General features: G+C 45.5%; 1 protein-coding gene across 2 annotated transcripts; it reads left to right on the forward strand.

Moving 5' to 3' along the window:
• The first annotated feature begins 20,094 nt into the window (after positions 1-20,094).
• RIMKLB (ribosomal modification protein rimK like family member B) lies at positions 20,095-39,224 on the forward strand. 2 transcript variants are annotated; one of them, XM_069754202.1, is made up of 7 exons: positions 20,105-20,349; positions 25,055-25,115; positions 31,358-31,580; positions 35,596-35,826; positions 35,926-36,012; positions 36,095-36,298; positions 36,982-39,224. In XM_069754202.1, exons 3-7 carry the CDS (start codon positions 31,409-31,411, stop codon positions 37,479-37,481), a joined length of 1,194 nt encoding a protein of 397 aa, XP_069610303.1. In that variant the 5' UTR covers positions 20,105-20,349; positions 25,055-25,115; positions 31,358-31,408; the 3' UTR covers positions 37,482-39,224. The 2 variants fall into 2 exon arrangements, with proteins under 2 accessions (XP_069610302.1, XP_069610303.1); XM_069754201.1 differs by lacking the exon at positions 25,055-25,115 and having other exon boundaries at positions 20,095-20,349.
• The last annotated feature ends 32,865 nt before the right edge of the window (positions 39,225-72,089 follow it).

Consider the following 72,089-nt stretch of genomic DNA (forward strand, 5'->3'; position numbering starts at 1 on the left):
TAGCCAGTCTCCAGATCTCAACCCTATAGAAAACCTTTGGAGGGAGTTGAAAGTCCGTGTTGCCAAGCGAAAAGCCAAAAACATCACTGCTCTAGAGGAGATCTGCATGGAGGAATGGGCCAACATACCAACAACAGTGTGTGGCAACCTTGTGAAGACTTACAGAAAACGTTTGACCTCTGTCATTGCCAACAAAGGATATATTACAAAGTATTGAGATGAAATTTTGTTTCTGACCAAATACTTATTTTCCACCATAATATGCAAATAAAATGTTAAAAAAACAGACAATGTGATTTTCTGGATTTTTTTTTCTCAGTTTGTCTCCCATAGTTGAGGTCTACCTATGATGTAAATTACAGATGCCTCTCATCTTTTTAAGTGGTGGAACTTGCACTATTGCTGACTGACTAAATACTTTTTTGCCCCACTGTATATAGTGATTAAGAGGTGCGCCCTTTGCTTTTCTCCATGTAGCGTTGTATGTGCGCCTCGTTATTTAGGTTGTGCTATCTGTAAATATAGCGCTAATTCAATCATCAAATACTAACACAATGATGGAAGCATAAAGGAAATTACAGTAGTGATTGTCTGCAGACATGATGGGCCTCGGGGGTCTTTGCATTCGTCTATTAAAATCACATTCAGACTTTTTCCATTGGTTACTTCTAGGAGTGTAAAGCCCCGGCACACGATAGGCTAATGATGGCCGAACCCACCGATAAGGATAGATTCAGCCAACACTCTAATGTGTACGATGGCCACGGACAATTGACTGTCGCGGAGCTGAGGACCCGGTATATCAGATTTCTGACTGCCGATCCTTTTGTTCTTCCTAAGATAAGCTGCCGCCACACAGGTCTGGCAGAGGCTTTCTCATAAAAAACACAGAAGAGCCCGGCAGAGCAAGTGCTCCTGTGTGTGGGAGAGACCGCCAGTATAGTGGCACCATCGTTCATCTGACAACCATTTCATGTTTATGGGGAAGGTGGTCAGCACGGCGTATTTTCCTCCAACAACCCCATTAAAGGGAATCTGTCACCATCTATTGATGGCTGCATAAAGAGTTAACTGAGAATCCAGCTTCTTTCTTCTCTGGTAACTTATGACTACAGGAAAGTTGAGCTGAACTTTATGGCAATAAATAAGAACAACTCAGACAAAGGAAGAAAAGAGTTATAATAGTCTCCTGGCTGAAGGAGCTCACTGACAGATGTTCTGTTAACTCATTTGCAGCAACCTATAGCTATAAGAACCCAAAAGCTAAGAGAAGGCAACATTTTTAATGAAACCCAATTGCAAAATTGATTTTTAGCCCAAAATGCATGCATTTAAATAAAAAATGCCTTTGAATGTGTTGATATCCTCTAAATATGAGAGAGAATAAACAGCGCTGTCAATATGCGCAACACATGTCAACCCCAAAACTTCTCTACCAGTACCAGTCTCCACCAGTCTGACCATAAGGAAAAGTGCTGTGGAATGTGTTGGCGCTAAATAAATAAAGTTATAATAACTATATAAACAAGCACTAAGAGTGCAGCGGATACATTGAAAAGCTGAGTTATATGTGACCCTGCTCCAGATAATTATTAGTATTTCACTAATTACTAGAGCTATTCTAGTTATTGTACTTGTTACCAGGGACGTTATAAGTAACCTTAGATACATTATGGATGTTATGAGGATCCCACTAGACACCAGGGATTTATCAGTAACCCACTAAACACCAGGAATGTTATAAGAATCCAACTAAACACCAGGGATGTTATAAGAATCCCACTAAACACCAGGGATATTGGAAGAATCCCACTAAACACCAGGAATGTTATAAAAATCCCACTAAACTCCAGGGATGTTATAAGAATCCCACTAAACTCCAGGAATGTTATAAAAATCCAACTAAACTCCAGGAATGTTATAAGAATCCAACTAAACACCAGGAATGTTATAAGAATCCAACTAAACACCAGGGATGTTATAAGAATCCCACTAAACACCAGGGATATTGGAAGAATCCCACTAAACACCAGGAATGTTATAAAAATCCAACTAAACTCCAGGAATGTTATAAGAATCCAACTAAACACAAGGAATGTTATAAGGATCCCACTAAACTCCAGGGATGTTATAAGAATCCCACTAAACACCAGGAATGTTATAAGAATCCAACTAAACACCAGGGATATTGGAAGAATCCCACTAAACACCAGGGATGTTATAAGAATCCCACTAAACTCCAGGGATGTTATAAGAATCCTACTAAACACCAGGAATGTTATAAGAATCCAACTAAACACCAGGAATGTTATAAAAATCCAACTAAACTCCAGGAATGTTATAAGAATCCAACTAAACACCAGGAATGTTATAAGAATCCAACTAAACCCCAGGGATGTTATAAGAATCCAACTAAACACCAGTAATGTTATAAAAATCCAACTAAACACCAGGAATGTTATAAGAATCCAACTAAACCCCAGGGATGTTATAAGAATCCAACTAAACCCCAGGGATGTTATAAGAATCCAACTAAACACCAGGAATGTTATAAGAATCCAACTAAACACCAGGGATATTGGAAGAATCCCACTAAACACCAGGAATGTTATAAGAATCCAACTAAACCCCAGGGATGTTATAAGAATCCAACTAAACACCAGGAATGTTATAAGAATCCAACTAAACACCAGGGATATTGGAAGAATCCCACTAAACACCAGGAATGTTATAAAAATCCAACTAAACTCCAGGAATGTTATAAGAATCCAACTAAACACCAGGAATGTTATAAGAATCCAACTAAACACCAGGGATGTTATAAGAATCCCACTAAACACCAGGGATATTGGAAGAATCCCACTAAACACCAGGAATGTTATAAAAATCCCACTAAACTCCAGGGATGTTATAAGAATCCCACTAAACTCCAGGAATGTTATAAAAATCCAACTAAACTCCAGGAATGTTATAAGAATCCAACTAAACACCAGGAATGTTATAAGAATCCAACTAAACACCAGGGATGTTATAAGAATCCCACTAAACACCAGGGATATTGGAAGAATCCCACTAAACACCAGGAATGTTATAAAAATCCAACTAAACTCCAGGAATGTTATAAGAATCCAACTAAACACCAGGAATGTTATAAGGATCCCACTAAACTCCAGGGATGTTATAAGAATCCCACTAAACACCAGGAATGTTATAAGAATCCAACTAAACACCAGGGATATTGGAAGAATCCCACTAAACACCAGGGATGTTATAAGAATCCCACTAAACTCCAGGGATGTTATAAGAATCCTACTAAACACCAGGAATGTTATAAGAATCCAACTAAACACCAGGAATGTTATAAAAATCCAACTAAACTCCAGGAATGTTATAAGAATCCAACTAAACACCAGGAATGTTATAAGAATCCAACTAAACCCCAGGGATGTTATAAGAATCCAACTAAACACCAGGAATGTTATAAAAATCCAACTAAACACCAGGAATGTTATAAGAATCCAACTAAACCCCAGGGATGTTATAAGAATCCAACTAAACCCCAGGGATGTTATAAGAATCCAACTAAACACCAGGAATGTTATAAGAATCCAACTAAACACCAGGGATATTGGAAGAATCCCACTAAACACCAGGAATGTTATAAGAATCCAACTAAACCCCAGGGATGTTATAAGAATCCAACTAAACACCAGGAATGTTATAAGAATCCAACTAAACACCAGGGATATTGGAAGAATCCCACTAAACACCAGGAATGTTATAAAAATCCAACTAAACTCCAGGAATGTTATAAGAATCCAACTAAACACCAGGAATGTTATAAGGATCCCACTAAACACCAGTAATGTTATAAAAATCCAACTAAACACCAGGAATGTTATAAGAATCCAACTAAACCCCAGGGATGTTATAAGAATCCAACTAAACACCAGGAATGTTATAAGAATCCAACTAAACCCCAGGGATGTTATAAGAATCCAACTAAACACCAGTAATGTTATAAAAATCCAACTAAACACCAGGAATGTTATAAGAATCCAACTAAACCCCAAGGATGTTATAAGAATCCAACTAAACCCCAGGGATGTTATAAGAATCCCACTAAACACCAGGAATGTTATAAGAATCCAACTAAACACCAGGGATATTGGAAGAATCCCACTAAACACCAGGAATGTTATAAAAATCCAACTAAACTCCAGGAATGTTATAAGAATCCAACTAAACACCAGTAATGTTATAAGAATCCAACTAAACACCAGGAATGTTATAAGAATCCAACTAAACACCAGGAATGTTATAAGGATCCCACTAAACTCCAGGGATGTTATAAGAATCCCACTAAACACCAGGGATATTGGAAGAATCCCACTAAACACCAGGAATGTTATAAAAATCCAACTAAACACCAGGAATGTTATAAGAATCCAACTAAACACCAGTAATGTTATAAGAATCCAACTAAACACCAGGAATGTTATAAGAATCCAACTAAACACCAGGAATGTTATAAGGATCCCACTAAACTCCAGGGATGTTATAAGGATCCCACTAAACTCCAGGGATGTTATAAGGATCCCACTAAAATCCAGGGATGTTATAAGGATCCCACTAGGCAACAGGGATTTATCAGTACCCCCACTAAACACCAGGGATGTTATAAGAATCCAACTAAACACCAGGGATGTTATAAGAATCCAACTAAACACCAGGGATATTACTGTATAAGAATCCCACTAAACACCAGGGATGTTATAAGGATCTCACTAGACATCAGGGATGTTATAAGAATCCCACTCAATACCAGGGATATTGGAAGAATCCCAATAAACACCAGGGATATTATAAGAATCCTACTAAACACCAGGGATGTTATAAGGGTCACACTAGACATTAAGGATGTTATAAGGATCCCATGAGACACTGGTGATGTTATAAGGATCCCACTAGACATCAGGGATGTTATAAGGATCCCATGAGACACCAGGGATATTATAAAAACCCCAGTAGATAACAGGGATATTATTATGTTACTAGATCCCAGGTATATTAGAAAGACCCTACTAGATGCCAGAATATTATATGGTTTTTTTACTAGCCTTCAGGGATATTATCAGTATTTCCCTAGATAACAGGGATGTTATTAGGACACCACTAGACACAATGGATATTACAAATATTTTACTAGACACCAAGAATATTACAATGAGCCCTGATGAAGGTTGCAAAACACGTGTTGAGGAATTTGCACTAGAGAGTTTATATCTATCACCATCATGTCATCAGGAAACACTTCCTAGAATTGTGTTATGATTAGACCATTAATTGTTTTTGGCTAGTGATTATTCATGCTTCATCTCATATTATGTTCTTATACTAATTTATTATTTTTGTATTGCTTTTAGTCTATTGCTGGTACTAGATACAACTAAAGCGGCATGAAAAAGTTTGGGCACCCCTGGTCAAAATGACTGTTATTGTGAACAATTAGGCAGGGTTCACATTGTGCTAGGGCAGTCAGTTCAACACATGCGTTAAACGAACTGTGCAACGCAAGTGCCTTTTAAAGATCACGTTATGCGATCGTGCTAGCGCAGATGCTCCATCTGTGCTATCGGTGACAGACCCCGAAACGCTGCAGACCCCGTCCGAGGGTCCGTCACAGAATGACGGCACGTCGCTAACGCATGCAGATTATGACATGCGTTAGCGATGCACTACATATTGGTAGTCAATGGGTGCACTAACGCATCAGTTACATAGCGTTAGTGCCGCTATGTAACGGATGCCGTCAGTGCATAGCCATTAATGCAATGTGATCCTAGCCTTAAGCAAGTTGAAGATTAAATGATCTCTAAAAGCCCTAAAGTTAAAGACGACACATTTCATTTGTATTTAGGCAAAAAAATACATATATTTTTTCATTTTTTACATTTAAAAAATTACAAAAAAGAAAATACGCTGACGTAAAAGTTTGCGCACCCTGCATGGTTAGTACCTAGTAGCACCCTTTTGAAAGTATCACTGGTTGTAAATGCATTTTGTATGTTTTTGTTTGAAGGATTTTCAGCCATTCTTCCAGTTCTGTGAGATTCCTGGGTCATCTTCCACACTCTGCTATTTTGAGGTTTAGATTTTCAATGATGTTCAGATCAGGGGACTGTGAGGGCCATTGTAAAACCTTCAGCTCGCGTCTTTTGAGGTAATTTATTGTGGATTTTAGAGTGTGTTTGGGATCATTATCCATTATTGAAGCCATCCTCTTCCTCTTTTCACCTTCAGCTTTTTTACAGATGGAGTTATGTTTGCATCAAGAATTTGTTGAAATTTCATTGAATCCATTCTTCCCTCTACCCATGAAATGTTCCCCGAGCCATTGGCTGCAGCACAATCCTAAAGCATGAATGATCCACCCCCATGCTTAATATTTGGCAAGTGTTCTTTTCCTGAAATTCTGTGCCCTTTTTCTCCACACAAACCTTTGATCATTCTGGCCACAGAGTTCTATTTTAATCTCATCGGTCCACAGGACTTGTTTCCAAAATGCATCAAACTTGTTTGGATGTTCTTTTGCACACCTCTGATGCTGAATTTTATGGTGAGGATGCAGGAGAGGTTTTCTTCTGATGACTCTTCCACGAAGGCCATATTTGTGCAGGTGTCTTTGAACAGTAGTACAATGTACCACAACTAACACAGTCTGCTAAATCTTTCTGAAGGTCTTTATACAGTCAAGCAGGGTTCTGATTTGCCTCTCTAGCAATCCTATGAGCAGCTTTCACTGAAATTTTGCTTGGTCTTCCAGACCTTACCTTGACCTCCATTGTTCCTGATAACTGCCATTTCTTAATTACATACTGAGGAAAGGGCAACTTGAAAACACTTTACTATCTTCTTATAGCCTTCTCATACTTTGTGGGCCTCCACCATTTTCATTTTCAGAGTGCTAGACAGCTGCTTCGAAAAACCCTTTGTTTCTGTTTTTGGCACAAAGTTAGAGGAGGCTGGATTTTTATAAAGCTGGGAAATTTGCATCACCTGGCCTTTCCTAACGATGATAGTTTACAAGCCTTAAGCCTAACAGGCTAATTAAGGTCTGAAACCTTGGTCAAAGTTATCTGAGCACACAAATCTCCAAGGGTGCCTAAACTTTTAGGCTATGTGCACACGTTGCGGATTATGCTGCGGATCCGCAGCGGATCTGCAGCTGTGGGTCCGCAGCAGCTTTCCATGCACTTACAGTACCATGTAAACCTATGGAAAACACTATCAGCAGTGCCCATGCTGCAGAAAAAAAAACGGGCCAGGGGTGCCTAAACTTTTACTTGCCACTGTATATATACAACTACAGGTTGTGTCATTTTTTAATCTCTTTTGTTTTCATGTGTGGATTTTTTTAGGCTGCATTGAGGCATTAAGGATTTCTTTCTATTTTTAGATTTATTTTTGTGATTAATAAAGTAATCTATTTTTTAACAATCATGTATTCTATTATATTTTCGTATATTATAGGCTATATGTTTGATTTTTTTTCTATAATTTTTATTTACCTTTTGCTCTGTTGTTTTTTTTGTAGGATTAAATATTACAAGGACTCCACTAGACACCAGGGATATTATAAGGACCCCATTAGATGCCTTGATATTATAAGTATTTTGCTAGACACCATGGATATTATAATTATCCTATCAGCCATTTATAAGTATCTCACTTGATAACAGGGATATTATAAGTTCTACACAAGGCACCAGGGATATTATAATGATTTTTTAAAATATGTTTTTAGGTATTTATAAGGGAACGTGACATCGATCCTGGGGTGGCATAATGTTTGGTAGTTGGACCCTTAAAGTCTTAATGCCAGGTGCAATAACATCTCAGCACTACATTGATTTGTTGATGGAATCAGTGGTTCGGCCATTTATCCAAAGTGTTTTACTAGCAATTTTTCCACACGATACCTCCAGGCCACATGTTGCTGGTGAAACAGTGAGCAGCCTGCACAGTCTGAACCTGCTCCCATGGCTGCAGCGTCTCCATTGAGCACATCGGGGACGTCATTGGTTGGTGATCACACAGGAGCTGCCAGCAGTGGATCTTGATGATTTTATTGAAGCCTCCACAGGTCCATGAGATCTATTTAGGACTGCATGCCGTTTGTATTGTAAAATCTGCTGAAATATACACTTTAAGCTTTTCTAGGATCCAGTGAAGTACCCCAGGAAAGTGAACTGCAGTCACTGTGGTACGAGTATGGAGCATGTACTATAGTGAGGTGCGAGCCGACAGCCAATCAGTGCTTGCACGTCCATGATGCAGGTGTTTTGCTAGTGAAATGCCCAAGGTGATTGGTTGCTGAGCAGATCTCACCTGCCGCAGAAGCGACCATTTGTGGCATTATATGGTGAATGTGGTTTTATGTTACAGTGGCCCAGGGAAGACAATCGTACCCTGATAATATTGTAACCTGAGGATGCAGACAGGTCACTGTACAACCCTTCTGAGCTTTTCTTACTCTGAGCCACAGTCCTTCTTGTCGGTAGAAAAATATTACATTCTTGATAACAGTAACAATTTGTTGTGACTTTTGGCTGTAACCGGTGAAGGTCGCAGGGCTCACACTCTATAAATACCTCTATATCTCTAATGATGCATAAAGAATGCAAATAAAACTGTAAAATTCCATTCATTGTCCCCAATGTCTGGTGCTGAAGAATTAAGATTTTCCTTCAGTAGAATTATGGGTCCGAGGCCGATCTGTGATAACAGCCCATAGCATTATCCTCCTCCTCCACCATCTGTATGGGGGGGCACAATGCAGTCAGGGGGTAACTGGGAATCACCAAACCCAGACTCCTCCATCAGAAGCAGATAGAGAAGTGTGATCCGTCACTGCACAGAACACGTCTCCTCCAGAGTCCAGTGATGGCGGCTTTACACCACTCCATCCGACGCTCGGCATTGTGCTTGGTGATGTACGGCTGCATGCAGCTGCTCGGCCATGAAGCTCCCGATGGGGGCGCAGTGTTCATGCTGATACCAGAGGAGGCCTGTACTCTGCAATTATGGGGTCAGCAGAGCGGTGGTTGCTTTTCTGTCCTCTCCTCCTCAGCACGTGGTGAACCCACTCTGTAATGTTACTTCATGGCTGAGTTGCTGCGGTTCCTTCAATTTCTCAATAATATCAGTCACAGCTGATGGGGTAAGATTCAGGAGGAAGAAATGTCATGGACGGACTTGTTACTCCTATTACAGGACCAGGCTGGTATCATTGAGCTCTGCACCACCGGCCATTCTGGTAGTAAAGGCAGACGGCATGTAGGGGACCGATGTTGTACACCGGGGGGCAGGGCCGGACTGGCCATCTGGCAATTGTGGCAAATTCCAGAAGGGCCGGTCTGGTCATGGGCCGCCTTGTCTGCTATGTTGTTAGCAGATTTGTTGTGGTCAAGACACAAACACTGTTAAGAGCTGTGGCGAATCACAAAGTTGCTGACTCCATCACTTACCCCAGCAGGCCACGGGTTTCACTGGAAATATCGGTCTTGTAGTAAATCTTGTTTCCTGCTTCCAGGGTAATATTAGTAGTATATCCCATCTGGTGCTTATACACCATAAAGATGGCTGTTATACACCAGGGGGCTGGATGTTATATACTGGGGAGCAATGGGGCTGGATGTTAAATACTGGGGGGCGAGGGACCGAATATTATACACTGAGGGCAATGGGACTGGATGTTATGCACTGGGGGCAATGAGGCTAGATGTTATACACTGGGGGTTGAGGGACCGGATATTATACACCATGGGTAATGAGGCTAGATGTTATACACTGGGGGTTGAGGGACCGGATATTATACACCATGGGTAATGAGGCTAGATGTTATACACTGGGGGTTGAGGGACCGGATATTATACACCATGGGTAATGAGGCTAGATGTTATACACTGGGGGTTGAGGGACCGGATATTATACACCATGGGTAATGAGGCTAGATGTTATACACTGGGGGTTGAGGGACCGGATATTATACACCATGGGTAATGAGGCTAGATGTTATACACTGGGGGTTGAGGGACCGGATATTATACACTGTGGGCAATGAGGCTAGATATTATACACTGGGGGTTGAGGGACCGGATATTATACACCGTGGGCAGTGAGGCTAGATGTTATACACTGGGGGTTGAGGGATCGGATATTATACACCGTGGGTAATGAGGCTAGATGTTATACACTGGGGGTTGAGGGACCGGATATTATACACCATGGGTAATGAGGCTAGATGTTATACACTGGGGGTTGAGGGACCGGATATTATACACCATGGGTAATGAGGCTAGATGTTATACACTGGGGGTTGAGGGATCGGATATTATACACCGTGGGCAGTGAGGCTAGATGTTATACACTGGGGGTTGAGGGACCGGATATTATACACCATGGGCAATGAGGCTAGATGTTATACACTGGGGGTTGAGGGACCGGATAGTATACACCATGGGTAATGAGGCTAGATGTTATACACTGGGGGTTGAGGGACCGGATATTATACACCATGGGCAATGAGGCTAGATGTTATACACTGGGGGTTGAGGGACCGGATATTATACACCATGGGCAATGAGGCTAGATGTTATACACTGGGGGTTGAGGGACCGGATATTATACACCGTGGGTAATGAGGCTAGATGTTATACACTGGGGGTTGAGGGACCGGATATTGTACACCATGGGCAATGAGGCTAGATGTTATACACTGGGGGTTGAGGGACCGGATATTGTACACCATGGGTAATGAGGCTAGATGTTATACACTGGGGGTTGAGGGACCGGATATTGTACACCAAGGGCAATGAGGCTAGATGTTATACACTGGGGGTTGAGGGACCGGATATTGTACACCATGGGTAATGAGGCTAGATGTTATACACTGGGGGTTGAGGGACCGGATATTGTACACCATGGGCAATGAGGCTAGATGTTATACACTGGGGGTTGAGGGACCAGATATTATACACCATGGGCAGTGAGGCTAAATGTTATACACTGGGGGTTGAGGGACCAGATATTATACATCATGGGCAATGAGGCTAGATGTTATACACTGGGGGTTGAGGGACCGGATATTATACACTGGGGCTGGATGTTATGCACTGCTGGCCGAGAAGCCGGATGTTATACCCCTGGGGGGCGAAGGACCCGATATTTTACTCTTGGAGTCAATGGTACTGAATTAATTCAAGATTAAGACATGTGGCCAATGCTTTTGTCCAAATAGCGTATTTGGTATTCTTGCACCTATCAGGTGTTAGTGATGCAGAATTGAGAGTAATTTTATCACATTGTGTTCCCCTCTAATCAAACGCACGGTTGGCACAGATTCATAATAGGCAATAAGTCGTGGGAGCAGAAGATCTGACAGACGGAAATTTATGAAGTTCCTGAGGGAGTTTTGTGGTTTAAAAAATAATAATCTTTAATCATTATGTAATCGAATGTTTTGAAACTTTCTAACAACCTTTATGTTTCAATCTCTCGCAGTAGAGTCCAATTACTTTGGTAGATTTTCTACCAGACTCACATTGGCAGCAGATTGTTAAGATCCATTTACGCGGAGCAATCATTGTCCTCACACGTTTAGTACTGCGCTTTTCTTCCGTTTTCCTCTCTCCTATACTGATTTTCACATACAATCATCTATAGGTGCATCACATTGTGTGAGCTGACTACGTATGTAATTACATTGTCCTCACCTCAGTCAGTATTTAATTGGCTGCTTGGAAGGTTCTCTGTACATGGTTTTACCATTCATTTTATGTCATTTGTAACTTTGTGTGTGCGCCTGCCTCTTTCAGCCACCACATAACCATTTGTACATTTAATTAAAGATTTTTAATATTTGCACCATACTCTGATGCACTGACCCTTTTTTTTTAGCCTTCTCTGTTGGTTTTCCAATAGTATTAACCCTAAAGCTGACCATAGACAAAAGGTGATTCTTTACTCACATAAGAAATTTGGAGGACATACACCGTCAGCGATACAAATTCACATGGCACGCATCAACGGGTTTCAGGAGTCTGCGCGCCCTTAATCTTCATGAATTTGTATCACTGACTGTGTAAAGTCCTCTGAATGTCTTATATGAATAAAGAATCACAGTTCGTGGAGCTGCAGTCTCTTCATTTGTACATTCTCTACACCTTGACAAGGCGCTTCCGGGCTCTGAACACCCTCAAGATGCAGACACGGTGAGCTGGATTTTAGTTTACATAATTTAGTTGTTGGCCGAGCAATGCCAGCCATGGTGCCCCCATACCAACGAAAGCCATGGTGCCCCCATACCAACGAGAGCCATGGTGCCCCCATACCAACGAAAGCCATGGTGCCCCCATACCAACGAAAGCCATGGTGCCCCCATACCAACGAAAGCCATGGTGCCCCCATACCAACGAAAGCCATGGTGCCCCCATACCAACGAGAGCCATGGTGCCCCCATACCAACAAAAGCCATGGTGCCCCCATACCAACGAAAGCCATGGTGCCCCCATACCAACGAAAGCCATGGTGCCCCCATATCATTGTTAACCACAGTGCCTCCATACAGTGCCCCCGCAACATTGTCAGCCACAACACCCCCATATCAGTGCCCCCGCAACATTGTCAGCCACAACACCCCCATATCAGTGCCCCCGCAACATTGTCAGCCACAACACCCCCATATCAGTGCCCACATATCATTGTCAGCCACAATGCCCCCATATCATTGTCAGCCACAACACCCCCTTATCAGTGCCCCCGTAACATTGTCAGCCACAACACCCCCATATCAGTGCCCACATATCATTGTCAGCCACAACACCCCCTTATCAGTGCCCACATATCATTGTCAGCCACAACACCCCCATATCAGTGCCCACATATCATTGTCAGCCACAACACCCCCATATCAGTGCCCACATATCATTGTCAGCCACAACACCCCCATATCAGTGCCCACATATCATTGTCAGCCACAACACCCCCTTATCAGTGCCCACATATCATTGTCAGCCACAACACCCCCATATCAGTGCCCACATATCATTGTCAGCCACAACACCCCCATATCAGTGCAGCCATATCATTGTCAGCCACAACACCCCCATATCAGTGCCCACATATCATTGTCAGCCACAACACCCCCATATCAGTGCCCACATATCATTGTCAGCCACAACACCCCCTTATCAGTGCCCACATATCATTGTCAGCCACAACACCCCCATATCAGTGCCCACATATCATTGTCAGCCACAACACCCCCTTATCAGTGCCCACATATCATTGTCAGCCACAACACCCCCATATCAGTGCCCACATATCATTGTCAGCCACAACACCCCCATATCAGTGCCCACATATCATTGTCAGCCACAACACCCCCATATCAGTGCCCACATATCATTGTCAGCCACAACACCCCCATATCAGTGCCCACATATCATTGTCAGCCACAACACCCCCATATCAGTGCCCACATATCATTGTCAGCCACAACACCCCCTTATCAGTGCCCACATATCATTGTCAGCCACAACACCCCCATATCAGTGCCCACATATCATTGTCAGCCACAACACCCCCATATCAGTGCCCACATATCATTGTCAGCCACAACACCCCCATATCAGTGCAGCCATATCATTGTCAGCCACAGCACCCCCATATCAGTGCCCACATATCATTGTCAGCCACAACACCCCCATATCAGTGCCCACATATCATTGTCAGCCACAACACCCCCTTATCAGTGCAGCCATATCATTGTCAGCACAACACCCCCATATCAGTGCCCACATATCATTGTCAGCCACAACACCCCCATATCAGTGCCCACATATCATTGTCAGCCACAACACCCCCATATCAGTGCCCACATATCATTGTCAGCCACAACACCCCCATATCAGTCCCCACATATCATTGTCAGCCACAACACCCCCATATCAGTGCAGCCATATCATTGTCAGCCACAGCACCCCCATATCAGTGCAGCCATATCATTGTCAGCCACAGCACCCCCATATCAGTGCCCACATATCATTGTCAGCCACAACACCCCCATATCAGTGCCCACATATCATTGTCAGCCACAACACCCCCATATCAGTGCCCACATATCATTGTCAGCCACAACACCCCCATATCAGTCCCCACATATCATTGTCAGCCACAACACCCCCATATCAGTCCCCACATATCATTGTCAGCCACAACACCCCCATATCAGTGCAGCCATATCATTGTCAGCCACAGCACCCCCATATCAGTGCAGCCATATCATTGTCAGCCACAGCACCCCCTTATCAGTGCAGCCATATCATTGTCAGCCACAACACCCCCATATCAGTCCCCACATATCATTGTCAGCCACAACACCCCCATATCAGTGCAGCCATATCATTGTCAGCCACAGCACCCCCATATCAGTGCAGCCATATCATTGTCAGCCACAGCACCCCCATATCAGTGCCCACATATCATTGTCAGCCACAACACCCCCATATCAGTGCAGCCATATCATTGTCAGCCACAGCACCCCCATATCAGTGCTGCCATATCATTTTCAGCCACAACACCCCCATATCAGTGCCCCCATATCATTGTCACTCACAACGCCACCATATCAGTACCTGAACCTATACCACTGAAATGACAGAAAAATGACTGGCACATCCAAACTAGTGTGAATAGGTGCCTACCAGGAGCAGCTACCTCCATATACAATATACAAAAAAAGGTTGCACTCTAGAGAGGTGTCCACATTCACCCATGCATACAGACATTAGCTTTGGGGATTCCTGCTGGTAGGATCCGACCCGGTGCACATTGTCCTGCTACAATTTATTGGTAAGCGCCGCGTCTTATTATTACTTTAGGCTGTGGGATACTCTTCACCCACGGGCTGATTCCTACTGTGTACTGATGGCTGCTTTCCTGTCTGATATGACGCATGACACATATATAGTGGCAGTTTTCACTGGGGGATACTCACCTTCTTCTTAACCATCCTTTTCATTATATTATGTATTGACTTATTATGCACTTTATGCTTGTCAATTTAATAAAATTTACCAATTTTTCACTACCTCTACGCTCCGTTGGTACTCCTTTTTCTAGTAATATACAAAAAAGGTTGCACTCTAGAGAGGTGTCCACATTCACCCATGCATACAAACATTAGCCTTGGGTAAGTGTTCACATTTGGACAGGGAGGTCAGGGACCCATCAGATTAATGAGGCCACCTTGACGATGGTTGATGGGCTCACACTGTTTGGCCAAATTCTGTGCAAAGCGTCTCATAAATATTTTTCCTAATGTTCAAAAAGCCTTTTTGCTATTCATATTTCAGGTATTTCATATTCGACATGCTTTGGCACGATAGAGTGCAACCTATTTTTGTATATTGCCCTATACCACTGTGAGCCACAACGTCCCCATATTATTATTATTATTATTTATTGTTATAGTGCCATTTATTCCATGGCGCTTTACATGTGAGGAGGGGTATACATAATAAAAACAAGTACAATAATCTTAAACAATAGAAGTCATAACTGGTACAGGTGGAGAGAGGACCCTGCCCCCGAGGGCTCACAATCTACAAGGGATGGGTGAGGATACAGTAGGTGAGGGTAGAGCTGGTCATGCAGCGGTTTGGTCGATCGGTGGTTACTGCAGGTTATAGGCTTGTCGGAAGAGGTGGGTCTTCAGGTTCTTTTTGAAGGTTTCGATGGTAGGCGAGAGTCTGATGTGTTGTGGTAGAGAGTTCCAGAGTAGGGGGGATACGCGAGAGAAATCTTGTATGCGATTGTGGGAAGAGGAGGTAAGAGGGGAGTAGAGTAGGAGATCTTGTGAGGATCGGAGGTTGCGTGTAGGTAAGTACCGGGAGACGAGGTCACAGATGTATGGAGGAGACAGGTTGTGGATGGCTTTGTACGCCATGGTTATGGTTTTGTACTGGAGTCTCTGGGTAATGGGGAGCCAGTGAAGGGATTGACAGAGGGGAGAGGCCGGGGAATAGCGGGGGGACAGGTGGATTAGTCGGGCAGCAGAGTTTAGAATATATTGGAGGGGTGCGAGAGTGTTAGAGGGGAGGCCACAGAGCAGGAGGTTCCAGTAGTCAAGGCGAGAGATGATGAGGGCATGGACTAGGGTTTTTGCAGATTCTTGTTTAGGAATGTACAGATTCGTGAAATAGTTTTGAGTTGAAGTTGGCAGGAAGTGGAAAGAGCTTGGATATGTGGTTTGAAGGAGAGATCAGCGTCAAGGATTACCCCGAGGCAGCGAGCTTGTGGGACTGGGGAGAGTGGGCAGCCATTTACTGTAATGGATAGGTTCGTTGGGGGGGGTCACGTGAGATGGGGGAAAGATGATGAATTCTGTTTTGTCCATGTTAAGTTTCAGAAATCTAGCGGAGAAGAAGGATGAAATAGTAGACAGACCTTGAGGGATTCTGGTTAGTAGGGAGGTGATATCTGGTCCAGAGATGTAGATCTGTGTGTCATCAGCATAGAGGTGATACTGAAAGCCATGAGATTCTATGAGCTGTCCCAGGCCAAAGGTGTAAATGGAGAAGAGCAGGGGCCCTAGGACTGAACCTTGTGGGACTCTGACAGATAGGGGGCGAGGTGAGGAGGTGGTGTGTGAGTGGGAGACGCTGAATGTCCTGTCTGTTAGGTATGATGAGATCTAGGATAGGGCCAAGTCTGTGATGCCAAGGGATGAGAGGGTCTGTAGTAATAGGGAATGGTCCACTGTGTCAAAGGCAGCCGACAGGTCGAGGAGGAGGAGGATAGAGTAATATAGAAGGCAGAGGACAGGTCCAGGAGGAGGAGGACAGAGTAATATAGAAGACAGAGGACAGGTCCAGGAGGAGGAGGACAGAGTTGTGTCGCTTGCTCTTGGCGGTTAAGAGGTCATTGGTGACCTTAGTTAGGGCAGTTTCAGTGGAGTGGTGTGACCGGAAGCCTGATTGTAAGCGGTCGAAGAGGGAGCAAGAAGAGAGATGGGAGGACAGTTCAAGGTAGACGTGTTGTTCCAGTAGTTTGGAGGCATAGGGGAGCAGTGATACAGGGCGATAGCTAGATACAGAGGATGGGTCAAGAGAGGGCTTTTTGAGGATAGGTGTGATTGAGGCATGTTTAAAGCTTGAAGGGAAAACACGAGTTATTAGTGATAGGTTGAAGAGATGGGTTAGGGTTGGGATGAAGACTGTGGTGAGGTTTGGGATGAAGTGGGATGGGATCGGGTCAAGTGCACAGGTGGTGAGATGCAATCTTGAGAGTAGAGTGGAGAGTTGATCTTCTGTAATGGTGGAGAAGTTGGTTTTGGAGGCGGAAAGCTGGGAAGTCGGGAGGAAGGGCTCTGGGGATTGTTGACCAAAACTGTCTCTGATGTTATCAATCTTCTGCTTGAAAAATGAGGCAAAGTCTTCAGCTGAGATAAGTGGGGAGGGAGGAGGTGCTGGGGGACGGAGGAGAGAATTGAAGGTGTTGAATAACTGTTTAGGGTTGTGAGACAGGGAGGATATGAGAGATGAGAAGTAGGTTTGTTTAGCTGTGGCGAGTGCGGTCTTGAAAGTAGTGAGGGACTGTTTGAATGCGATGAAGTGCTCGTTGGAGTGGGATCTTTTCCATCTGCGCTCAGCAGCCCTGGAAGCTCGCCTCAGTTCTTTGGTCAGGCTGATGTGCCAGGGCTGTCTGTTGATTTTGCGAGCTTTGGTATGTGTAAGTGGGGCAGCAGATTCCAAAGCTACAGCTATTGTGGTGTTATATAGAGCAGCAGCGTTATCCGCATTGTGTAAGGAACTAATATCTGTGAGGAGGGAATCAGAGAATGAATGTAGGTCAAGATATTTAAGATTTCTGCGAAGGTGTGAAAGTTTGTGGGGTGGGGATTGTAGACATGGAGTGGAGAGGGAAGAGAATGTGAGAAGGTTGTGGTCAGAGAGAGGTAGAGGTGAGTTAGAGAGGTTAGATAGGGAGCAGAGGCGGGTGAAGATGAGGTCCAGTGTGTGACCATCTTTGTGGGTGGCTGTAGAAGACCATTGAGTGAGGCTGAAGGAGGAAGTGAGAGATAGAAGTTTAGTGGCAGCTGAGAGGGAAGTGTCAATGGGGATGTTGAAGTCGCCCATGATGATAGTGGGGATGTCCGCGGAAAGGAAATGAAGTAGCCAGGTGGTGAGGTGGTCAAAGTAGGTGGTGGCTGGCCCTGGGGGGCGGTAAATGACAGCCAGTTGGAGGTTGGAGGGGAAGTAGATGCGCACAGAGTGCACCTCAAAGGAAGGGAGGGTAACAGAAGGTAGCAGTGGGATTGGGGTCAAGGAGCAGTTATCCGACAGGAGAAAACCAACTCCTCCGCCATGTTTGCTGCTGGGGCGGGTGTGTGAGAAAGGTGGAAGCCACCGTAAGAGAGTGCAGCAGGGGAGGCTGTGTCAGAAGGGGTGAGCCAGGTTTCGGTGATGGCGAGGATGGAAAGTTTGGTAGTAACAAAAAGATCATGGATGTAGGAAAGCTTGTTACAGACAGAGCGAGCGTTCCACAGAGCTCCTGTTAGTGGGTGGGTGAATGGGTATAAGGTTAGAGAGGTTACGGAAGTTTGTGATGGAGCGTGGATGGGAGGTAGAAATGACTGTGGGAATGTGGTGAGGAGGACCAGGATTTGGAGAGATATCACCAGCAGTGAGAAGGAGCAGAAAAAGTGTTAGCAGGTGAGGTCTCCATATTAGTACTGGCCATACTACGCCCGTAACAGTGCCAACCACCGTGTCTCCATATCAGTGCTGGCCATACTGCACCCATAACAGTGCCAACCACTGTGTCTCCATATTAGTGCCGGACATACTACGCCCATAACACTGCCAACCACAGTGTCTCCATATTAGTGCCAGACATACTACGCCCATAACAGTGCCAACCACCGTGTCTCTGTATCAGTGCCGGCCATACTGCGTCCATAACAGTGCCAACCACCGTGTCTCTGTATCAGTGCTGGCCATACTGCGCCCATAACAGTGCCAACCACTGTGTCTCTGTATCAGTGCCGGCCATACTGCGCCCATAACAGTGCCAACTACCGTCTCTGTATCAGTGCCGGCCATACTGCGCCCATAACAGTGCCAACCACGTGTCTCTGTATCAGTGCCGGCCATACTGCGCCCAATCAGAGACCAAACTGAGGTAAAACTGCAACCGATCGCTCATGGCGTGTAAAACATAATTCACATTGACCGAAAGTAACGTCTGCCCAATGCCGAAGTGGCATGGTGACGCCAAAAAGCTGAAAGGAAAAAGCGTGAAAAACGTCACCAATTAATTTGGGCAGTAAAATCCTGTCACTATCGATACTGAACCGAGAAAAAGGCGCCATTATTCGCCTCAGGATCCACCACTTTCACTGTGAATCCGCCCGTATCACCGCACAGCGGCCATATTGGATGTCCCTCAGATTCCCAGCAAGGTATACCCAGAATTTTACCTCAGGAGCAGAATATATTTATTATTACATAACTGGTTTTATTATGACTGCTGCAGATTGGCACCGAATGAATGACTCGCATGGAGCTCACACTCCCAGCCCTGCACTTGGCAGGCCCCGCTCAACCTCTAACCAGAATACTTGGAGAGTTTTTTATTTACATATTCTCAGCCAGAATCCATCACTCCCCCTAAACCTTGTGGCTTTTCCCGCCCACCGCGCTGCTTTTATATACGGGGAGGCCCCTGCTTACGTCATCAGAAACCCCCAAGAGGTGAGGAAGAAGATGTAAAAAAGACAAGGATCCTCCTCCCCCTAATGCCTCGTCCAATCAGAGCTCGCTATACTGCCGCACCCTCCGTCACTCACTTCCCCTCTCCCCCTCCCACGGGTCCCATCCCTAGTATTCTTTTCTCCTCCTTTCCCGCCAATCTGGTTCCAGCCAATGGGCGGCGCTCAGAGTAGCTTTCCACCAATAGGGCGTCAGCGGTTGGTGTGTGTGGGAGTGGCCGAGCGTTGCAGCGTGTGCTGACTGTCGTTCAGTCGGTGTGAGTGTGGCGTGGAGTGCGGACGTGTCTGTGCGGAGCTGCGCGTGTTCTGGGGGATCTCAGTCATCTCGTCCTAGCTGCTCCGGCGGCGCGGGGTGTCCGCCCGTATCCCAGCCCGCCCAGGGGGAGGCACGTCCGGCCGGCTCTCGTCTGTGTCGTGCGCTCTGCGTGGCCGCGCCGCTCCTTTGTGTTGCCGCATTGTGCTCATCCCCGCTTCAGACATAACAAAGACGACGTCGTTGGGAAGGCGCCTGTGTGAGTATACGGCGGAGCGGGAGGATGGGGGGCGGCATTGTGAGGCCGGGGGGCGCCGGCACTGAGGAGATGGAGGATGCGACTGGTCGGCTGCACGCGGCTGTCGTGATGAGATCGGCCGATGTGGAGGGGGGTGATCCGATCGTGTCTGCGGTGCTGGGGGGGGGGGGGGGGTCTGTCATTAAGGTGGTCTCAGCTGATCTATGGGGATGGGTGAGGGGAGGATTGTGGGATTTCTAGCTCTAATGTTTCATCCTGCCTCGTGTCTCGACGTTTTAAAGGGATCGGTGTTTAAAGGGGTGGTTGTAGAAAGGAAATGCTGCACAGCAGATGGTATTCCCGTAGCATAAGGCTGGCGCTGCTGGGGGTCTCAGGACACTGGAGAGGACGAGATGGAAATAAATGGAAGAGGGTTACCTGGGGTGATAGGGATGTGGGAGGGGGCAACCTGGGGCGATGAAGGTGTGAAATGAGGGGGGTGACAGGTGTCAAATGTAAGGGAGGGGTCTACTACTGGGACATGAGGGGAGTGCCCCTGGGGCTGAGGGTGGGACATGGAGGGTGGTTCCCCTGGTGGGATGTGTAGGGGTGCCATGGGGTGAAGGCTGCGGAGCTGGAGGGGTGATGTGTAGGGGTGCCACGGGGTGAAGGCTGCGGAGCCGGAGGGGTGATGTGTAGGGGTGCCACGGGGTGAAGGCTGCGGAGCCGGAGGGGTGATGTGTAGGGGTGCCATGGGGTGAAGGCTGCGGAGCTGGAGGGGTGATGTGTAGGGGTGCCATGGGGTGAAGGCTGCGGAGCCGGAGAGGTGATGTGTAGGGGTGCCACGGGGTGAAGGCTGCGGAGCCGGAGAGGTGATGTGTAGGGGTGCCATGGGGTGAAGGCTGCGGAGCTGGAGGGGTGATGTGTAGGGGTGCCATGGGGTGAAGGCTGCGGAGCCGGAGAGGTGATGTGTAGGGGTGCCACGGGGTGAAGGCTGCGGAGCCGGAGAGGTGATGTGTAGGGGTGCCACGGGGTGAAGGCTGCGGAGCCGGAGAGGTGATGTGTAGGGGTGCCACGGGGTGAAGGCTGCGGAGCCGGAGGGGTGATGTGTAGGGGTGCCACGGGGTGAAGGCTGCGGAGCCGGAGGGGTGATGTGTAGGGGTGCCACGGGGTGAAGGCTGCGGAGCTGGAGGGGTGATGTGTAGGGGTGCCATGGGGTGAAGGCTGCGGAGCCGGAGAGGTGATGTGTAGGGGTGCCACGGGGTGAAGGCTGCGGAGCCGGAGGGGTGATGTGTAGGGGTGCCACGGGGTGAAGGCTGCGGAGCCGGAGAGGTGATGTGTAGGGGTGCCACGGGGTGAAGGCTGCGGAGCCGGAGGGGTGATGTGTAGGGGTGCCACGGGGTGAAGGCTGCGGAGCCGGAGGGGTGATGTGTAGGGGTGCCACGGGGTGAAGGCTGCGGAGCTGGAGGGGTGATGTGTAGGGGTGCCACGGGGTGAAGGCTGCGGAGCCGGAGGGGTGATGTGTAGGGGTGCCACGGGGTGAAGGCTGCGGAGCCGGAGGGGTGATGTGTAGGGGTGCCATGGGGTGAAGGCTGCGGAGCTGGAGGGGTGATGTGTAGGGGTGCCACGGGGTGAAGGCTGCGGAGCCGGAGGGGTGATGTGTAGGGGTGCCACGGGGTGAAGGCTGCGGAGCCGGAGGGGGGATGTGTAGGGGTGCCACGGGGTGAAGGCTGCGGAGCTGGAGGGGGGATGTGTAGGGGTGCCACGGGGTGAAGGCTGCGGAGCTGGAGGGGTGATGTGTAGGGGTGCCATGGGGTGAAGGCTGCGGAGCCGGAGGGGGGATGTGTAGGGGTGCCATGGGGTGAAGGCTGCGGAGCTGGAGGGGGGATGTGTAGGGGTGCCACGGGGTGAAGGCTGCGGAGCTGGAGGGGGGATGTGTAGGGGTGCCACGGGGTGAAGGCTGCGGAGCTGGAGGGGGGATGTGTAGGGGTGCCATGGGGTGAAGGCTGCGGAGCCGGAGGGGTGATGTGTAGGGGTGCCATGGGGTGAAGGCTGTGGAGCTGGAGGGGGGATGTGTAGGGGTGCCACGGGGTGAAGGCTGTGGAGCTGGAGGGGTGATGTGGTTTCCCTGGTGTGATGTGTAGGGGTGCTTATCTTGAAGCTGATGTGGTGGTGTTACAGCAGATGAAGCATCACCGCTGATTTTTTGGGGGATTGGGGTGGGGTGCTTTATAAGGGAAATCTTAAAAAATATGTGATCTAAATCGGAGAAGACAGTGACCGGCATTTTATGTAGTGGAGGGATGAGCTAGACTGGCACGACCTCTAGGCCACCATGGATGCGGGCGAGGTGGGTGAGCGTATGGATGGCAGCCGCTGAACATTTACTAGACAGACGTGGCGTCTGGCACTGGGGGTGGCAGCGTCATCTGGGAGGGGGCATAGCTGGGTTGTGTATGGATGGTGATTGGAATTGCGTGTTGTGCCCATGTTGTCGCTGTGTATAGCTGTATAAGGCTATGTGCACATGTTGCAGGATGGTGTGCAGATTTTTCCGCACCGTTTTTGGTAAATGCGCAGGTAAACCGCACTGCGGATTTATATTGAGGAGCAGGTGTAAATCACTGTGGAATCCGCACAAAGAATTGACATATTGCGGAAAAAACAACGCAGCGTTTCCGCGCGGTATTTTCCGCAGCATGTGCACTGTGGATTTTGTTTTCCATACGTTTACATGTTACTGTACACTGCATGGAAAACTGCTGCGCATCCGCAGCAAAATCCGCAACGTGTGCACATAGCCTCAAATGGCACCCAGTGCAGCATTTTTTGAGGGGCTGTTAGTACTCCAGGGTCTCTGGATTCTTGGTGATGCCCATTAAGGGGGGGAGGGGAGGAGAGACACTTTCCTGGCAAGAATGAGTTATTGGAATATACTGACGGTGCCGGCCCAGCTGGCGCGAATAGGTCTGCCCATAGAACAGCCCACACTATAGAACTACAATTCCCAGCATTCCCCAAGATATGTTAAAAAAAAAAAAAAGAAGCAACTGGAGATCGCTGTTCTGAGCAGTAGAGTAATGGGTGCTAGTGGGCAGATGCCACCATGAATGGATCTACTGGTGGTCACCAGGGGGGTGGCTCAGTCTGCAGACATTTACATTCATGGATGTGGGAAATTGACATATTTTTTCATATGCTGCTGCCTGGAGACTCCGTGGCCTTTAAGGCCGGCTCTGACGTTTATCTGCCACTTTTGCTGCCGCTGTTTTGATAAGGGAGGGGGCAGGCCAGGGATAATACTTATAAACCTACAATTTCCATAGATGTGCAAGGTGATTTTCCTGGAGCGTCTCCACGATGAAATATCGTGATATGAAGGGCTCTTGTCGCGGCTGCTGCCTCCTTCTTTTCCTCTCGTACGTTGGGGCCTTACCCATCGTAAACCTCATCAGAGATGGCACAGAATCGTTCACGTTGCCACTATTCTTAATATATGCCTGTGTGTATTTCACGTGTGAAGAGAAAGGGGAAATGTTCAGGAGGCCATTTAATGATCAACCTGCATGGATGTTCCATCCATAGGGACCACTCTGAGCTGCGGGAAATGAAGGGTTGGAGAGAGATTGCATAAGCAAAGCAGTGGGGCGGCTGTAACGGGACACCGGGGGGGCGGCTGGCTATAGCGGGACACCGGGGGGGCGGCTGGCTGTAGCGGGACACCGGGGGGGCGGCTGGCTGTAGCGGGACACCGGGGGGGCGGCTGGCTGTAGCGGGACTCCGGGGGGCGGCTGGCTGTAGCGGGACACCGGGGGGCGGCTGGCTGTAGCGGGACACCGGGGGGGCGGCTGGCTGTAGCGGGACACCGGGGGGCGGTTACAGCGATGCTCCCGGTACCTTCCTGGGGTGTAGGTACAACACGGATGCATGCATCCTTTTTAATCTTAATAGGTGCACAAGGTCCTTCCCGTTGCAGAAGTGACTGCTGCATGACCCCTTTAACGCTGTTCATCCTGATCCGCCTGCTCCATGTGTCTGGAGTCTGGATGGCCAGATGATGCATAGTCATGATGCCAATCGGTATCGGCCATTAATCTGTTGGTCATTTTGTAGACCCAAGAATAAGCTGAATGTGGCTGCATTAGCGGCCTCCTTAAGGGGGAGTGAAGCCTCATCAGGATGGAGGCTTCTTTGATAACCAGTTAAGGCATTACCTTTTTAAGAAGCCTATTGCTGTAGCATAGCTGTGAAACTACAACTCCCAGCATATGCTCTGTCATCCCAATAAGCTGGCTTCTCCTGCGGTTACCAGGTCACCACATCCCCCCCCCCCCCCCCCCCCCCGCCTGCTGGGAGTTGTAGTTTTGAAGCTGCCGAATATCCCCAGAGGATGCAGAGTCCACAGATCTCCTCTCTGAAGGTCACTTGGGATGTTGACTGACCGTGTCTGGTCTGATGTCTGTGAGCGTAATCTTGACATTTTTAGGAGACATAATACGCACCCTATGGATCCGGCGCTGGAGCCAACGAGCGTCTGGAGATAAGCGGCGGCCGATAGGAGCAGTGGCCGCCGCCTCGGATGCAATTATCTGCCATCATATTTACTGTGGGGTTAATAATACGTTGTATCTTTTATTTCGGTTACTTCATACAAATGTATCCAGTGCCCCAATTACTGGTTACAGTGTAACGTGCTGATGGTAACGTCCTATTCTGATTTCCATAGGGGTTACCGGACGATCTACACAGAGATTCCCCAAGCGGCCCGCCGTCGTCCGCAGCTCATCGTAAGTGTCTTGTTCTCCATATAACCTGCAAATCGTTCACATGGGCCGTTTCATGGAAGCAAACGAGCCCCGATCATCCAGTCGTCTGGGCCCCATGTCCTGACGCTTGATGATCGTTCTCAGCCAGTGAGCAGCGGACTGGTAGTAATGGGAATCTCTTGAATTTGAGGATGTTGGTTTCAAGCCATCGTATTTCGGGTGGTCCACTCACTTCATTGGTTTGGTACAGAATTGCACACCCAGTGATACCCAGTGCAACCAGTTCATTGCTTGGTAAGACCCCCACCCCAGTCCCTCCGCGAAGTAATCGGTGGGGATCTGAAAAAAGTTTGGCTATTGGTAAAATAGTTTTTGTTTTTGCATTAAAAGGGGGGGGTGTTATCTGGTGCCTCTCCCTTCCAATCCTGGAGATCAGGCACTTCTGATGTGTCGTCAATGGCTGCCTGCCTGGTACTATCTTATGTGGTGCAGGAGATGTGGCATCTGGCTGTCAGCATGCAGGATAGGTGCTGGCGAACCCCCTGTTATAAGGTTTTTGGCTCTGGACCTTCAGTTTAGAAGTGGATCCTCGCTGAGGATCTGTTTATACCAAGGAAGGTGACGGGCACAAGGGGGCATTCTTTGCGTCTGGAGGAGAGAAGGTTTTTCCACCAACATAGAAGAGGATTCTTTACTGTTAGGGCAGTGAGAATCTGGAATTGCTTGCCTGAGGAGGTGGTGATGGCGAACTCAGTCGAGGGGTTCAAGAGAGGCCTGGATGTCTTCCTGGAGCAGAACAATATTGTATCATACAATTAGGTTCTGTAGAAGGACGTAGATCTGGGGATTTATTATGATGGAATATAGGCTGAACTGGATGGACAAATGTCTTTTTTCGGCCTTACTAACTATGTTACTATGTTACTATGTCATGGAGTCAGTCGGAAGGGCGCGAACCGATCCATCCATGCAGGCAATACGGAATCTTGCCCCTTTAATACCCCCATATGGGGTATTTGGTACGACATAAGCAGTTACAGTTGTCTCCTTTCCCGTCCAGATCTGTGTGCCTGTAGCGCACGTGCTGCACCAGTAGTTTCACCTATCTGCAGTAAATCCTGTGCCCGCGGTCTCGCTTTGTGAGCGGTTATTTGCTTAGTTACAGAATCCTGAGGCCTCGGTGTAGCCATACGGTGACGTGTTCCTCCCATCCGGCTCTGCTGCGTATATCGACTCTAGTTTTCTTCTGAAATCCCTGAAGCGGCCCTGCGACTGCCACCAACGCTCTGCGGAGGGTTATTACAGATGGGGATAGTCTGCGTGACCTCGAGTCTGACAGCTGCTGCAGATAAGATGTGGCCCGGGGGTTGGGAAGGGAAGCAGTTGTTAGAAGGTTCTATACTGAAGATACCTGGAAATATTTCACAAAATATACTTGTCGGGGTGGGAAAAGCAACGCAGCTTTTTCTAGAAGCTAAATTTACCAAGCTCGTTGCAGCCCAAAAATGGAGCGGAGGTGAAGTGACGTGACCCGTATTTGCTCATGCCACAGGGGTCAGCAACCTTCTGCACTTCATCTGTTGGGAAACTGTAACTCTCAGCACTCCCCGGCGGCCACAGTCATGCTGGGAGTTGTAGTTTCTCAACAGCTGGGGTGCCGTAGATTGCAGATTCCCTGGTGTCGATTATAGGAACCAGCAGCATTAGTCAGTCCCTGGCCTCGTACTCCTGGGAGTGGAGAGGTGGCCAGGCATTCGCTGCAGTATTCATCCACTTCCATGGGAGCTATGAAAATGTTGGGACGTCCAAAAGGGTTCCAAGTTCCCAGGTCAGCAGTCCTGTTACCCTGCTCCTACTCGCTGGCATCCTCTTGCCGCCTCGCCTGATTAGTACACCCAAGGTGCCGTCACGGTTGACGCTGGGCGCTAATAATGATGGGGTGCCAGGGATGTAGGAGGTTGGTCTCGGTGCTATGGCGGCCGTTGATCCAGGGTCCTGCAGATCTTTGCATGACTCCCATAAAAGTGGATGGATAGATCCCACCTCTCTAGATTGGACTAGGTCCTTTATGGCTGACATGCAATAATGGGGGGGATCTGAGTGGGCGGGGGGGTCTCTGAGCAGCTTTTTGTTGCAGCTGTCTGTCAGATCCTTGTAAAGTGGAAGTCATGTGACTGAGCGTATGGCGACAGGTCTGCGTAGTAAGCGCCGGGTGTACTGGTGTAGCCTCGTAATTCAGGTTCATTGATGTGTATGACTCTTCATGTAACATTTGCCCAACTCTGGGCGCCTTGGGCTCAGAGGTGCGGCCACAACTTGTATAAACTACTGACATCACAGCTGGCATGGCTGGCACCACGTTCTAGATGTGACTTCCTGAGCATCTGCCCATGAGCGAGGCCATGGCCATGTGAGTGGGTAATGGAGGGAAGGCCCCGGCACTGTGCAACATGGACTTCACGGGTCATTAATCTAAGGCGGGAGGGAGGGAGGATGACCTTTACATATATTAGTGGTTACCTTCAAGTACAAAAGCTACACGAAGTTTCTGTCCTTCACTTTTAGCTATAAGTATTTTACAACCAGCTCCAGACAGGAACATAGTGATTTCTGGGGGGCTGCTGTCAATCATTCCCCATCACAGCCCACCAGGGATTCTTTATTTTTAATTCCCCTCCCCCTGCAGAGTCCGCCATGGATTCTCTTCTGCAGGGTGTGCTTTCCTCCCTATGTAGCTGGTGCAGCCTACCCTCCCTGAACACTTGGATACTTTCTTCCCTTCCTCACCCTTCTGTCTGAGAAGGATGGACGCAGCTACTTAGACTTCAGGGCAGAGCTGGCAGCTCATTAGCTACTTGTTTTCTGGGATGAGTCAATGGAAAGCAAGGTGACTGCCAATGGATGCTGAAAAGGCTGCCAGTCTTTTCTGACACCTGGGGGTGGTTGTGGGGTCTTGGATTTGATCAGTGATGTTACCGGTCTTCTAAGAAATCATTACATAATCAGTCTTGATATATTTGTGCCGCAGACCCGGTGTCAGGAGAAGGCGGAGGATGGCGTCCTGGCCGTACGTGGCTCCTGTCCACGCGGCGGTGTTGGTGGCTCTGCTGACAGACTCCCATTTCCTGCTGGCTCGCACATGTTTTTCGGATTTGGAGCTAAACTTAGGCAGTCTGAGGCCGTCGCTCCATATTCCAGCGAGCAGCCGCCTGTATGTCTTGTTGCTGGAGTCCTCGTCCTTAGCGGAGAGAGGTGCCAGTGCCAACTCAAATTGGGTGATAACGGAAAGTAATTTAAAGGCACAGTGTATATATTTCCGTAGTTGTGTTTTTGAGCAGATTGGTAACCCCGTCCTGCACTTCACATCCCTCATGTATCGAGCGCTGCAGGTTATGACCAGGGCTGTATACAGCGCCACACCGATCCTCAGGTTGTGTGTGGTATCGCAGCTTGCCTCATACACTTCGATGAAGCCGAGCTGCAATACCAGAGACAAACCAGTAGACAAGTGGTGATGCTTCTGGAACAAAGCAGCCGTCCTTTCTAATTTTTTTTTTTTTTTTCTTTCGATCCTGCTTTAATGTTAGTCTTGATTCCCGGCTGTTCGGTACGACCGGCCAAGAACGGGTGTGGAGACCGCACATGCGCTCTGTCAGGCCCATAGACTTGGTGATGCCCCCCATGCCCTGTAGAACCCGAGCCCAGGGGGCCTTGCTGTCCGCTGCTCCATTACACGGGTGTTGAGGGTTGATTAGAAACTCCCATAGGTAATACTGCAATATGGCACTCACAGGGTTAAAAGGCTGAAAGAAAGTGGCTGTGACTAGTACCATATTACGTGACTGTGCGCCCTTAGGCCGACTTTGAATGTAGGGAGATTGGGAATGATGGGGCAGGTTGTTATTTCGGCATGCCCAATCCTTTTCACCAATGAAAACAAGATATCGGGGGGGCTTTGTGATTTTTCTGTCATAATGAATACATGCAGTCAGCGGGGCCCAGCTGTAATTATTGCCTGCGTCGGCTCTGTACACGGGCAGTGATGGCGGTAGGAGTCGTGTAATTACTGTGCTCCTCTGATAACATTATCATGGGGGTCCCAGCAGTGGGGTCATTTAATCGGGTAATCACCATGACACTAGTCGCCATTATCAGATAGCTGCTTCTTCTGCTTCTGAGATGTCTTGACAGATTAATTCCCAAACCCATTGGGCCCCAATGTGGCCCTTCTGAAAGTTGGGCCCTCTCCGTTTTTGAACCACAGCGGAGAATGCCGGCGGTCGAGGCCTCGGAGGACCCGATCAGCTCTCATGCCAGTGGCCTCATGCAATGCTCAGTTTGCCCTGTAGTGGCCGCCGCAGGGAATACACGTCCATATTCTCCCAGGGTATTCTGGGGGGTCAGTCAGCCTCCATTAAAGGAGGAGACGTGCTGGAGCAGCGATAGAGGCAATATCTGCAAATATATTCCCCTCAGTAGTCCAGTGTTGGTGATGGATTTGCGGTTTGTGGCCAATAGACTAAGACTGGCTGATAACAGGGAGCATAGAGCGTGTACGTCGGATGCAATGGTCTCACTTCTGGGAGATTGGATGAGCCATGGTGATGAATACGGCTGACCGTTGCCCCCTCTGACCCCAGGGGGTTGCACATTAGGCGTCCGCTGTAGCAGTTTCATGATGTCATGCATGCTTGTTGTATGCGGTGCCCGCCTGCCCTCGGTGGCACACCCTGTCTGCAGCCCTCCAGCCGCTTCTCCAGCAGATGACGTCTCTCTCCGCTCCGGCCGCCGGCACGGGTCACGTACAAGCCTTTAATTACTTCCAAATGCAGGCACCAACCCTGCCGAGAGTGGCGTGTAGCCCTCCGGTCCGCCATCGTGGGGCATAGCCCCATTATATAGCGACGACACACGGCTAGTGTATGATGTCTGGCAGGAAAGGGTTAAAGTGACGCGTCCGGTCTGCGAGTGAATGAGGCGCAGGTGCGTACGACATGGCAGGCTTTTTTTCCTTCCCTATGATCTGTGACTTTCGCCCAGCTGGGTGCACATTAACCCCCTCTGTGCTGCCGGGATTAGTCATCTTTTTCCTTTAGTGGCGCTGACGGGAAGGGGCCGATTGCACCTTTTTTTTTTTTTGCACAAGGAATCGCGCCAAACTGGATAACGATGGATGCCGCCACGCGGGGAATCTGTGCTCAGTACATCTGAGTAATGGTGGCCGAGAGCGTGTCTGGCGGCGGGGTGGGGCTGAGTATTTGGGCAGAGGGGGCTGGATCCAGCGTTTTCTCCCCTGCATCTCTTTTGTGCAGCTCTCTAGGTTGCAGGATGGAGGGGGGAGGGCGGCATGTGGCTGCCGTCTAACGTTACACTACGTCTATTGTCTGCCGGCTGCAGCTGAGGGGGGGGGTTGTAGAAGCCGAGCTGCGTCTGCACTGCCAGCCTGCGTCTCCGGGAGGGTGGTGCCGAGCCAGCGGGAACTTAATACCCACCTCTGTCCCTGTAGAGGGACGTCTTTATGCCGCGCACCGTGACTTGTGCTCCTGTGTGCGGTTACCGGATGGTAACCTGGGCATCTGCCGCCGGGGATATACGGGCATCGTGCTAACGCAATTACACAACTTGTTCCCATTTACCGTCACCCACTGTTAACCCGTTGAGAATATTTCCATGAAATCCTAGTACTAAGTCGATCACAGATCGCTGGGTGTCGGAGATTCATTGCCTATCTGTGTATGGGACTGATGATCGGGCATGTCGAATGTCAGCAGGTTCCTCCCCTGTCACTCTTCTACATCCCGCTGTCCTCTGCTGGTCTTTCTGCTTCCAGATGAGTATGTTCCTCCTGCTGCAATCTTGGGTCCGTTCATCTAAAAAAAAAACATACATCTGGACAATCCCTTTAAGACCAATTGAAAGGGACACCTAAGTATGAGGAAAGTGCAGCAGTGTTATAGGAGCGACTGATATCGGTCATCTGTGTGCTAATTGTCCAGACATGGCTGGTAACAGGGAGCACTAGATCATACACAGCTGCACACTTGTTGGCCTCCTGCGTATAGGAAGCATTCATCTGATGTAGGGATTGTGTAGACCCTGTGGCCGTCGCCCGAGTAGACGTGTCCAAGACACGACGGCCATGTTGTACCTTCTGCTGGAGGCGGATGTTGGGGGTGGTAGCTTTTGCACATTTTTTTTTTCTGTAGTTCTGTGTTTTAAAACCAATTCCTCTCCCATTTTTTTTCTTTTATCTTCTCCTGCAGACCACTCACCTAGGGAGCGCACTCATCTCTATCCCCTCCAGGCCTGTGAAAATGTGCAGCTCCAATGGCCGTCTCTGGTTTCTGACAGACCGAAGGATAAAGGACGACTACCCCCAGCAGGAGATCCACCGCGCGCTCAAAACCAAATGCTGCGAAGAAGACCTTGAGTTCCGCTATCTGCTCATGGACGAGGTGGTCCTGACCATCGAGCAAGGAAACCTAGGTAAGACGGATCATGTGACCAGTGACGTTCAATGCGAGCGGTGCTCCCCACCGGCGCCCAGTATTTCTCCGTAACCCCGGGGTTCATGTGGTGTATATCGAGCTGGTCGGTAATATGGCGGCTCGCCATCGTTCTCTGCATCTCCTGCTCTTTACTGGAGGAATGCGTTGATTAGTCATGGTGACTATTGTGACCGCTCTGCGTGGCCTTCTGGTGGCCGCACACACCTCGGGGATATTGCTGCAATGTGGCCTTGTAAGTTGTTGCTGTTTGCGCTCTCCCCTATCTCTTATCTACTGACAGGCACACATTGTTCTTTCATTTTTATTTTTTTCCCCCCCTTCTGTCTGTGGGAAGTTATGCTTTGTAAATGACTCCTTTCCCATATTAGAGACAAAAAATGGACACACTCTGCAATGCCTAACCTGCTAGGGGGGTTCTTTCCATATGGGCTGAGCTACAACGGGCTGAGCTACAACTGGCTGCCACGTAGGAAACGCTGGAGCTAATGCCAGACACTGGCAGGAACGGCGGAGGCTCGCTGGTGGACCTGGTGACGATGAGTAGAACCTTGTCTGAAAGGGGATAAGCTCCTTACGGCACTTGAACCTGTAATCATTTCTACAATATACTGTAATATTGCATTATTTAGTAGAATTGCCCATCACCTGTGGCTGAGGACAGGCCTAAGATGGCAGCCATAGGGACCTTCAGCGGGTCACCAACTGCTGTGGTAAGCCACCGGCTCCTTGTGATTGCAGGAGCGCCGTGTCGGTGGTTGACGGCAGCCGTGTCGGTGGTTGACGGCAGCCGTGTCGGTGGTTGACGGCAGCCGTGTCGGTGGTTGACGGCAGCCGTGTCGGTGGTTGACGGCAGCCGTGTCGGTGGTTGACGGCAGCCGTGTCGGTGGTTGACGGCAGCCGTGTCGGTGGTTGACGGCAGCCGTGTCGGTGGTTGACGGCAGCCGTGTCGGTGGTTGACGGCAGCCGTGTCGGTGGTTGACGGCAGCCGTGTCGGTGGTTGACGGCAGCCGTGTCGGTGGTTGACGGCAGCCGTGTCGGTGGTTGACGGCAGCCGTGTCGGTGGTTGACGGCAGCCGTGTCGGTGGTTGACGGCAGCCGTGTCGGTGGTTGACGGCAGCCGTGTCGGTGGTTGACGGCAGCCGTGTCGGTGGTTGACGGCAGCCGTGTCGGTGGTTGACGGCAGCCGTGTCGGTGGTTGACGGCAGCCGTGTCGGTGGTTGACGGCAGCCGTGTCGGTGGTTGACGGCAGCCGTGTCGGTGGTTGACGGCAGCCGTGTCGGTGGTTGACGGCAGCCGTGTCGGTGGTTGACGGCAGCCGTGTCGGTGGTTGACGGCAGCCGTGTCGGTGGTTGACGGCAGCCGTGTCGGTGGTTGACGGCAGCCGTGTCGGTGGTTGACGGCAGCCGTGTCGGTGGTTGACGGCAGCCGTGTCGGTGGTTGACGGCAGGGATTGTAGCTCATCCCTGACTGCTGATGTGTAAGAAATCAAACATCTGCTGCAGGCACCGCTCTTGAGCCCGCTCCATACAGCTTCTTGTAACAAGTGTAGGCTCAGGGGTCCGGGCCGCAATTAGTCACTGGTCGCCCACGCCTAAAGCTCTGATCCCAAGCATAAAAGCGTGGTTCCCTGTGCGGCACGCAGACAGCCTGTATTCTGCTGGGTATATAGTCCTAGTATAGTATATACCTGTCTGTCACGAAGCCGCGCCGAACTGACCCATCGTCTTATAGGACTATTTTAAGGAATCGAGGTTCATGAAGTTGAGAAGAATGATAATCGCCCGTCCTAGAGCCGCCGTCTTTGCAGTCCTGTCCTCCACGCTGCTTTGACACTGGTTTCTGGCATCCTGGTGTTTTTCCCACTTGGCAGCGTTTTGCGGTTTATGAAATGCAGCCATTCGTACGGCGGAGTGGAAAATGCGTGGGGGGTGGAGGGGATAAGCATCACCAGACGGGAGCGAGCAGCGGCCCCTCTTCGTCATGTAAACTTCCTACCAGCTGATGTGTCGCAGGAGGGGTCTTGGCGAAGCTGGAGAGTCTCCCCGCAGCCTCCAGATGAGGCCGTGCTGCTATAATCGGGGGCATGTTTGGCCTGGTTTATGGCTGCGCAGCGTCTGGTGTGAGGGTCAGTGTTTGTAGTTCATACATTGATTCACTTACAGATTAACGGAGGGTGAGGCGGGTGGTTACAGGGGGCAAAGTGGAGTCTTACTAAACTCTGAAAGTTTCCTGACCCTTTTTGTCTAGCACCCTCACTAGATTTTATCCTTATATTCTGTCTTGCCTGCTAGAAGTGCATTTCCCCTTTAAGACAGAGGCTCGCAGTGCTGATTTTAGCAGTGTCAGCTCTTTATCCTCTCTCCTGTCTATAGCATTTTTTTTTCTGTCCACTCAAGAATTTCTTCGGCTTCTAGAAACCAGACTCTCAATCAGCATTCCTAGCACCTTCCGGCGTCGTCCGCTTCCCTCGGCTCCTGTCTGTCCAGCGCCAGCAATGCGGCAGCAATAGATGTGCGAAACGCGCTGTAACCATACGCACTCTGTCTCCTATTATCTAGGGGGTGCATTGACTGACCATCGTGGTGGCGTGAGAGGCGCAGTGTGGGCAGAGTAGTAAAGGTCACGGTAACAATGAGTGGCTTAGCCCCCGGCAGGGCCCGAGGTGATGGCGGTGCTTTGTGGCGGACCTTGTTTGTATGGGCGGGTGTGAATCGGCTTATGGGCCGGTGTCCTCTCTATTATGAGAGGTCGACGTTGTTTTCCTGTCCCCCCCTCGCTGACCAAGCAGTCGCTTTCTCGCTGGATTTCCTATGGATGAGATAATATATCATGAGACTTGTGGAATCCGACCCCAAACACGCACATGAGACCTCCTGGGCTGTCATCAAAGAAACGCGCTGTTAAGGGGGAACACCGAGCCGCAGCATGTTACCTAAGCCGCCATGTTGGAGCTAAACAGTTCACGGGACCTTGGTCAGTGTTTTAGCAGCCGGACCAGAGCCCTGCGGACTCTACTACCTCCTGGCACATCTATTGGTAGCCCCCCACTAGGGGCGCTATGCCCCTGCCACTGGAATCGGGCAGCCCCTTTGGCTGACTGTGCACGGTAATCTATACCAATTACATGAATCTGAGTGCTCCTCTCTGGAAGACTCGCCCTTTTAAAGGGAGTGTCCACTTCCCTGGGGACTTTCGTAATTTTTGCAATTTTTTTAAAATTTATTTTAGCTTTTGCAGTATTTTACTTTTTTACATTCTGTTTCCTGCACACTCAACTTTGTTGTGGTCTGTGGTTAATGAATCAGCTGACTAGCTCAAAAAAAAACAAACTACCCTCCCACCGGACCCTCAGAATGACCAGTTAACTCATTCTGCACCAGCCATACATTAAAGATATAGGAGGCAAACTGCAAAATATTTCAGGAGACCCAAATACAAAAGCGATTTGCGTGCGTGTAGAGAGTGAACACTTTGAACAACTCCTTTTAACTTCCCTGGTTGTCACGTGATGTTTTCTTGTTTCGGGTGGGGGGATCTAATGTTTGCCGTCAGTTTCCCCACTACTTGTCTCTTCCCCATGAGCACCATGTAAGTTTACTAGCGTCACTTCCCACCGTGGGAAATATCTATTTGTGTCTTTCCCGTCCAACAAAGAAAATCAGGACACGTCGGAGTTGGCCCCAGAAGGTGAACTCGTAACTCGTGCTTGTTTTCATCAGCGTCGTTGTTTCCTGTCCTAGTTTTCGTCTTGGACAATCTTCTCGACACCTCTTTATTAGCTGGAACAATTTTTGATAGTTTTAGGTTTCGCCTGTCGTCACGAGGGCGCAGCAGCAGTAGGTTTTTGTGCCGCTTCCGGTCGGCAGGTGGGCTTTGTGCCATAACGGCAAGGTATTGAGATTTGTATGAACATTGGCGAATGTCCCACAGGCCTAAACGATCCTTGATTTTTTTTTTTTTTTTTTAAACATCTGTCTGTTTTATCATTTCAGGTCTCCGTGTGAATGGAGAGTTCATCACTTCGTATCCCCAGGTGGTGGTGGTCCGCGTTCCCACCCCCTGGGTGCAAAGTGACAGCGATATCACCGTCCTCAGGCACTTGGAGAAGATGGGTTGTCGACTGATGAATCGACCACAAGCCATTCTCAATTGTGTCAACAAGTTCTGGACGTTTCAGGAACTCGCCGGGCATGGCGTGCCGCTGCCGGACACCTTTTCTTATGGTGAGGGTCTTGCTTTGGCGATTTTTGCCGTTACGGAAAGTGAAGTGAAATCCATCATTTATTTATTTTTCTTACTGATGCAACTGTTTTGATCCACAGGTGGTCATGAAAACTTCTCAAAAATGATCGATGAGGCAGAAGTCCTGGAATTTCCTATGGTGGTGAAGAACACCCGGGGACATCGAGGTGAGTCGCTGCCAGCAGTGTGGCCGGTTGTGTACAATATTGCACCAAGCGTATAGAAGAGTCACCTATATTCTCCTTATAGGTAAGGCTGTGTTTTTGGCCCGGGACAAGCACCACCTGTCTGACCTGACGCATCTCATCCGACATGAAGCCCCCTACCTGTTCCAGAAATATGTGGAAGAGTCGCACGGACGGGACGTGAGAGTCATCGTAGTCGGCGGCCGCGTGATTGGCACCATGCTAAGATGCTCAACGGATGGAAGGATGCAGAGTAACTGCTCGCTAGGTATACAGACGAGCCGCTATGTCCCATGATTTTTTTTTTTTTTTTTTGCCCTCGATCAGTAATATCTTTGTGTACAGAACCTGTCACTTCATGTGACTTTCAGAATAAAATGTAATGTGTATACATGGGGAATAGCACCATTTCTGGCCTATATCCTGCTTATTTCACCAGATTTACCCTCTACAGGCTCTGACTATCACATGTCCCTGGTGGTGTGATTAGCTTCTATCATCTCTGCCATACGCAGACATGAGGGATTCTTGCTATGCTGTCTGTAGCACATGTATGTAGCAACATTGAGGACATTATACAGGTGTACTGAGCAGTGTAATGGTGACTCCAGCACGGGGTGAGACAAAACTCGTACTAGATAGCGGCATTTAAATAGTTAACCTGCAGTGATCAGAGCCCGCTCCAGTCACTTTTTTTAGTGCGTGGTTGGTTCCTGAGCCTGCTCCCTATAGGGTGACCCCACATTTGGATGTATTGCGTCCTGTGTCTAGAAGGGTTTTGGAAGCCCGTCGGCTGCCTAATATAGCAGCTGTAGCAATAGTGTATAGAGGGGAGCGTAGGATGTTTTGTGTATATTTTTTTTTAGTCTTGTGGTGCACATGATCACATGTGCTGCTTATGTTTCTGCTTTTCTAACCTCATGTCCTCACTTTTTTTTTTTATATACGTAGGAGGCATTGGGATGATGTGCACGCTGAGCGAGCAGGGCAAGCAACTCGCCATTCAAGTCTCCAACATCTTGGGCATGGATGTGTGCGGCATCGATTTGCTCACCAAAGAAGACGGCTCTTTTTGCGTCTGCGAGGCAAATGCCAACGTGGGCTTCATCGCGTTTGACAAAGCATGCAACATGGACGTAGCCTCCATGGTGGCCGACTACGCCATTTCACTTCTGCCAAGTCGACTGACCAGACGAATGTCTCTCCTCTCCGTCGTGTCCAGCGCAAGCGAGACGAGCGAGCCTGAGCTGCCTGGCGTCACCTCCAGCTCTGGCGTAGACGTGCCTGCTCCTCTCCTCCATCACCACGAACCTGGCGACAGCATGAGTGCCAGCTCCAGCTCTGTGGACAGTGATCCTGACACTGCCACCGAGAGGGAGCTCCTCACCAAGAGCGCCATCTTTAACATGAACCAGCTTCTTGCCAGCGAAATCAATCTTTTGGTGGAATAGAAGATCGGGATGGGGGGAGGAGGGAGGGAAGGATTGTGAAAAAATGGGGGATACGGGGATGGGGGGGGTCTAGCACGTGTAAATATTGTAGGGGCCATTACTGCTGGTGTTTGGAGGGTGTGGGATTGGGGAGGGTCAGGGGTAGAAAAAATGCAGAATCCCTGTTGTAAATGAGGCTGCACCACTGAGCTAAAAGTTGGGTATGGGGAAGGCAGTATCTGGGAGACTTCTTCCATATTACAATGTACGTCACATTTAAAAGGGAAGTACACAAGGCAATTATAAGTCTACATTGGCGCCACCTTCCTGTGGCCAATTAACTTTATTTTTCCTCCCGCCACTGATGTAATTCTTCTCATTAGTGTGAATTACAATACATCTCTCCCAATCAGTAGGCTGCTATTGAGCTCAGTGGCACGAGGAGGTTTATGGATGGTACTGTACTTCACCTCCTAGAGAGCGCGTGGTCTTTTCGGACCCGTCTTTTACTCTGCCATGCTTTGTAATATGGAACCGTGAAGGGGACGGCATGGGGGCCTTCTGTTTTTTCTTTAAAGGGAATCGTCAGCATTTAGGTGTCCCATGCTGGGCCCCGGTCATGCAGAATAGGGACTTGTTTGGAGGATCTTGTTATTCTTCCCGCTGACCTGGGGAGGGGACATATATATATATACATATATATCTTTCCCTTATCTCCTACAGGTTGCATGTGCATGAACAGGTATTCCCTCCATTTTTTTTTTTCCAGCAACGTTTACAGGGGGGCACACGAGAGTGAAACCTGTCTAAGTGCTACTTAATTGGTGGCGGCTGGGCCTTGGGAGGCAATTACTAAGAAGTCTTACCGGTGCTAATCTAGCCTTTACTTTTTTTCCTTTACATGGTCTTAAGTTAAAATAATCATCAACCTTCCCCCCCAAGAAAAAAAGTGACACCAAATATCACTGATTTGTTACAACAACCAGTTATGCTCTTCCATTGTGCCTCATAACCAGCCCCGGCCCACCTCCTACTTATATCTGTGTCGCCTCTCCCCAACCAATGCCTTCAGTAGAGGCTTTGGCCTTAGTCAATGGCTGTTACCGCAATGGGTGCAAACACCACCCGCCTGCACCAAAAGTTACCATATACCCCCTAAGTTTTCCCCATACTGTTCTATGGCTCATTGATCGGACACCCCTTGTAAGATCTCCTATATATATGTATGTATATATGTATGCACAAGACTATGGTTTACTGTTATACACAAACCCCTTTGCTACTGGAATATCCTCACGGCGCATTGCAAATGGTTGATCATGTGGTGCGATGCCCCCCGGAAGTGAAGGGGTTTCTGCTCCTTCCCCACCTTCATTCGTTAACCCTGTCACCGGGTTGGTAACAGTGTTATGATGCTGTTTTTTATTGCATTTGAACAGTTTTTTTTTTTTTTTTTTTTCTTCCGTTTAAACCAAGGTTGCTGCTTTTCATTTTCATATGTCGCACTGGATGAGGTGATGTCGGTGGGATAAGGGAGCTTCATAGTGTGTTTTTTTTGTTGTTGTTTCTCTGGCTGCAGGGTTTTAGCATTCATTACTCCAACCCCCTTCCTTTTCGGCTTTTTATTTATTTTTTTGCGCTTTTAATGGGCCAGGTTATTACTGCCCTTCGGCTACTAAGGCCTGCTTTAACACATACTTTCCTAGGTCGAATGCAGGTGTCTCTGGACGTGGCTTTTACATCATTTCAGGGTTTTTTTTTTTTCCCCTGTTTTGGTTTTCATCCATTTCCCCTTTCCAGAAACCTGTAAAACCCATCGTCATCTTGCCTCCTTTATTTTATTTATTTTTTTGGGGGGGCGTATAGCTGACGATTAATGCCTGGATCCCCCATTAGCATGCAGGTTTGCTTCGGCTGGACGTGCATATTAATGTCTTTTTCACGAGGGAGGGGTGAGCGGCTGCCAGATACTTTCATTGTAAGGGCGAGGGGACAATGGAAGAAAAAAAATCATCCGATCTTCCTTCTATAGGCAGCTTTTATTTCTATACCATCAGGCCTAAGCAGGGGGCTCATTTTGTCTTGGAGTAGGGGGAAGGGGAGACCTGCAGCCAGTTTCTTACATTCCTACCTCCTTTTTGTCCCCTTTTTTTTTTTTTTTTTCTTGGTCAGTAATTTTGTCAGCCCTTAACACCCAAACACTACAGAGGGCAGCAGGGGACCGCTCCCTCATCCCACTCCTTCATTTCAGTGCCATATATACTTTTTTTTTTTTTATATGGATATTTTTTTTTTTTTAATTATTTAAGCCAACAGCCAAAAAAAAAAAAACACATTAAAAATATTAAATAAAAAGCTGGAATGTAATAAATTGTCAACTATGAAACTGCATTTCGCCTTTTGATGATTTCATGTGCGGATAGGCTGCCGGGACGAATGGGTGTTAAATTCGGTTCAGTTAACGAGAAGCAAATGACGTGGATCGGACCGATGGAAATCCACCTCCTCCCATTTTTTTTTTTTTTAAAGGTTCCTTTATTTTTATCTTTCTGGGTGAATTATAATTGTATTCGTCCTCAATCCACTTAATTAGATTTGTCCTACACGGTCGAAGATGCGAAGGAAATGTCACGTCAAGCCGAGAATGCGGCCTTTGGTCTTCTCAAGGAAAAGTCAATTTCTCATTGAACGTGGTCCCGAGTAAATCCTAATTTTTTATTTTTTTTTTCCTAAAAATTTGTTTTGCGGTCTTACAATAAAATCTATAAAAGGGAGTAGTTATGAAGGGGGTTGTCTGGTGAACACCTATCCTCAGAGTAGGTAAAAATTTGGACTGTTTCTGAACTTAAGAACGAGACACTTATTTCCAGAAAGGGTGTACAGCGCTCAACTATGGCATCCACATAGAGAATCGGCATCGGGCACCGCTCATCCGAGAATTGCCGCGTTCTGCTGATGGGTGGGGATCTAACCGCTGGGACCCTCACTGATCTAAGTTTTTACGCTGCAGAAAGAGTTGATGACTTCTGTTCCGCAAACCACCCCTTTAAGGTTGGATTAATACATCTTTGTACAGACTGGTCCACAGACCCAAACTAATATCTGCGTTGACCTGTTCATGTCTGGAGACTTGTGACCATTCTGGTCCCCGACTCATTTTTCCAGTTGTCGGCTTGATTTGCAGCCTTTGACTAACCGCAGAGCAAATTGTTCAGAAGTTAAAACTGGGGTTATGAAGTCAAAAACTTGTACAACTTCATTAATGACTTTTACTTGGTGAATTTGATGTTTTTCACCCAAAAAAAAGAAAGCCACTGAGATCATCCGTGTCCTTGAGAAGTCGAAGACCACATTCAAGGCCTTGCCTATCTGTGTTGAAGGCTTGCACGTTTTCTTATTCTCCTTCTTAGTGGGTTGTTTGGGCGTTTTCATTGTAACAGTTTGCAGTGTTCTCTCCATTCTGGGGGCCGCCATGATTCTTGTTTATGACCAAACAGTATGGGGTTAAATCTGTACAGGGAGACCCTTGTGTATTTTTTTTTTTTCTTTTGTCCACTTCTAAATTCTAGCTTCTTTCTTGTGACTTTGTAGTTCCCTCATGGAAGATGGTGTCGCCGGTTCCTGCCCCGAAATGCTCATCCGATGGAAAGACTGTGTGCAGTTTTGGAGACGTAGCATTGTCGCAGCCCATGGGGGTTGTGTGTTGGTCTCTTTATCCACATGGAAGGGCCGCAGAGGCTGAAATGTTGACGGATGAGCAACCAGAAAACAAAAACGTGAGCTGATAGGCGCAATAGAGGGTCTGGACACACGCAAGATCGCTGGAAATATAAAATACGGGAGCCGAAGGGAGGAATGTGTGCATAGAGGAAATACACAAGTCTGTATAGAGGAGCAACCTGTGATTATCACTGGGTGAGACACTCGAGGCTTTTCGGCAAATTCTTATCACTGCATTAATTACCAGTTCGCATCTCCGGTGCTGAGCGCTGGGTAATTATCTGGTGGATCTGATCTACATGCAGTTGTGTTTTTAGGGAATCTAATGATGGACCCAGTTACACATCGGGTCTCTCGCTCAGTGATCATACTTTAAGGTGTTCACTATTTTTTTGCATGCATGTACTCAGTCCGGAGACCTGTACCTCCCCTAAAAATGTGCACCTTCTGTATGTTCCTCCATCCTCCTGTATAATGGAAAGTGTCAGCAGGTGGTATTAATGGGGGTAGGATGCTGAGATTCACACCAGCCCCAATTATAGCCCCACCATTGAATCTCTGAGAGCGGATTCTGTTAACACAAAATGACTGTTCAAACCAAGCACATTCGCCCTCGGTGTGGCTGGTCAGGGCACTTTCCAACCCTTTTTCCGTCTCTCCGCTCCACTTTTTCTTGATTTGTAACTTTGACTTTGCCAGAGGTAGGTGGGATGGTGCGCTCAACATCGCCACAACATTGATGGGGCATGTGCTTGGTTTGAACAGTAGTTTTGTGCTGACGGTCTGCGTTTAAGACATAGTCATTTTGGAGATAAGTTGGGAAGGGTTTCCTGTGCATAAACCTCCCGCTGATGGGGTCTGCACAAAGGTACACCGTCTATAGGGATGTACAATGCATTGTCAAATAAAATATTAATGCATGTGGTTGGAAAGCTCTAAAAGGATTCTGTCATTGATTTAATCCTGGCACAAAATGCTGAAAATACTAAATCGCACAATTACTACTTTCTGGGTAGACTGTGGCCAAAGACCCCGGGATTAGCTGCTGGTTGTCGCCATTGTGCAGCCCTGACCGTAGCTCGTGTGGAGGCTCGTTAGTCTGAGGGGTTTTGCCATAAACTATACATGTTCGCCTTTCCTCGGAGAAAGTGGTAAATGTCTGTTCACTGGCCGTCTTATCCCTGTGTAAGTTGTGCGGTGCTGAGCATGTGCGACCACTTTGAGTGGTGGTCGCACATGCCCAGTACTACACCATTCACACAGGACTTTAGGCCCCTATTTCTCATGAATAACCGCATCGGGACCGCCCAGTGATCGTACATTTATATTTCCTGTGGATAGGTAATGTTCATGGGAAAATCTCTTGACAATTTTGTGCCCGAATTAAATAATTTATCTTTTTTTTTCCCCCCACTCCCATTGTGGTGAGCAGTGAACGGTAATGTGACATCGGCCCTAAATATAAAACACCAGAACTAAACTGGATGATTTTCACGTTTCATTTTTTTGGAATATTTTGGTCCTATGCAATAGAGTAAGTGTCCTCCAATTCTAAGAGGGGATGTACATAGGACAGGAGACGAGTCCCTGATCGCTGGCGTCCCCACTGATCCTACTGACAAGGCTCTGTAGAGTCCTGAGATCTGGGGATAAGGTCGCGCATGTGCACTTGACTCTGGTCATGGTCGGCATGCTCAATCTTTGCTCCATTTAGATGGGTCTCTGCACGGCCCTAATCACGAGGGTCCTGGCGATCAGACCCTCTAATAATCAAGTTGCCTATTCATAGGCTAGAGGGTGACATAAAAGCTTGGTCAATTATGAGACCTAGTGAGATCTGCAGGTAAAGAAATGTTTATAGACATGATGGCCATCCAAGAAACCTTACTTTTGATCATACACTTGGTTGAGTTTATAAAGTACGTGATCATTGATGGTTAAAGATGAGGAATTTGACTTGCCCGGCCTCTGCCCAGTCCTCTGTGGCCCTCAGTCTTCACGTCTGCTCTCTGCATCGTCTGAGACGCTTATTCGTCATGATTAGGCCTCATGACATCGTTGGGCTTAGTAAGGACCAGAGGAGCTGAAGACACCGAGACCAGCTGCCATGGAGAACTGGACCAGGGCTGTGAAAATCAACTCATGGCTACAAGGAATCAGGATGGCCTTACCTGAAACGTTACGCCACATCCTAGCTCCTCTTCCAACATGTCCTGTTGGTGAATCCCCCCAAAAAAGACAGAGGCAGCGGCTAATATTTGTCCATTTGGTCTTGATTGAGTACTTCGGTTGCCATCTAGTTCTGACTGATCAATTTTAGGCAAAGTGTCAGACACGAGTGTACACAAAGCGGCACTATCCAGCCTTTTATCGCTGCCATTAACCATCTCCTGCTCGGACATGCCACATGGTTCAGCTTTTGACCAGTCCATAAGGCTACGTGCACACGTATTTAAGGTCCACTGCGGATTTTTCTGCAGCAGATTTGATAAATCCGCAGTGGAAAACCGCTGCGGATTTACAGCAGTTTTTCTGCGGTTTTACAACTGTGTTTTTCCATAGGGGCAGTTGTAAAATCGCTGCGGAATCCGCAGAAAGAAGTGACAGGCTGCGGAATGTAAACTGCTGCATTTCCGCGCATTTTTTTTTATCCGCCGCATGTGCACAGCGTTTTTTTGTTTCCCATAGGTTTACATTGAACTGTAAACGCATGGGAAACTGCTGTGGATCCGCAGCAAAATCTGCATCGTGTGCACATACCCTAAGGGCTCACATTTCCCCAAGGTTTTACCTAAATGCCACCATTCCACTGATTACCCTCCGCCGCCTTCTTGGCCATCGCTGAAGCCTGTGTTGACCAGGATGGCCGATCGGTATATGCCTATAGGGGACGGCCATGGTAAACTCTGAAGCTGCAGCAGTCGGCTGTCGTGGTCAGCACGGACTGCAGCTGTGGCCTTGTGGGTATGATACTTTTGGCCATGTTGTCATTTTTTTTTTTTTTTTTACAAATAAAGCTTTTGGGGAAATGTTGCATGCCATGGGGATTGACTAAAGCTGTGTGTAAGGCTTTGGCAGGAGCTGCCTATAAGAAATGTCTAATCCTAGAGATGACTCCTGCAGATCTTTTCTGCTCTTATTAACCCTGTCTTGTGCCAATTACCTGATACATTGCATTAGTTGCATAAGGCCTTGCGGGCATTTGATTACCAGAGATCTTACATTAGGGCTGCAGACAATTACTGCAGAGGTCGCACTAGAGCGAGACTATAAAGCTATGGTATATTTCTAAAAATGCATTGAATATAACATCTTGTATTGATCCATCTGTTGCAGTATTGTTAATATAATTTAAAAGGGGGGGTTGTGTATGTATTCTCTCCCGCCGGAGCCGTCATTGGGCAACTGGAGGGTTTGCCAAGATGGCCGCCTGCAGTCCCGCCAGGGTCTGGAGTATTTGTGATTGAATCCATGGGTGGTACTGGCTGGACCTGGCACATCTGCAGATGTAGCGCCCTGCATACAGTTGCGGTTCTCAATGCCTGGCGGTGAGAGGATGCCTAAGACAACCCGTCTAATATAACCGCAGGCTCTGGTTTTGCCATGGCCAGAAATAAGCCCACTGCGCTAGTCCTGCAATGTGGTCTCTTCTCTGCGATCGTAGGTCACAGGCTCATGGGCAGGTAGATGGCAGCGACGCCACAAGCTGTCGCTCTGCTCCATTCTCTAGGCCCGGTCTTATCGACAGCAGTCTGAAGATCGCAGCATCGTATAAGAAATAAAGTCCCAACAGGACGTGGCCTCGGATGGGAAGTTTTTAATATCAGTATGATGAGTATTCAAGCTTGCTTTCTTCCCCTTCTATATGTAGCAGTACAAGTTTGTGGGCAGGAGGATCATCAGATATTTCCTCCGATATGAAGAAATTTTCCCACGGAACTTCTTGTTTAGGGAAAGTTTTGAGCGTTTGCATTACATACCATACAGTTATTGTAGATGCTACGGTCAGAGATCTTAGAAATGGGAAAAGAACAAAACCAGTGAAACTTTCCAGCATTATTTTTTATCTTTGTTAGCTTTATTCTGGTGATACCATGGCAAAACCCAGAGCGAGAAGTCTCGTAAGTAGCATACACTGCAACAGATTCAGTACATACTTTTTTTCCTCTCGCTAGTTTCTGGATAATGCAAAAACTTTTTCCGCAAGAACCATGAAATCTACCTTGACTTCAAATTGATTGTAAACGTACGGTAGCATTAATGCATCCTTTTTTTTTTTTTTTTTTTTATAAATCTGAATACTGATGGCTTATTTCCAATTGTTCCCATGAATGAAAAAAATGTTGTCTTTAAGATTTTTTTATTTTTTTCCCTTTTGGGGTGTTTATGAACCTTTATCTTATTCAAACATATTCTGTGTTAAATGCAACGTGCCCACAAATAAAGTAAAATAAAATGTAAAGTTGTTTTTTTTGGTCCTTTTTTGATGTACAGTGGGGCAAAAAAGTATTTTGTCAGTCAGCAATAGTGCAAGTTCCACCACTTAAAAAGATGAGAGGCGTCTGTAATTTACATCATAGGTAGACCTCAACTATGGGAGACAAACTGAGAAAAAAAAATCCAGAAATTCACATTGTCTGTTTTTTTATCATTTTTTTGGCATATTATGGTGGAAAATAAGTATTTGGTCAGAAACAAACAATCAAGATTTCTGGCTCTCACAGACCTGTAACTTCTTGTTTAAGAGTCTCCTCTTTCCTCCACTCATTACCTGTAGTAATGGCACCTGATTAAACTTGTTATCAGTATAAAAAGACACATGTGCACACCCTCAAACAGTCTGACTCCAAACTCCACTATGGTGAAGATCAAAGAGCTGTCAAAGGACACCAGAAACAAAATTGTAGCCCTGCACCAGGCTGGGAAGACTGAATCTGCAATAGCCAACCAGCTTGGAGTGAAGAAATCAACAGTGGGAGCAATAATTAGAAACTGGAAGACATACAAGACCACTGATAATCTCCCTCGATCTGGGGCTCCACGCAAAATCCCACCCCGTGGGGTCAGAATGATCACAAGAACGGTGAGCAAAAATCCCAGAACCACGCAGGGGGACCTAGTGAATGAACTGCAGAGAGCTGGGACCAATGTAACAAGGCCTACCATAAGTAACACACTACGCCACCATGGACTCAGATCCTGCAGTGCCAGACGTGTCCCACTGCTTAAGCCAGTACATGTCCGGGCCCGTCTGAAGTTTGCTAGAGAGCATTTGGATGATCCAGAGGAGTTTTGGGAGAATGTCCTATGGTCTGATGAAACCAAACTGGAACTGTTTGGTAGAAACACAACTTGTCGTGTTTGGAGGAAAAAGAATACTGAGTTGCATCCATCAAACACCATACCTACTGTAAAGCATGGTGGTGGAAACATCATGCTTTGGGGCTGTTTCTCTGCAAAGAGGCCAGGACGACTGATCCGGGTACATGAAAGAATGAATGGGGCCATGTATCGTGAGATTTTGAGTGCAAACCTCCTTCCATCAGCAAGGGCATTGAAGATGAAATGTGGCTGGGTCTTTCAACATGACAATGATCCAAAGCACACCGCCAGGGCAATGAAGGAGTGGCTTCGTAAGAAGCATTTCAAGGTCCTGGAGTGGCCTAGCCAGTCTCCAGATCTCAACCCTATAGAAAACCTTTGGAGGGAGTTGAAAGTCCGTGTTGCCAAGCGAAAAGCCAAAAACATCACTGCTCTAGAGGAGATCTGCATGGAGGAATGGGCCAACATACCAACAACAGAGTGTGGCAACCTTGTTAAGACTTACAGAAAACGTTTGACCTCTGTCATTGCCAACAAAGGATATATTATAAAGTATTGAGATGAAATTTTGTTTCTGACCAAATACTTATTTTCCACCATAATATGCAAATAAATTGTTAAAAAAACAGACAATGTGATTTTCTGGATTTTTTTTTCTCAGTTTGTCTCCCATAGTTGAGGTCTACCTATGATGTAAATTACAGACGCCTCTCATCTTTTTAAGTGGTGGAACTTGCACTATTGCTGACTGACTAAATACTTTTTTGCCACACTGTATATATTCAGCCTGGACATAACCATTTCTATTGTAGAGCAAGACTTGACACTTATGTAACCCTTGTCCTTGGCAAATAACGAGAGAAGGTTTGAGGAAGAGGAGACTCTGAAAACGGTGGTGGTGGGGGGGTCTCGTTCAATGTGATCTGGACTTCATTTTCAAGCCAAAAATACAAAAGAAATGAAAGTCTTTTATCAGTGTCACGGTGAAACGATTAAAATGTGAAATTAACAAAAGTTATGCTGTCTGGAGCTGTAGATGACTTGAACTTTGAAGACTTAAGTTGGCCATACAGGCAGGATTTTCGATGGCTGTTTTTTTTTAATTGACTTGCTTTTCACGCTTTGGGAGAGTGGTTGTTTTGTGTTGTCTGTATGCGGTCTTAGAAAGAAATGCAGACCTGACGTTTAGTACGACCTTCTCTACATCTGTTGAAGTGGGCTCTGACCATGGTAACTGCTTAGGCTCCATCTTGGTCCACCCATGGAATCGGGAAGACTCAAGTCCAGTGCACCGTCAATAATGACTTTCCAGATACAGCGCCCGTCAATGGCTGAAATAATCTTGTGCACAGATAATATGCCTTAGTTGGGATCTGATAAATTTGCTTTGTGAAAAAAGTCCCAGAGGGAAATGGTTTAAATTAGTCTTGTCGAGGAAAAAATATATTAAACATCAAGTGCATAAAAGCGCAGGTTGAGCAATAAATGACACCTCTTGAAAAGGGGTCCATGGGATCGCTAGTCTTTGTAAAAAAAATGACTGCCTCTTTTTTTGGATTTGTAAGCTTGATGGATAAAGTATTTGACACTGGCTTTTGTGACTTGGTTTGAAGAATAAATGCACTGCTGAACAAGGGAAACCCAAAAGTAGAGGACCTCTGCAAACATACGACGATGGGGAAAAGCCACCTGACTTCTTGAGCGACAGAAGAGCTTGAGTAGAGGACCTCTGCAAACATACGATGATGGGAAAAGCCACCTGACTTCTTGAGCGACAGAAGAGTTTGAGTAGAGGACCTCTGCAAACATACGATGGGGGGGAAAAGCCACCTGACTTCTTGAGCGACAGAAGAGCTTGAGTAGAGGACCTCTGCAAACATACGACGATGGGAAAAGCCACCTGACTTCTTGAGCGACAGAAGAGCTTGAGTAGAGGACCTCTGCAAACATACGACGATGGGAAAAGCCACCTGACTTCTTGAGCGACAGAAGAGCTTGAGTAGAGGACCTCTGCAAACATACGACGATGGGAAAAGCCACCTGACTTCTTGAGGACAGAAGAGCTTGTTTGAAATGAGTATAACTTGCAACGAAGTGGACCGAGACTGCACACCACTGGGGATGAGTGAATGTTCTCAGACCAGGTGTTATCGGAGCATGCTTGGGTGCTAACCAAGTGACTTCGGCGTGCTCGAAAAATATGTTCGAGTCCTTGCGGCTGCATGTCTCTCGGCTATTTGACAGCCTAGCCTGCATGTTTTGCTGCTGTCGAACAGCCGCTGGGACTCGAACATAGCATTTGAGCACGCTGAAGACACTCGGCACCCAAGTATACTCGCTCATCGCTACACAGCACCAAAAAGCCTAAAGACTTGAACTACAACTGCAGAATATCCTGGCTTCTATTGCATTCAATGGAAGAGCATTTTCTAAAACTAACATTATAGAAACATTATCAGCGTTATGAGACTTTTATTATGTTTTTATAACCCTGGACATCCAGCTGGTCGAAGAGAAGGAGGGTAATGGAAAATTCTTCTTTCAGAAGCACTTATCTGAAAACATTAGTATTTTTGGATGATACTCTAAAATAATGAGTTATTCCAACAACAAAATTGGCTGAATTATTCTGCCCAGTATCCTACTTTACCAAGTCATGAATTATTAAGGAAGCACAAATACCTGTAGGTCTATATTAAACCCTTTTTCCACACAGGAAATCAATCTCTTACAAACCTAAAGTACAGGACAGAAAATGTTGAGATGCAATGACAAATTTAAGTTCTCCGTCCTGTTTGAAATGTTTTGTTTTATTACTAGGAGTTGTCGTTTCACAACACCTGTAAAGCCACAGGTATTAAACCACTGCCTTAAGTCCCACTGTTTTCAAGATTTTATTGGAGTTTTCCTAAGCTAAAGTGGAAATGTACAGATTATAACTGACCGTATTTGACAAAAAGTGTTCAGCATGTGGCCCAGCTTTCAGAAGTCATGAGCAGCAGCTAGTGATGGGCAAACGTGCTCTGATAAGGTGTTTCGTGGCTGTTCCACAGCTTGTTTGTTAGGCAATCCCTGCGTGTGTTGCTGCTGTGAAACAGCCATGTTGTGGGATCAAACCATGCGTCCATGAGCCTGTCATTGGTTTACCGGGTTTCCCTCCATGGACCACTTTTTGTAGAGTCTAACCACTGCATATTGGAAACACCCCACAGGACCTGCCATTTTGGAGACTCTCAAGTCATCACAACCTGGCCCTTGTAAGGCTATGTTCATTGCGGATTTGACCGCTGCGGATCTGCAGCAGTTTCCCATGAGTTTACAGTACAATGTAAACCTATGGGAAACAAAAATGCTGTGCACACGCTGCGGAAAAAAACGCGCGGAAACGCAGCGGATTACATTCCGTAGCATGTCACTTCTTTTCTGCGGATTTTCACCTGCTCCAATAGGAAACTGCAGATGAAAATCCGCAGAAGAAACCGCAGTAAAAACCACGATAAATCCGCAGTAAAAACCGCAACGCGTTTTCACTGCGGATTTTGGAATTGTGCTGCGGAAAAATCCGCAGTGGAATCCGCAAACTGTGAACATAGCCTAAAGATACTTAGATACTTTACGTCTTCCTTTTTTTTTTCCTGAACGGTTTACTTGCTGACTTCAAGTTCATTTACTGGAGGAAATAATCCATTTAAATGAGGAATCGTACAATTTAATCTCATGACGTCGCGCAAACCGTCAGCCAAATATTTATTACAGCACTAGAATCGTGAATGAAAGTTAAACAGCGATCGTTACATAGGAACATCGAGCATCGTGCATTCCGCTCACATGGACAAATACTGTATTTAGGACTTGAATTTCCACTTTTCCCTTTCTATCTGTCAAATTGATAAAGAAGCAAATAATCTCCATTTAGATTATAAAATTTTCAAATGTTTAACACCACAAAAAAAAGTGCACCAGTGTTTACCTGCCCCGGTTTCAGAACTTAGGCTAGTTTCACATTTGCGTTTAAAACGCAAATGCAGGTGGTGAGAAAAACGCATGCGGTAAAAAAAGCGGCGTTTTGACGCGTTTACATGCGTTTTTTTCCTGCGTTTGCGTTTTTGAAACGCATGATAAGTGTGACAGCTGCCAATCCTCAAAATCAACTAGAAAACCCACTATAAATAGAAATAGCTAGGGTTAGGGTTTGGATCCTTAGGGTTAGGATCCCTTTATCACCTTGATGGTGGGGGGTTAGGGTTTGGATTCCTAGGGTTAGGATCCCTTTATCACCTTGATGGTGGGGGGTTAGGATCCCTAGGGTTAGGGTTTGGATCCCTAGGGTTAGGATCCCTTTATCACCTTGATGGTGGGGGGTTAGGGTTTGGATTCCTAGGGTTAGGATCCCTTTATCACCTTGATGGTGGGGGGTTAGGATCCCTAGGGTTAGGGTTTGGATCGTTAGGGTTTGGATCCCTAGGGTTAGGATCCCTTTATCACCTTGATGGTGGGGGGTTAGGGTTTGGATCCCTTTATCACCTTGATGGTGGGGGGTGGCTTATCAGTGTGTAGACTTGTTTTTTTTCTATTGAAACGCATGCGTTTAAAAACGCAACCAAACGCATGTGCTGTGCTTAAAAACGCATGCGTTTACATAGCAATACGTTTTTTGCTGCATAAAAAGCCTCTAGAAATTACTACATGTTGCATTTCCGCAACAGAACGCAAGCATAGAAACGACGCATGCGTCAAACGCGGCAAAACGCATACAAAAAAGCATGCGGTTTTAATGTTAAATATAGTGAAAAAAACGCATGTTTTTTTTGCGCTAAAACGCAGCGGCAAAAAGCGCAAATGTGAAACCAGCCTAAGGCAGGATGCAGCAAACCCATATAATAAAGATGGCGGCAACGCAAGTGCAAAATACAGATGAGACAACCACTCACAACCGACCAACTCATGGAGGAGGTGATTGCTTAGTATTAAAATTGCACACAAAGAAGGTTAGTATAGGGTGCTGGTCACTTAGTGTCACCCACTATTTAAGTGCACCCCATGAGGACAGATAGCTTACAAGGCCAACATGGATGAGCTTGGCGGCACCCTGAAAATAAATAACGTGCAAAAACTATTATATAGGAGGCATTGGTTGATATTTTTGACCTTGTAAACTAGGGGGTATGTCCTTATGTGGTGCAGTAATTAATAGTATGGGAGTCACTATAGACTGTAAGCCAGACTTGTGTGACCAGCGCCCAAAACAACTCTTTTTTTGTGTGCAATTTTAATACTAAGCAATCACCACCTCCATGAGTTGGTTGGTTGTCTCATCTGTATTTTGCACTGGCTTTGCCGCCATCTTTATTGCATCCTTGCATTATTTCTGAGACCTGGGCAGGTAAATTGTTGCACTTTTTTGCTGTCAATTCTTGGGGGAATTTTAATTTTCTTTTTTGTGGCTTTCCTTTTCAAAGGTTGAATAATTTTTATTTTTTCCCTTGCCTGAAGTATTGCATTCATGATGAACAAACCTTTTGGGACACACCGTTCGGTCTCTACAATGAAATTTATTTTTAGAGCACCATTTGATTCCCTGGTGCTGTGCGTGGGGTTACAAACAAAATGCAAATTATGGTGAACAAACAATGACAGACCGGTACCGAAAGAGGGCACTGCCATTGTGGGCTTAGTCTATCGGATAATGGGGAAGGAGACTGCAGGTTGGGGGTTGCGGCAGGTTTTGGGGGGGTTGTGAGGAGATGATGGTTATTTCAGACTAGCTTTCCTGAAGAGACGGGTTTTCAGGTTCGTTCTGAGTGGTGGTGGATAATCGGACGTGTTGAGGTACAGATTTCCAGAGGATGGGGGATACCTGGCAAAAGTCTTGGAGGTGATCGAGTGTGGAGGAAAGACAGGTCTTGGGAGGACCGGACGTTGCATGTTGGAAGATGTTGTTCAGTCATGTACGGAGGAGACCTGGATGGCTTTGTAGGTCAGCGATTAGAAGTTTGTATTGTATACGTTCGGGAATTGAGTCAATGAAAGGATTTACAGACTAGTAGCATGGAAAGGTGGATCAGTCAGGCAGCAGAGTTCATGATGGACCGGAGAGGTGCGAGAGAGGATATTGCAGTAGTTGAGGTGGGAGTGCATGCCCTAATCATCTAACATTTTAAGTAGATTCAGGGTTGAGAAAATGATGGATACTGGAAATATTTTTTGAGTTGGAGGTTGCGAGGGCTTGGATGTGCCTTCTGAAGGACAGGGAAGAGTCGAGGGTTATTCCAAGGCAGTGGACTTCTGGTACTGCCGAGAGCGTGACATTTATTGTCATAGATCTGGTAGGGGAGTTGGGAGATGGAGGAAAGATGAATTCAGTTTTGTCCACATTGAATTTTGGGAAGTGAGAGGAGGAGGATATGGCTGATAGACACTCTGGGATTCTGGACAGAAGAGAGATGAAGTTTGGGCCAGAGAGGTAGATCACATTAGCTCTACACCAGGAGTCCTCAAACTACGGCCCGCTTGCCACATGTGGCCTGCCGAGGACATTTATCTGGGCCCGGCCGACATTGAACTTCACTACAGTTCAATGCCGGTGGGCAGAACGACAAGGCGGTGAGGAAAGGCGATGCGCGACCCTCTGTATGCAGCACAGACCACATGACTGTCATCACACCGCCAGTGCCAGAAGAAGAGTTGAGCGGGCGCCTCTTCAGAGCAGCAGGGGGACATAGGGGAGTACTGTTTTTTTTTTTGTTTTGTTTTCTTTAACGCCAGGTCCGGTCTATCATGCCAGTTGGGGACATTTGCATGTCTATTGGGGACTATGCTGCCTATTGGGGGCATTTACCTGCTTATTGGGGACCGATACTGCCTATTGGGGGCATTTACCTGCCTATTGGGGACCGATGCTGCCTATTGGGGACTTATGCTGCCTATTGGGGGCATTTACTTGCTTATTGGGGACCTATACTGCCTATTGGGGGCATTTACCTGCCCATTGGGTATCTATACTTCCTATTGGGGCCTATGCTGCTTATTGGGGACATTTACCTACCTTTTGGGGACAATGTTGCTTATTGGGGACTGCTGCCTTTTGGGGACATTTACCTACCTTTTGGGAACTATGCTGCTTATTGGGGACTGTGCTGCCTTTTGGGGACCTATGCTGCCTATTGGAGATCTATACTTCCTATTTGGGACTATACTGCCTATTGGGGACACTTAGCTGCCTATTGGGGACTCTTTTAGCACACCAGTCTGAGCCTGAGGTAAAAGCGGAGTTCCACCAGTATGGGCACTGGTTAGGCTGAAAGGATATGGACTGGCTGCATAGATGGGCACTGATCAGACTGCATTGATGGGCAGTGCAGTCTGTGGGGGCAATTTTTTTATTGCTGGTATATATTTTTTTTTTGTAGCGTTGTATGTATATATTGGTATTTGACTAATAGCAGTTTGGAATCCCTAGGAAACCATGCTATCAAGAAAGAGAATAATTGCTTCCCTTGTTACGACTAGCAGTGACAAATCTGAAACCAGACATGGGCCATCTCATTAGCCAGAAGCCGGCTCAGAGTTCCCATTGAAATACCAGTAAGTTTGTAGATTTAACTTTACTTGTTCTTCATTTTAAATATTGTATTTGTTCCTGTTTTGTTTTTTACTTCAAAATAAGCTGTGTGCAGTGAGCATAGGAATGTGTTCATAGTATTTTTTTATACTATATTCCGGCCCTGTAATGGTCTGTGGGACAGTGAACTTGGCCCCCCGTTTATAAAGTTTGAGGACCCCTGATCCACACATTAGACTGTCCATTAACCAGTCCGTATCTGTGGTTTTGGCTGACTCTAGTTTAATGTCTATGGGGGTTTAACAGTGAGAGCAAAATAAATAAAAATAAAAAAACCTCAACCACCAGTGAGAAAAAAAGATAAGTGCTGCATGTCCAAAGAGGAATTAAGCCTCGATAGAGAGACCCCCGAAGTTCAGCTTTAAGCTTCATTTATATGTGAGAGGACGGACTGTTTATGAAAGGAAGCTGTATAATATTCTTAACAAAAAAAGTTCCATATGTTAGTCACGGGGTTACATACGCACAGCGTGTTTTGCTGCGCTGGCTTTTCAGACATGAACAAACATTGCTTTGACTTCCCTGTCGTGCAAAATAGGCTGCACTAAAAAAGAAAAAAAAAAAGCGCGTCCTTCCTGCCTCTAGAATTTGCTAAAAGTTTATGGTTAAGTATCTGTGTGAATAGAAGTGAAGGGTTATGTCCTGTGGATGAGAGAACTAGGCAATAGGTTACATACAGTTTTCTTTTCAATCGAGTTCAGTGGATTCGTATTAAAAAAACAAAAAATAAATAAATAACCCCCATGATTAGTAACAACATATCGTAGCTGCAACCATGGTCAATGGGAACCTTCCCCCCCCTTGTTTAATGACAGAAAAACCCACAATGGTCACAGGAATAATTTGAATCTGACAAAAGTAACAAAAAAAATTATGAAAATGAACAAATGAAAGTCAGACTTTGCTTTTCAGCCATGCTTCCACAGAATTAAAAAAATAAAAAAAAATCATGAAATCGGACAGAAATGATGGTACCTTTTCACTTAATATTTTGTTGCACAACCTTTTGAGGCAATCACTGCAATCACACGATTCCTGCAACGGTCAGTGAGACTTCTGCTCCTCTCCACAGGTATTTTGGCCGCTCAAGATCAAACTGCTCCAGTTGTCTCGTGTTTGAAGGTCGCCTTTTCCGGATGGCACATTTCAGCTCTTTCCAGAGATGATCAATAGGATTTAGATCAGGGCTCATAGGAGGCCACTTCAGAATAGTCCAATGTTTTCCTCTTAGATTTTGGGTGTTTTTAGCTGTGAGTTTTGGGGCATTATCCTGTTGCAAGACCCATGACCTGCAACTGTGACCAAGCTTTCTGACACTGGGCAACACATTTCTCTCCAGAATCCCTTGATAGTCTTGAGACTTCATTGTACCCTCCACAGATTCTAGACCCCCTGTGCCAGATGCAGCAAAGCAGCCCCAGAACATAACAGAGCCTCCTCCATGTTTCACTGTAGGGACAGTGTTCTTTTCTTGATATACTTCATTTTTCCGTCTGTCAACATAGAGCTGATGTGCCTTGCCAAAAAGTTCCATTTTTGTCTCATCTGTCCATAGGACATTCTCCCAGAAGCTTTGTGGCTTGTCAACATGTAGTTTGGCAAATTCCAGTCTTGCTTTTTTTTTTTTTTTCAACAATGGTGTCCTCCTTGGTCGTCTCCCATGAAGTCCACTTTGGCTCATACAACGACGGATGATGCGATCTGACACTGATGTCCCTTGAGCTTGAAATTCACCTTTAATCTGTTTAGATGGTTTTTTTTTCTGGGCTCTTTTGTTACCATTCGTATTATCCGTCTCTTTGATTTGTCATCAATGTTCCTCCTGCGGCCACGTCCAGGGAGGTCGGCTACAGTCCCATGGATCTTAGGGTATGTGCACATGATGCAGATTTAGTGCAGAACTGCAGCAGAAACGCTGCAGAACTGTACTGTGATTTACAGTACAATGTAAATCAATGTGAAAAAAAGCTGCACATGGTGCAGAAAAATCTGCGCAGAAACGCTGCAGATTTCAAAGAAGTGCATGTCACTTCTTTTGTGCAGTTCTGCAGCGTTTCTGCACCCCTCCATTATAGAAATCCACAGTGGTAAAATCTGCACAAAAACTGCAAAAACAACGCACCTGCGAATTTTGCCAGGAGCTGCAGACTTAGTGCAGAAAATTCTGCACTACATTTCCTACATGTGCACATAGCCACTTGGGGGGGTGGGGGGGTAATACAAATGTAGGTCAGGGTTGGAGATATAGAGGTTGCAGAGGTAACAGTCACCACACACGATCCCTTGTCCCAAGGCAAGGTAGTTTGACATCAAATTTCACCCACACAATCAAAACTCCATTGGGGGTTTCATCTGAAAGTAAGGACCTGGACATGCCCTCAACAGTCATAGACATAATTAACAAATGGAGATCAAAACATGCAACTTTGGACTCCGTTTAGGTTTTTTTCGACCCTATCTGTCTTTCAAGGTGGAGAAGCAACGTCTAACTCTGCCATGGTTTCCAAGTTCAAAGAATGATACGGGCGAAAACAAAACTCCCGTTTTTTTAGGGTTCAGATAAAATCCTTGACGGAGTCACAAGCTTGTCATCAAATATGATAAACAGAAGGAGGTCTACATGTAAATTCTACCGATTTCAGGATCAGATTACCCTAGGTTTCTCATTAAGAGATCACGTTTGCTCAGAAGGAGACTCGTTCGATATCTTGTTAACTAATCAGAAATCACTCTCTAGACCAACGCAAGGATCACACTGCAAAGATTTAGGCACAAAATCCATAGGTAGTGATACACAGCTGCCGTCCGGTTCTCTCTGCAAAGTAATCTCCTGATCTAATCGGATCACGGTTAATCTTCTTTTCAGCAAACGCCTCCTTGACTAGCACCAAACATGAGGAATCATCGGTCTCTCACCGGACTCGCAAAGTAGTAACCTTAATGTTTGCCCTGGTTCTTGAGATCACCTAATAGAAAAGGTCTTAGTGCAGGGGTTTGTTGGTCATCAGGTCATTATGGGATTTTTAGTTTGATGACCACTAGAAAGCACAAGTGCTGTGAACTATTTGTGCACCTGCTGCCTCCGCATTACTTCCAAGAAACTAGGAGGAGTTGACATGAGTCTTAGTATATAAGCCCTATGTTACTTACCTGCAGCTGCAAGAGATTTGCACCAGTTTTGTGCACAGAATGTTTGGGTGTTGGATGGATACTAGAATTAAGAGCAATTTTACATAATGCTATTACCCATTGTGCATAAGGCTGTAACTACTATAATACTGCCCCCTATGTGCAAGAATATAACTACTATAATACTGCCCCCATGTACAAGAATATAACTGCTATAATACTGCCCCATGTACAAGAATATAACTGCTATAATACTGCCCCCATGTACAAGAATATAACTGCTATAATACTGCCCCCATGTACAAGAATATAATTGCTATAATACTGCTCCTATGTACAAGAATATAACTGCTATAATCCTGCCCCTATGTACAAGAATATAACTACTATAATACTGCTCCTATATACAAGAATATAACTACTATAATACTGCCCCCTATGTGCAAGAAATATATCTACTATAATACTGCTCCTATGTACAAGAATATAACTACTATAATACTGCTCCTATGTACAAGAATATAACTACTATAATACTGCTCCTATGTACAAGAATATAACTACTATAATACTGCTCCTATGTACAAGAATATAACTACTATAATACTGCCCCTATGTACAAGAATATAACTACGATAATACTGCCCCTATGTACAAGAATATAACTACTATAATACTGCCCCCTATGTACAAGAATATAACTACTATAATACTGCCCCTATGTACAAGAATATAACTACTATAATACTGCCCCCTATGTACAAGAATATAACTACTATAATACTGCCCCCTATGTACAAGAATATAACTACTATAATACTGCTCCTATGTACAAGAATATAACTACTATAATACTGCTCCTATGTACAAGAATATAACTACTATAATACTGCTCCTATGTACAAGAATATAACTACTATAATACTGCCCCTATGTACAAGAATATAACTACTATAATACTGCCCCTATGTACAAGAATATAACTGTTATAATACTGCTTCTATGTACAAGAATATAACTGTTATAATACTGCTTCTATGTACAAGAATATAACTGTTATAATACTGCTTCTATGTACAAGAATATAACTACTATAATACTGCCGCTATGTACAAGAATATAACTACTATAATACTGCCCCTTATGTACAAGAATATAACTGTTATAATACTGCTTCTATGTACAAGAATATAACTACTATAATACTGCCCCTATGTACAAGAATATAACTACGATAATACTGCCCCTATGTACAAGAATATAACTACTATAATACTGCCCCCTATGTACAAGAATATAACTACTATAATACTGCCCCTATGTACAAGAATATAACTACTATAATACTGCCCCCTATGTACAAGAATATAACTACTATAATACTGCCCCCTATGTACAAGAATATAACTACTATAATACTGCTCCTATGTACAAGAATATAACTACTATAATACTGCTCCTATGTACAAGAATATAACTACTATAATACTGCTCCTATGTACAAGAATATAACTACTATAATACTGCCCCTATGTACAAGAATATAACTACTATAATACTGCCCCTATGTACAAGAATATAACTGTTATAATACTGCTTCTATGTACAAGAATATAACTGTTATAATACTGCTTCTATGTACAAGAATATAACTGTTATAATACTGCTTCTATGTACAAGAATATAACTACTATAATACTGCCGCTATGTACAAGAATATAACTACTATAATACTGCCCCTATGTACAAGAATATAACTACTATAATACTGCCCCTATGTACAAGAATATAACTGTTATAATACTGCTTCTATGTACAAGAATATAACTGTTATAATACTGCTTCTATGTACAAGAATATAACTGTTATAATACTGCTTCTATGTACAAGAATATAACTACTATAATACTGCCGCTATGTACAAGAATATAACTACTATAATACTGCCCCTTATGTACAAGAATATAACTGTTATAATACTGCTTCTATGTACAAGAATATAACTACTATAATACTGCCCCCTAGGTACAAGAATATAACTACTATAATACTGCCCCCTATGTACAAGAATATAACTACTATAATACTGCTCCTATGTACAAGAATATAACTACTATAATACTGCTCCTATGTACAAGAATATAACTACTATAATACTGCCCCTATGTACAAGAATATAACTACGATAATACTGCCCCTATGTACAAGAATACAACTACTATAATACTGCTCCCCATGTACAAGGCTATAACTAATATAATACTGCTGTTCAGGCCCCGTTCTTACTTCTGGAGCCCTGTTTTAGGGATCATTGTTGATCACGGTGGTCGCCATTTTTAGTGGTCAGTAATTTTTCCCCCATTTCTTGTCTTTTTGAGAATATCCCTTTGACGTTAATAAACAATCTATGTCCCCACCTTCCTTCATCCTTATTATTCTGTTTTTCATTCAAATGCAAAACAAATATAGATAAAACCAGACAACCGTTAAATATAAACTCCTCTTTTGTCAGTGAAAATTGTTCACTTTGAATTAACTTTGCAAAAATGTTCCCCAACAATATCACAATATCAGTGTCTCCGGCGTCACATGGAGCGCTGCCTGCAGAAGTTCCTAAAGGCCAGACACGAGGAGGCGGTTGCACGTCCCTTGGGGATTGGTGGTCTCTGGGGCCGCTTTTACCGTATGGCTCAGGTGTGCGTCCTAGGAGCCCGGATCTCCGAGGGAAGAACTGATCAAGCTTAGTCTAAGTCTTCGCGCTCTACGCAGCGCCTCCTCCGAGACTTCATCATCAGGATGGCTCCACTGCTGCAGGATTCGTACATCTGGGCTTCGAAAGAGACGTTTTACGTAAGGAGTAGAAAGCGGCTTCTGAAGTCATTCTTTTGGCTTCTCCCACTACTGTGAATCGGTCTCTGCCAGTACGGAAGTAGAAATCATAATTTACATATTAACCCCAGGATACCAGAAGAGGATGAGGCCATGTTCCCAAATAATGTTGAGTTTTTTTTCTGCATTGAAATTTGTTGAAAATTGAAAATTCATAAACACTCTGCACTTAAAGACACATTTAAATTGTATATTTTTTATTGCATTTTTTCCCCCTTTAAACTTTTATGAGGGGTCTGAATAATCGCACATAAAAAAAAACAAAAGCAAATGCAATTTTTAAGTGCAAAAACTCACATTTTTTACAAAGACGTTAAAGAAATGTGTCAAATCTGCACCAAAAATGCACGAAAAAAAGGAAAAAACTGAGCAAAAAGAAAAGCAAAAATCAGAGCAGCTTGTTGTTGAGTGTTTCGTTGTAGACAATGGCAGCGAAAAATAAAGCTAAGAAGTAGCGGCGTTTCTGCAGGTGGGAACATGGCGTAAAGCTACTGAAAATGGCCATCAGTGGTCAAAAAGTGGACAACTTTTATGTCATAGGTCTTTATAGTCCTACAAATTAGTCCAGGTCCGGAGTCCCCACGTGATCACTGTTAAGAAGTTGTACTGAGAAGTAGTGAGGTTCTGCAGCAGCGTGCACACGGATACATAGGATTTCTGCGAGTGGCCAGTGCGGTGTGAGGACTCGGACCGTCATCAATTTATAAGATAAAGAACTTTTGAAAGTTAATTAAACTTCATGGTCACAAACTCAGCCAGAGTGAAAAATGCAACTCCATCCAAAAAAATAAAAAATTTTTAAAAAATTTGTTTTTATAGTTTTTTTCAACTTGAAGTTTCCAGTCCTCAATGCAAAATATGTAACCGCTCCGGTATAGGATGTGACATTTACAGTTATATGAAAAAGTTTGGGCACCCCTATTAATCTTAAGCTTAATGTTTTATAAAAATTGTTTTTTTTGCAACAGCTATTTCAGTTTCATATATCTAATAACTGTTGGACACAGTAATGTTTCTGCCTTGAAATGAGGTTTATTGTACTAACAGAAAATGTGCAATCTGCATTCAAACAAAATTTGACAGGTGCATAAGTATGGGCCCTTATCATTTTCTTGTTTTAAATACCCCTACCTACTTTTTACTGACTTACTAAAGCACTTTTTTTGGTTTTCTAACCTCATTGAGCTTTGAAGTTCATAGCCAGGTGCATGCAATCATGAGAAAAGCTACTTAAAGTGGCCACTTGCAAGTTGTTCTCCTGTTTGAATCTCCTCTGAAGAGTGGCATCATGGACTCCTCAAAACAACTGTCTAATGATCTGAAAACAAAGATTATTCAGCATAGTTGTTCAGGGGAAGGATACAAAAAGCTGTCTCAGAGATTTAACCTGTCAATTTCCACTGTGAGGAACATAGTAAGGAAATGGAAGAACACAGGTACAGTTCTTGTTAAGGCCAGAAGTGGCAGGCCAAGAAAAACATCAGAAAGGCAGAGAAGAAGAATGGTGAGATCAGTCAAGGACAATCCTCAGACCACCTCCAGAGAGCTGCAGCATCAACTTGCTGCAGATGGTGTCACTGTGCATCGGTCAACTATACAATGCACTTTGCACAAGGAGAAGCTGTATGGGAGAGTGATGCGAAAGAAGCCGTTTCTGCAAGCACGCCACAAACAGAGTCGGCTGAGGTATGCAAAAGCACATTTGGAGAAGCCAAAGTTGTTTGGTCATACAAAAAGGCGTTATGCATGGCGGCCAAAAAAACACAGCATTCCAAGAAAAACACTTGCTACCCACAGTAAAATTTGGTGGAGGTTCCATCATGCTTTGGGGCTGTGTGGCCAATGCCGGCACCGGGAATCTTGTTAAAGTTGAGGGACGCATGGATTCCTCTCAGTATCAGCAGATTCTTGACAATAATGTTCATGAATCAGTGACAAAGTTGAAGTTACGCAGGGGATGGATCTTTCAGCAAGACAATGATCCAAAACACCGCTCCAAATCTACTCAGGCATTCATGCAGAGGAACAATTACACTGTTCTGGAATGGCCATCCCAGTCCCCAGACCTGAATATCATTGAACATCTGTGGGATCATTTGAAGAGGGCTGTCCATGCTCGGCGACCATCAAACTTAACTGAACTGGAATGGTTTTGTAAAGAGGAATGGTCAAAAATACCTTCATCCAGGATCCAGGAACTCATTAAAAGCTACAGGAAGCGACTAAAGGCTGTTATTTTTGCAAAAGGAGGATCTACTAAATATTAATGTCACTTTTCTGGTGGGGTGCCCATACTTATGCACTTGTCAAGTTCTGTTTGATTGCAGATTGCACATTTTCTGTTAGTACAATAAACCTCATTTCAAGGCAGAAACATTACTGTGTCCAACAGTTATTCATTATATGAAACTGAAATGGCTGTTGCCAAAAAAACAATTTTTATAAAACATTAAGCTTAAGATTAATAGGGGTGCCCAAACTTTTTCATATAACTGTATTATAGCTGAGTCTTATGCAGCCCTTGTGTCTCGGGGGTACAGGTGCCACTGCTGACTCTATGCCTCCTGTAGCGGTGCCTCTGCTGTACAGAATCCAGTGCAAACACTTGCATCCGCTTGGGGACGGCCACTTCCTATTTCGACATGACGGTGCACAAAGAACCTTCCATGCTATGATTTGAGAGCAAGATCTTTACTGCGGAGTCCTCCTGACATCAACCTCATCCGAAGACCTGCATGAGAACGCTGCCTTCAATATGTATTTATTTTTTTGCATTTTAGTACCATTTTTCTTGCTCTGTACAGAGGATCATCCACTTTATATATTGGGCGACCGATGGAAATCTCTCCTTATGCCCACGTAAGCATGCACGCTCCTCTTAGCCAAGGGTGCACCGTTGACGCTGTTTTTTTTTTTTTTAATTGGATGAGGACAGGTGTCGGTCAAGGTGTTATCTCCCTGGGAAAAGTTTAACATACCGTATCCTCCACATCATATGTAATGGGAAAGTCTGGAGGCCGCCATACCCTCTATATGGGAAATTCGGCTGACATTATAGCCCACATTCATCAAGGAGTTTTTGGGGTTTTTTTTTTTGAAATGTTGCAAAATTTTTGTGCAACTCGTACTTGTGCAATAATTTTGCAACTTTTATTATTTTTACGAGTGTCTTTTTCAGCTTTGCCAAAGTTGGGTGGATGAGGGATGGAGCGTCATATGTGCCATAAAAATGGCGTTTATTGCTCCAGAAGTGACCATTTCCAGCAAGGCGCACCCCAGTAGTAAGATGGTCAAATTAATTAAAACGTGCGCTCCTGTTAATGAATTTGGCGCAACTTGTTCCAGCGTAGTAGTTTTTTTTTTTTTTTTTTTTAAGACAGGAGTGCAAAACGCCTGTGAATGGGGCGTACAGGGGTCCGAATAGGGTACAGCCGATTCTGAGATTGTGCTTTTCTTTCCTTCCCGAAAAATCTACTACAAATAAGATACAAAAGGCCAGTTTTTTGGGTGTCCAAAAGTTGAAAAAATTGATTGCACAAAAATTTGTACCTTTTTTTTTATATTTTGTGCTGCTCTCACCCCGTGATATGGAATCTAAGCAAATAGATGTTAGGCTACTTTCACACTGGCGTTTTTTGCCAGACGTCGCAATGCGTCGTTCATGGCAAAAAACGCATCCTGCAAAGTTGTTTGCAGGATGCGTTTTTGCCCCATAGATTAACATTAGCGACGCATTGCGACACGTCGCAACCGTCGTGCGACGGTTGCGCCGTGTTGTGGCGGACCCCCGGGAGCAAAAAACGTTACATGTAACGTTTTTTGCTCCTGACGGACCCCTTTTTCCGACCGCGCATGCGCGGCCGGAACTCCGCTCCCACCTCCCCGCACCTCACAATGGGGCAGCGGATGCGCCGGAGAAATGCATCCGCTGCACCCGTTGTGCAGTGCGTCAAACGCTAGCGTCGGAATCTCGGCCCGACGCATTGCGACGGGGAGATTCCGACGCTAGTGTGAAAGTAGCCAAAGATAATTGTATGGATTAAAGCTTGCGATTCTTCCTTTGGTGGACGGGGGATGGCAAAAAAACGTGAAGAAACAGCTGTTGATGGAAGTATGTATCCAAAAATGCACAATATGCATCAAACATTGGGCAACGCTTTGTTAATGTGGAGAAAATAAAGGAAACCGCCACAGACAAAAAATCCACTCCTGATAAATCCCCCTCCGCCATGGAGACAGCTGTGTCCAAATTTTATTATACCATATTCCCTTTAAGAAAAAAAAGATACACTAGGCAACCCCTTTAATTATTCCTTTAATTAGTTCATGATGAGCAATGCATGCTGCGATGATATTGAGGTGGATGTATGGTGCACAATACAATTGCGCTCTGTTCTTTTTCTTGGTGGCAATATTAATTTTTTTTTAACATTGATGTTTGAAAATTGCTGCAAAAAACCCCCCATCAGAATAACGTTGTGTGAACTCAGTCCTACAGTCCAACGTGCAGAATGTTAATTGTTGCAAATTTCCATGCATTGATTCATATGTAAAGCGCTATGGAATAAATGGCGCTCTAATAATATGGCTGGATCCTGGGCGCCTTGTTGCTACAGGTCATGGACTGCAGATGATATTGCGTATTTTTTACGGATCTTAATCTCCGACGTCGAACAGACCCCATCACGTGGACAGCAGCCTCAATTCCGTGTTACACATGCGCCAAGTCTTCTTCACGCATGGCCGGGCAGCTTCCTCTCGGCTCTGCGCTACCAGCTGTCAGAAAAGGCTGACGACAGACACACTGAAACAGAAACCTGCGAGGAGGCAGGTGTCCTACTTCTGTACAATTGTATCTCAAGAACTAGAGGTGAGGATCCGGAATGTGGAATCCACTCATAACACAAAATGCCCCAATAGAAATTGTTGTTTTTATTAAAAGGAATATTTCTAAACCAAAAAATCCTGTGAAGTCAGAACTAAAATCAAATCGGCTCTATCTACAGGAGGACAAATCCTACTAAAGACCAAACATCCGAAGCACCAAAAGGTCACAAATAATAAGGTCAGGAAAGGTAAACACACAAATAACTGCGGAATCTCCTGATCACAAGACAGACAGACGGCCAACTGCTCCTCACGGACCCAGGAGAATCACGGGCAGTATTATAGTAGTTATATTCCTGTACATAGGAGCAGTATTATAGTAGTTATATTCCTGTACATAGGGGCAGTATTATAGTAGTTATATTCTTGTACATAGGAGCAGTATTATAGTAGTTATATTCTTGTACATAGGGGCAGTATTATAGCAGTTATATTCTTGTACATAGGGGCAGTATTATAGTAGTTATATTCTTGTACATAGGGGCAGTATTATAGTAGTTATATTCTTGTACATAGGGGGCAGTATTATAGTAGTTATATTCCTGTACATAGGAGCAGTATTATAGTAGTTATATTCCTGTACATAGGGGCAGTATTATAGTAGTTATATTCTTGTACATAGGGGGCAGTATTATAGTAGTTATATTCTTGTACATAGGGGGCAGTATTATAGTAGTTATATTCCTGTACATAGGAGCAGTATTATAGTAGTTATATTCTTGTACATAGGGGCAGTATTATAGCAGTTATATTCTTGTACATAGGGGCAGTATTATAGTAGTTATATTCTTGTACATAGGGGGCAGTATTATAGTAGTTATATTCCTGTACATAGGGGCAGTATTATAGCAGTTATATTCTTGTACATAGGGGCAGTATTATAGTAGTTATATTCTTGTACATAGGGGGCAGTATTATAGTAGTTATATTCTTGTACATAGGGGGCAGTATTATAGTAGTTATATTCTTGTACATAGGGGGCAGTATTATAGTAGTTATATTCTTGTACATAGGAGCAGTATTATAGTAGTTATATTCTTGTACATTGGAGCTGTATTATAGTAGTTATATTATTATACATAGGAGCAGTATTATAGCAGTTATATGCTTGTACATAGGGGCAGTATTATAGTAGTTATATTCTTGTACATAGGGGGCAGTATTATAGTAGTTATATTCTTGTACATAGGAGCAGTATTATAGTAGTTATATTCTTGTACATAGGGGGCAGTATTATAGTAGTTATATTCTTGTACATAGGGGCAGTATTATAGTAGTTATATTCTTGTACATAGGGGGCAGTATTATAGTAGTTATATTCTTGTACATAGGAGCAGTATTATAGCAGTTATATGCTTGTACATAGGGGCAGTATTATAGCAGTTATATTCTTGTACATAGGGGCAGTATTATAGCAGTTATATTCCTGTACATAGGAGCAGTATTATAGTAGTTATATTCTTGTACATAGGGGGCAGTATTATAGTAGTTATATTCTTGTACATAGGGGCAGTATTATAGCAGTTATATTCCTGTACATAGGAGCAGTATTATAGTAGTTATATTCTTGTACATAGGGGCAGTATTATAGTAGTTATATTCTTGTACATAGGAGCAGTATTATAGTAGTTATATTGTTGTACATAGGGGCAGTATTATAGTAGTTATATTCTTGTACATAGGAGCAGTATCATAGTAGTTATATTCTTGGACATAGGGGCAGTATTATAGTAGTTATATTCTTATACATAGGGGCAGTATTATAGTAGTTATATTCTTGTACATAGTGGCAGTATTATAGTAGTTATATTCTTGTATATAGGAGCAGTATTATAGTAGTTATATTCTTGTACATAGGAGCAGTATCATAGTAGTTATATTCTTGTACATGGGGCAGTATTATAGTAGTTATATTCTTGTACATAGGGGCAGTATTATAGTAGTTATATTCTTATACATATGGGCAGTATTATAGTAGTTATATTCTTGTACATAGGAGCAGTATTATAGCAGTTATATTCTTGTACATAGGGGCAGTATTATAGTAGTTATATTCTTGTATATAGGAGCAGTATTATAGTAGTTATATTCTTGTACATAGGAGCAGTATTATAGTAGTTATATTCTTGTACATACGGGCAGTATTATAGTAGTTATATTCTTGTACATAGGGGCAGTATTATAGTAGTTATATTCTTGTACATAGGGGGCAGTATTATAGTAGTTATATTCTTATACATATGGGCAGTATTATAGTAGTTATATTCTTGTACATAGGGGCAGTATTATAGCAGTTATATTCTTATACATAGGGGCAGTATTATAGTAGTATTATTCTTGTACATAGGGGCAGTATTATAGTAGTTATATTCTTGTACATAGGGGCAGTATTATAGCAGTTATATTCTTATACATAGGGGCAGTATTATAGTAGTATTATTCTTGTACATAGGGGCAGCATTAGAGTTAATTTTTCATTACAAGCACAGAGTTATCTGGATCGGCTTTATACATGGAGGTCGTCCTTCTGCTGAACACATGTTAACAGTTGTAATATACTCCTGATTTGCGGAGTCTCTATTTAGATGTCGCGCCATATTCTCTCTGCGGTCAGATGCAGACATGACATTTGTGTGCTCTGCACAATATCTGATCTAGAAGGAATTTTTCAGAGCCTTCCTCCTTCCTCCAAAAAATGTCACTAGTGATGTGTGAAAACAAAGGAAATGGATGCCTGGTGGGAAAGTATACAAGAATGCAGGAGACGGGTAGCTCAGATTCAGCTTCATGGAGGACGATGATCTGCAATGATTTGTCTTTGTGAGGTAAAATTCAGCAATGTATTATGTATATAATGACCCCAACAGAGAGGTGTCTACCCCTTGTGTCACTTTCTGCCATGGTGCCCAAAGTAAAATCAAAAATCTATTCTCCCTATGACGGAAGCAGCCTTATTACAGGGTATATGATAGTGCCAAAGACCAAGGAACAATAGAGGACCAGCAAGAACCCATTATTATATAAACCATGGAGAAAAGTACGGTATGTGCCCCCTCACATCCACCTCCATGGGCTTCTCTGTCCTCCATCCTCCATCCATAGACGGGCACATAGGGAGACACGACCCGCCTGCACTACTGTTGTGAATTCTGTGGCTGAATTCACTCCTGTGGTCACAAGTGGTACTGCAGCTTCTGAGCTTCCTCCCTCAGGTGTTCTGGTGAGCTCGTTGGCTGCTTGGTTATTTAACTCCACCTGATTCTGTCTTCCTTGCTCCTTGTCTATGTTCCAGTGTTGGATCTGAGCTCCTGGATCTTTCCTGTGACCTGCTGCTCTGCTTAGATAAGTGCTTCTTGCTTTTGTTGCTGTTTTTTCTGTCCAGCTTGTCTTTTGTTTTTGCTGGAAGCTCTGAGACGCAAAGGGTGTACCGCCGTGCCGTTAGTTCGGCACGGTGGGTCTTTTTGCCCCCTTTGCGTGGTTTTTTGCTTTAGGGTTTTTTGTAGACTGCAAAGTTCTCTTTGCTATCCTCGCTCTATCTAGAATATCGGGCCTCACTTTGCTGAATCTATTTCATCCCTACGTTTTGTCTTTTCATCTTGCTAACAGTCAACAGTCATTATATGTGGGGGGCTGCCTTTTCCTTTGGGGTATTTTTCTGAGGCAAGTCAGGCTTGTATTTCTATCTTCAGGCTAGTCAGTTCCTCAGGCTGTGCCGAGTTGCATAGGTAGTGTCAGGCGCAATCCACAGCTGCCTTTAGTTGTGTGTAGGATAGGTTCAGGTATTGCGGTCTACAGAGATTCCACGTCTCAGAGCTCGTTCTATTGTTTTTGGGTTATTGTCAGATCACTGTATGTGCTCTGATTACTGGCACACTGTGTTACTGGATTGCCTTCATAACAGTACAAGGAGCCTGAACTAATGATTCTCAATAGAGGGAAAAAAGAAGTTCTGACATCATTTTTTTTTCTCAGCTCTGTGTTCAGTCTTTTTTTTCCCCTAGACATTTGGGTGTTTCAGGACACAGGTGTGGACATGGATATTCAGGGTCTGTGCTCTTCAATGGATAATCTCGTTATAAATGTACAAAAGATTCAAGATACAATTGATCAGAAATCTATGCTAGAACCAAGAATTCCTATTCCTGATTTGTTTTTTGGTGATAGAACTAAGTTTCTGAGCTTCAAAAATAATTGTAAGCTATTTCTGGCCTTGAAACCTCATTCTTCTGGTAATTCAGTTCAACAGGTTTTGATTATTATTTCTTTTTTGCGCGGCGACCCTCAGGACTGGGCATTTTCTCTTGCGCCAGGAGACCCTGCATTGAGTGGTGTCGATGCGTTTTTCCTGGCGCTCGGATTGCTGTACGATGAGCCTAATTCAGTGGATCAGGCTGAGAAAAATTTGCTGGCTTTGTGCCAGGGTCAGGATGATATAGAAGTATATTGTCAGAAATTTAGGAAGTGGTCAGTACTCACTCTGTGGAATGAATCTGCGCTGGCAGCTTTGTTCAGAAAGGGTCTCTCTGAGGCTCTTAAGGATGTCATGGTGGGTTTTCCTATGACTGCTGGTTTGAATGAGTCTATGTCTTTGGCCATTCAGATCGGTCGTCGCTTGCGCGAGCGTAAATCTGTGCACCATCTGGCGGTATTGTCTGAGATTAAACCTGAGCCTATGCAGTGCGATAGGACTATGACCAGAGTTGAACGGCAAGAACACAGACGTCTGAATGGTCTGTGTTTCTACTGTATTGATTCCACTCATGCTATTTCTGATTGTCCTAAGCGCACTAAGCGGTTCGATAGGTCTGCCGTCATTGGTACTGTACAGTCCAAATTCCTTCTGTCCATTACCTTGATCTGCTCTTTGTCATCGTATTCTGTCATGGCGTTTGTGGATTCAGGCGCTGCCCTGAATCTGATGGATTTGGATTATGCTAAACGTTGTGGGTTTTTCTTGGAGCCTTTGCGGTGTCCTATTCCGTTGAGAGGAATTGATGCTACACCTTTGGCCAAGAATAAACCTCAGTACTGGGCTCAGCTGACCATGTGCATGGCTCCTGCACATCAGGAAGTTATTCGCTTTCTGGTGCTACATAATCTGCATGATGTGGTCGTGTTGGGGTTGCCATGGCTACAAACCCATAATCCAGTATTGGATTGGAACTCTATGTCGGTATCCAGCTGGGGTTGTCAGGGGGTACATGGTGATGTTCCATTTTTGTCTATTTCGTCATCCACTCCTTCTGAGGTCCCAGAGTTCTTGTCTGATTATCAGGATGTATTTGAAGAGCCCAAGTCCGATGCCCTACCTCCGCATAGGGATTGTGATTGTGCTATCAATTTGATTCCTGGTAGTAAATTCCCTAAAGGTCGTTTATTTAATTTATCCGTGCCTGAACACACCGCTATGCGCAGTTATGTGAAGGAATCCCTGGAGAAGGGACATATTCGCCCATCGTTATCACCACTGGGAGCAGGGTTCTTTTTTGTAGCCAAGAAGGATGGTTCGCTGAGACCATGTATTGATTACCGCCTTCTTAATAAGATCACTGTTAAATTTCAGTATCTGACTTGTTTGCTCGGATTAAGGGGGCTAGTTGGTTCACTAAGATAGATCTTCGTGGTGCGTATAATCTGGTGAGAATCAGGCAAGGCGATGAATGGAAAACGGCATTTAATACGCCCGAGGGTCATTTTGAGTATCTAGTGATGCCGTTCGGACTTGCCAATGCTCCATCTGTTTTTCAGTCTTTTATGCATGACATCTTCCGTGAGTATCTGGATAAATTCCTGATTGTTTACTTGGATGACATTTTGATCTTCTCAGATGATTGGGAGTCTCATGTGAAGCAGGTCAGAATGGTTTTCCAGGTCCTGCGTGCTAATTCTTTGTTCGTGAAGGGATCAAAGTGTCTCTTCGGTGTGCAGAAAGTTTCATTTTTGGGGTTCATCTTTTCCCCTTCTACTATCGAGATGGATCCGGTTAAGGTCCAAGCCATCCATGATTGGACTCAGCCGACATCTCTGAAAAGTCTGCAAAAGTTCCTGGGCTTTGCTAATTTTTATCGTCGCTTCATCTGTAATTTTTCTAGCATTGCCAAACCATTGACCGATTTGACCAAGAAGGGTGCTGATTTGGTTAATTGGTCTTCTGCTGCCGTGGAAGCTTTTCAGGAGTTGAAGCGTCGTTTTTGTTCTGCCCCTGTGTTGTGTCAACCAGATGTTTCTCTTCCGTTCCAGGTCGAGGTTGATGCTTCTGAGATTGGAGCAGGGGCGGTTTTGTCACAGAGAGCTTCTGGTTGCTCAGTGTTGAAACCATGTGCTTTCTTTTCCAGGAAGTTTTCTGCTGCTGAGCGTAATTATGATGTGGGCAACCGAGAGTTGCTGGCCATGAAGTGGGCATTCGAGGAGTGGCGTCATTGGCTTGAAGGAGCTAAGCATCGCGTGGTGGTATTGACTGATCATAAGAACCTTACTTATCTCGAGTCTGCCAAGCGCTTGAATCCTAGACAGGCCCGTTGGTCGTTATTTTTTGCTCGCTTCGATTTTGTGATTTCGTACCTTCCGGGCTCTAAAAATGTGAAGGCGGATGCTCTGTCTAGGAGTTTTGTGCCCGACTCTCCGGGTTTATCTGAGCCGGCGGGTATCCTCAAGGAAGGAGTCATTGTGTCTGCCATCTCTCCTGATTTGCGGCGAGTGTTGCAAAAATTTCAGGCGAATAAACCTGATCGTTGTCCGGCGGAGAAACTGTTCGTCCCTGATAGGTGGACTAGTAAAGTTATCTCTGAACTTCATTGTTCGGTCTTGGCTGGTCATCCTAGAATCTTTGGTACCAGAGAGTTAGTGGCTAGATCCTTCTGGTGGCCATCTCTGTCACGGGATGTACGTACTTTTGTGCAGTCCTGTGGGATTTGTGCTAGGGCTAAGCCCTGCTGTTCACGTGCCAGTGGGTTGCTTTTGCCCTTGCCGGTCCCAAAGAGGCCTTGGACACATATTTCGATGGATTTCATTTCTGACCTTCCCGTTTCTCAAAAGATGTCAGTCATTTGGGTGGTCTGTGA

Source organism: Ranitomeya imitator, chromosome 2 (genome assembly GCF_032444005.1).
Source record: "Ranitomeya imitator isolate aRanImi1 chromosome 2, aRanImi1.pri, whole genome shotgun sequence".
NCBI lineage: Eukaryota > Metazoa > Chordata > Amphibia > Anura > Dendrobatidae > Ranitomeya > Ranitomeya imitator.

What these genes read in the sequence shown, in the direction of transcription:
- RIMKLB (XM_069754201.1), top strand. Translation starts at nt 31,409, where the DNA reads ATGTGCAGCTCCAATGGCCGTCTCTGGTTTCTGACAGACCGAAGGATA. An exon ending in CATCGAGCAAGGAAACCTAG is followed by an intron (nt 31,581 to 35,595) that starts GTAAGACGGATC and finishes TTATCATTTCAG; the next exon opens with GTCTCCGTGTGAATGGAGAG. An exon ending in GAACACCCGGGGACATCGAG is followed by an intron (nt 36,013 to 36,094) that starts GTGAGTCGCTGC and finishes TTCTCCTTATAG; the next exon opens with GTAAGGCTGTGTTTTTGGCC.